The sequence below is a fragment of the Acomys minous genome (assembly GCF_964271855.1).
Source record: "Acomys minous genome assembly, chromosome: 17".
Taxonomy (NCBI): domain Eukaryota; kingdom Metazoa; phylum Chordata; class Mammalia; order Rodentia; family Muridae; genus Acomys; species Acomys minous.
The window spans coordinates 188,736-260,824 of record NC_140500.1 but is presented as its reverse complement, the minus strand read 5'-3'; the positions used below and the strand labels follow the sequence as shown (position 1 = coordinate 260,824).

The window sequence follows — 72,089 nt, the reverse complement described above, 5'->3', positions numbered from 1 at the left end:
AGTTTATTTCTGTTGAACAGTGGAATTCTCCCACTGTGGTGGACTCAGAAGCTCGGTATTCCTGGTTAAGAAAACAGTCCAAATCTCTGACTCGATTACTCTGGTTTCTAAGCAAGGTCCACCCCGCTTGCCGCCATCTTGGATCTCCAATTCAAACAGTTTTAAAAGCTTAAATTGTTTTAGATCTTCTAAAACAATAGCATCAATAAATACCTTTGAGGACCTCTAGATGACTCACTAGGGAACAACCTTGAAGCAGAATTGTGGCCTCAGATAAGCTTTCAATCCAGATGGCATCATGTATCTTGGCACATATCATAAATATGAACAAGTTGGTTTTAACTTCCCATGAACCCAAAATATGATGGAGCTACCTGAACATGTCTAAATTAAGTATAAAATTTACTCTCTAAATGTACAAACTGTTCTGTTATAATTCCTTATGCCTTGAAGAAAGAAAGAAAGAAAGAAAGAAAGAAAGAAAGAAAGAAAGAAAAAATAATTGTCCCGAATTCACTATAAACTAAGAGATAAATAGAAAATGGGTGGTCAGGTCAGTCCTACTGGAAAAGACACATATTCTTGGAAATTTTAGACCGTGTTAAGCTTTATTTTTTGACAAACTTTGTCATTCTGAACTCACTATGAGATTATGTAATGGACACATAGAGAACAAATTTTTAATTTTAAAACATGTAACCTGATGTATTTTAGCATGTATCTGGGTTTTTTTTTAGTGATTAATTGCCTTTTTTACAATGAGGCAATTCCTTTTCTTATAAGTATAAACTTTAAACCCCTACCCAGATCTAGCCAATGGACAGGACATTCTCTACAGTTGAGTGGAGAGTGGGGTATGACTTTCACACCAACTCTGGTGACTCATATTTGACCATGTCCCCTGGAGGGGGAGACCTGGTGGCACTCAGAGGAAGGACATCAGGTTACCAAGAAGAGACTTGACACCCTATGAGCATATACAGGGGGTGGTAACCCCCCAAAGAACAGTCATAGTGGAGTGGAATAAGGGGAAAATGGGAGGGAGGGAAGAATGGGAGGATACAAGGGATGGAATAACCATTGAGATGTAACAAGAATAAATTAATAAAATATTTTTAAATGTATAAATATGATGACCAACAATAAATGGAATTGAAATTAAGATGTTTAACTTCATCCATATTTTCTCTTGAGTGTGTGTGTGTGTGTGTGTGTGTATTTTCTATTTTTCTCTTATTTATTATTTCCCTGTGGATTCAGAAATAAGTGAATAGACTCAGGGCTACCAAACAGCCCTCTCATACAAACAGGGAAACTTTAGCTTACCTGGGATCTCCACAAAAGGGCTTATCTACAGAGCAAAGAGCCTCTTTTCATGACTCTCCCAGGTTTTTTTTTTTTTTTTTGCTTGAATCTGCATTTACTGCCCTGGATGTAGGAAACTTGTGGTCAATTTAAGTCCTCCTTAGCTGCATTAAAGCCAGTCCCTAGAGAAGGCACCCTGGGCTCCCTCCTGTTGTACCTCTTTAAATCCCAATTAGTTGCCTGAGATGAAGTGAATGGAGATTCTGCATCCAGTACCAGAAATCTAACTCCGGACTTGCCAGAGCAAAGACACACATTGGCACCTCACCCACCTGAGGTATGTTGTAGAGTTGTAGCAATGTAACAATATGGGAAGATTGGTGTTCCTGTCAATGTAGCAAGTAATGTTTTCTTTTCCCTACAGTTGTAATTAACCATGGGATTGATGGCCTGTGTTAACCAGAACATGACATAATAAAAACTCTCCCTTTCAGAATGTAAAGTACAATAAAGATCAAAGCCCAGAGTTGTGTTGGGTGGAAGATAAGGGTTCCTGTTGACCTCCTCAATGGCAAATATCAGGGCCAGAAACACCTGGTAGTTCTTAAAATTATACCTGCACAGATTTCATAAAATTACACAGTATAAAGACATAGACCATAGAACCTTCCTGTTTAGTACAATGGCTTTTCTAATTCAAATCCCGATAATTTTATAAAATCCAGTTTTTCATCTTTTCATGAATGGCAAGAATTCCCAGCAACCACATGGTGGCTCACAAACATCTAAATTGCAGTCTGATACCCTCTTATGTTCTGCAGGTATACATGCAGGCAGAGCACTGTGTACACAATAAATAAATAAATCTTTTTAAAAATTGCACAGAGTTAGCACTCATTAATTGTGAGCTCTGGTACTTTAATTTATTATTAAATTGCTTTATTTATCTTTTATTTGCAAAACCTATCCATGAATAAGAAATCAGAGTCTGACAAAACATCCAAAATTTGATGTCTGCATCTTGGACCTTCAGCCTCCACAATTATTTTAAAAAATCAGTTTATCTTCATCCAATCACCTTGTTTTCTGTGACAATATCCTATTTAAAAATAACACAACGTTAATTCAAACAATATATATCCACATTTGTCATCTCTATGATTTATTTTTTAATAGTGTCCTAGAATATAATATGTAGAGTATTCTGGTCTCAAATTCATGGAGATATTCCTGCCTCTGATTCTTCACTGGTGGAATTAATTCATGTGAACCCCCATCCAAATTTATTTTCCTTTGTGTATATTCGTGAGCTGTGTGAATTGATTCTGTGTACTTTAGTCTGTCCATGCATAAGTACATGAAGGTCAATAACTAAGAGAGAAAGACATTTAGCGTCAGACCATGCTGTCCAAATTATTTCACAAAGTGTCTCTTGTCTAGTTGAATTGAATATCGACTGACTGACAGACTCATTTGATTAATTTAGACAGAGTTTGACCATGTAGTCAACACTCTGAAACCGATCTGGACTTGAAATTACTAAGTTTATTTCTGCCTTTCCTTCTTCAGTGCTGTGAAAAAGAGAGAATAGCACATCAACTGACACCACATTTGCTTTATTGTTTTCAGTCCGTAAGCCTGGCACTCTGGCCATCTCTCCCTGTCACTATCCTCCATATAACAAATAGATTACAAGAGGACATGCATGCTGTCTAGGATATGTAAATCCAGGTCCTCACACGTGCTCCTAGAACATTTCATGTTATTACTCAATTTTTGATCTGTTAAATAATAACATGATGAGGAAAAAACCTTACACTTTTTATGATGCCAAAACTCCCCATCCAAAGTAATGGCATTTCATTTTACCATCAAAATGTGCTGTTCACAAACAGTCTTTTTAAGGTTATATTTAGTAAAATGTTCTTCAGTTGGGTATAGAAATATTCAATATTAAAATATTGTAAGGTTTCATAGAAAAGCAACATTATGGGTATATTTTGCAAAGGTATATAGAATAAGATGTTAAATCAACCTTAAACATATTTGAAAAGTAAAGAGACAGAGCACCTCTAGATATAATTTTTTTCTGGAGAATTCTGTCCCTTTAGACACATATATTTGTTTTTATTTTATTTTATTGGTTTTTGCTTTGTTTGTGTTTTGATTGTGTGTTCCTTTGTTTGCTTGCTTGCTTGCTCCAAAAAATATTGGCATCTCTGATTCTCCATGTTTCCCTACATCTTTTTCAACCATTTTCCTCTTTTGATAGTTACAGGTCTGCTACATATCTGACACACATGTTGGCTCAAAGAAAATTCTTTGTTTTATTTCTTTCTCTATACTCATTTTCAAGGATGTTGCTGATATTTACAGATTGCATGCAATGAGGTGTGTTTCTTTTGAAATTAATGGATTTCTCTAGAAGTTTCACACAAAATGAAATGCAACAAAACACTTAGTATATATCATAATTAAAAACAAATAATTAAGGATTCAATTGTAGCCAGGCATGGTATCCCATGCCTTCAATCCCCGCACTTGGGATGTAGAGGCAGGTGGAGCACCATGAGTTCAAGGCTAGCCTCGTCTACAAAGTGTATCTAGGGCAGCCAAGACTACACAGAGAAACACTGTCACAAAGAAACAAACAAAAAAAAAAACAGAAGGATTCACTTGAATTTATGAGGATGAAATAAAAAACACAACATTTAGGACCAGTGTGACAGAATAAAAAGAGTAAAGTAACAATGCAGAAACTAGAAATAAAATATTTTAATTAGTCTGGCCTGGAATCTGTGGTCTCTTAAGGTTTGCAGGATCTCTGTCCAGGCTCTCCCTAGTTTTATGGTCTCTGCTGAGAAGTCGGGTATAATTCTAATAGGTTTGCTATTGAATACTATTTGACCTTTTTCCCTTGCAGGTTTTAATATTTTTTTCTTTGTTCTGTATATGTTGTGTTTTGATTATTATGTGACAGGAAGTTTTTCTTTTCTGGTCTAGTCTATTTAGCGTTTTGTAGGCCTCTTGTATGTTTATAGGCATCTCTCTTTAGATTGAGGAAGTTTTCTTCTATGATTTTGTTAGGAATATTTTCTGGGCCTTAGAGTCTGACATCTTCTCTTTCCTTGATGCCTATTTTCCTCAGATTTCTTCTTTTCATGGTGTCCTTGATTTCTTGGATATTCTCTGTCAGGATTTTTCCAGATTTAGCATTTTCTTTAATGGTTGCTTCAAGGTCTACAATAGTATCTTCTAGACCTGAGATTCGTTCCTCCATCTCTTAGATTCTGTTAGACAGGTTTGCCTCTGTGATGCTCACCTTGTTTTCTTAGCTGTCATGCTCCAGTTTTTCTTTGGTCTGTGTGTTTATCATTGAATCCATTTTCATCTTCAGATCTTCAACTGTTTTATTGATATCTTTCATCTGATTGTTCATATATTCCTGAGTTTCTTCAATTGTCTCTTTATAGGCCTTCAGAGCTTGAATAATTTTATTGATTTCCTTCATCTGGTGTTTGAATTTTCCTGCATTTTTCCAGTGCCTCTCTGTAGGCCTCTTTTACGTCTTCCATCTGTTTGGCTGTGTCTTCCTGCATTTGATTATGAATTTTATGTTTCTTCCATTACTGTCCTCATTACTAAGGATTTGAGGTCATTTTCTTGTATTTCTGTTATGTTTGAGCTCTGTGGGTTGCTTTCCTTGGCATAGCTGGGATCTAGAGACACCATATTGTTTTGGTTTGTGTGTGTGTGTGTGTGTGTGTGTGTGTGTGTGTGTGTGTGTGTATGATTTTATGCTGTCCTTTAGTCATCTTGCCATCTCTATTTTTGGGAGGTAGCTTCTGGAGTTGGGTGGAGGGAGTCTGAGGATAGATTCACAGGGTTTTTCATGATTTACCTGGGTCAGAATCTTTGATGCTTCACTGATCTGGATGGCAGGAGGCCAGGCCTGTAGTTTGGGTTTCTCACAGCCAGTGATCCCCAGCTCCCCTGTACTGTGGGTCCTGTAATCATCCTGGGTTTCAGAAAGTGTGCTGGATCAGTCCAAAGTGACCACAGTCTTCTGGGTCCCCTTGTTGCATTGGAGCTCTGCACGGACTGAAGCAGGTCAGGTGGACGGGGTCTGATAGCCACTCTACTCCCTGTTTCCCTGAGATTTCCTTAGTCCTGGAGCTCCGATGCTCTGCTGGTCTGTGGTTCCTGGTAGCATTTTGGGACCCAGACTGCTCACAGAATCCAGGTAAGTGTCACGGGGCCCAAACTACATACACACTGAGTCCAGTTAGCATCTATGGATGCAACCTGAGTGTTCAGTCCAATTAGTGTCTCTGGACCAAAACAGGTCATGGGACCTAATCCACACACTTAGTCCATTTATCATGGAGTCCAACCAGGGTCTCAGGACCAAACTGCACACTGAGTTCACTGAGTTCACCTGTAATCTTTGGGCCCAGAACATGAACCAAGCTCAGCTAGAGTCTCTGGGCCCAAACTACTAGCCAAGTTCAGTTAGGTTCTCTAGACCCAAACTGCACACTGAATTCAGCTAGGGACTCTGGGCCAAAACTGCTCCCTGAGCTCAGCTAGGGTCTTTGGGCTGAAACCGTGCACCAAGCTCAGCTAGAGTCTCTGGGCCCAAACCACCCACCATGCTCAGCCAGGAATTCTGGGCCCAAACCGTACACCATCAAAGACAAAGCTAATCTGAAAAATTCCTGACACAAAATATCCAAGAAAGCACCATGAAAAGATGAAACCTGAGAATAATAGGCATTGAGGAAACAGAAGAGACCAAACTCCAAGGCCCAGAAAATATCTTCAACAAAACCATAAAAGAAAATTTCCCGAATTTAAAGAAAGAAATGCAAATAAACATATAAGCAGCTTATAGAACACCAAATAGAAAAGGCCAGAAAATAAAATCTTGCCACCACATAATAATAAAAACACAAAATATACAGAGCAAAGAAAAAAATGTTAAAAGCATCAAGAGAAAAAGGCAAAGCAACATACAATGGAAAACCTATCAGAATTGCACCTGACTTTTCAGCAGAGACCATAAAAGCCATAAGGGCCTGGACAGAGGTCCTACAAACCCTAAGGGACCACAGATGCCAAGTCAGGCTACTATACCCAGCCAAATTATCAATAACCATTGATGGATAAAACAAAATATTCCATGATAACAACAAACTGAAACAGTACCTATCCACAATTCCAGCTTTACAAAAATTACTAGACAGAAAACTCTACCCTAAAGGGACAGGCCACAACCAAAACTACACAGGAAATTCATAACTGCACCATCACAAGAACACAGCTACATAAACTTTTACTGTAACCAACATCAAAAATTAAGGGACTTCACAGTCACTGGTCATTAATATCTCTCAACATCAATGGTCTCAATTCTCCATTAAAAAGACACAGACTAACTGAGTGGATACATAAACAAGATCCAACATTCTTCTGCATTCAAGAAACACATCTCATCCATAAAGATAGACATTACCTCAGGGTAAAAGGCTGGAAAAATATACCAAGAAAATGTTGGCAAAGAGCAAGCTGGTGTAGCCATTATAATATCAAACAAAATAGACTTTCAATGAAAATTAATCAAAAGGGATGAAGAAGGACACATCATGCTCATCAAAGGTAATGTCAACAAAGATGACATCACAATTCTGAACATCTATGCTCCCAATACAAGGGCACTCACATTTGTAAAGGATCTATTAATGAAGTTAAACCACACATTGATCTCCACACAATAATAGTGGAAGGCTTCAACACCCCACTATCACTGAAGGATAGGTCATTGAAACAGAAACTAAGCCGAGAAATAACATTATTAACTAATGCCATCAATGATGCAAACTCCAACCCAAGGAGTTTTACTACAACTAGGAAAATACAGGAAACAGATAACTTCACTTTAGCAAAACAGATGTTAGAAAAGCACATAAACACAGTACCACAACCAATATCAAAATAAAAGAACCTAGCAGTCACTGGTCATTAATCTTTCTCAACATCCCAGGTCTCTACTTTCCAATAAAGACACAGACTAACAGATTGATGAATGAAAGGACCCAATGTTTTGGTTCATACAAGAAAAACACCTCAGCCACAAAGATAGACATTACCTAAGAGTCAAGCGCTGGAAAGATGTCTTCCAAGAAAACTAACAAAAGCAAGCTAGAGTAACCAATTTTATATCTAATAAAAGAGACGTTTAACCAAACTTAATCAAAAGAGATGAAGAAGAACATACTCATCTAAGGATAACTCACCCTAGATGACATCACAATTCTGAACATCTATGCCCTAAATATAAGCACATGACCAAACTCATTGTATGTGGCCATAGTCACCTTGATACCTAAACCACACAAAGGCCCAACAAAGAAAGAGAATTCCAGACCAATTTCTGTTATGAAAGATAATGCAAGAATAGTCAATAAAATATTCACAAACTTCATCCAACAACACATTAAAAATTTCATTCACCATGACCAAGTAATCCTCATAGCAGACATGCAGGGATTATTTAATATATAGAAGTCCATCAAAGTAATCCACCATATAAACAACCTGAAATAAAAAAACACATGATCATCTCCTTTGATCCCAAGAAAGCATTTGACAAAATTCAACACCCATTCAAGTTTCAGAGAGATTAAGGAATATACCTAAACATAATAAAGACTTTACACTGCAATCAGATAGCCAACATCAAATTACATGGGGAGAAACTCAAAGAAGTTCCAATAAAATCAGGAACTAGACAAGAATTCCCTCTCCCTCCATATCTTGTCAATATAGTACTTGAAGTTCCAGATAGAGCAATAAGATTACAAAAGGAGATCAAGGTGATCCACATTGGAAAGGAAGAGGTCAAAGTATAGTTCTTCACAGATGACATGATAACATACATAAATGATTGCTAAAATTCCACTACACAATTCCTACATCTGATAAACACCATCAGCAAAGGGACTGGATACAAGATTAATAATACAAAAATGAGTAGCTCTCCTGTATAAAAATGACAAAAGGGCTGAGAAAGAAATTAGGGAACGTACATCCTTCACAATTGCCACAAATAGCATAAAATGTCTTGCTGTAAGTCTAAACAAGCAATTTAAAGTCTTTAATGAAAAAAACCTCAAGCCTCTGAGGAAAGAATTTGAAGAAGATACCAGAAGGTGGAAAAATATCCTATGCTTGTGGATCATGAGGATCATCAAAGTAAAAATGGCCATGTTGCCAAAAGCAATCTACAGATTCAATGCAAACCCTTTCGAAATACTTTTACATTTTTACAGACATTGAAAAATTAATTTCAACATTGTATGGAAAAACAAAAAACACAAGAATATCTAAAACAATCTTGTACCATAAAAGATCTTCTGGAGGAATCTCCATTCTTGGTCTTAAGTTTTATTATATAGCAATAATAACAAAATAAAAACTGAGCATGCCATACTGGTATAGAAATAGGCTGTTTGATCAATGGAATCAAATAGAAGACTCAGAAATAAATATTTGTACCTATGTACAATTGATTTTCAAAAAAGAAGCCAAAAACAAACAATGGGAGAAAAGATACAATCTTCAACAAATGGTGCTGACCTATCTGCTTACCTATAGAAAAAGTAAAATAGATCCATATTTATTGCTCCATGAAAACTAATGTCCAAATGGATTAAACACCACAATATAAAACCAGACACACTAAATCTGTTAGAAGAAAATGTGAGAAGAGCATTGAACTCATTGTCACAGGAGAATAGTTCCTGAACAAAGCACCAAGAGCTCAGGGTCTAAGATCATCATTTAAGAAATTAGATCTCTTGAAACTGAAAAGCTTCTATAGGCAAAGGACAGTGTGAGCAGAACAAAATTAAAGCCTATAGATTGTGGAAAGATCTTCACCAAATCTACATGAGACTGAGGGCTACTTTCCAAAATATATAAAGAACTCAAGAAATTAAACACCATCAAACCAAATGACCCAAGTTTCAAAAGGAGTCTAGAGTTACACAGAGAACTCTAAACAGAGGAACATCAAATGGCCAAGACACACTTAAAGAAATGCTCAATGTTGTTAGTTGTCAAGGAAATGCAAATCAAAATGACTCAGAGATTCCATCTTATACCTATTATAATGGCTAAGATAAAAAAATTCAATTGAAAACACATGCTGGTCAGGATGTGGACAAAGGTGAATACTCCTCCATTGCTGGTGGGAGTGAAAACTTGTACAACCACTTTGGAAAGCAATCTGGTGCTTTCTCAGAAAATTGGGAATAGTGCTGCCTCAAGACATAGCCATACCATACCTGGGCATTTACCTGAAAGATGCTCCACCATACAATAAGGACATTTGCTCAACTATTTTTATAGCAGTTTTATTAGTAACAGCCAGACTTGGAAACAACCTGGATGTCCCTCAATTGAAAAATGGATAAAGAAACTGTGGCACATTTACACAATGGAATACTACTCAGCTACTGAAAACAAGGAAATCTTGAAATTTGCAGGAAATGGATGGTAGTAGAAATGATCATCCTGAGTGAGGTAACCCAGACCTCAAGAGACACAAATGGTATATAACTACTTGTAATAAGATATTAGCCACATAATACAGGATAACTATCCTATAGTACACAGGCCTGAAGAATCTAAATAACAAGAAGAACCCTAGGGAGAATGCTTAATTCTCATTTAGAAGGGCACAGAAACTAGACACTGCCAGCAGTTGAAGAAACAGAGCAGGACAGGAGCCTACCATAGAGGTCCTCTGAGGTATTCCACCCAGCAAGGTATTAAAGAAGATGCTGAGACTCACAGCCACACTTTGGAGTTGAGAGCCGGGTGTGTTATGGACAAATTGGGAGATAAATGGACATGGATTAGACAGGAGCTCCACAAGGGGTCTAAAGAAGCCAACAAATCTGGGCCAGTGTTAGGGGCTGCTGCAGAGAGTGATGCATCAAGCAAGGACCATGCATGGTCAGGAGTTCTGTTCAGATGTAACTCATTGGAAGCATAGTCTCCTTTTTGGTTCCCATATTATGGGGAGTAGAGGTTACTTCTGACATGGACTCTCATGACCACTCATTGAACACCTTCCCCTGGCAGGCAGCCATGTCAGATACTGAAGAAGTTGATACAAGCAGTCTAGAAGAGACTTGAGGGGGTGAGGTCACATGATAGGGTAGGGGGAGCCTTCCCCTTTCTGAAGACTTGGAGAAGGAGAGGGGGAAGGGCATGAGGTAGAGAGTGTGGAACTGGGAGTCGATGAGGGAGGGGGCTACAAATGAGCTGTAAAGTGAACAAATTAAAAATAAAATAAACATAGAAAAAAAGGTCAAATTTTAGGAAGGTACCAGATTGAATCCTGTAGAAAATATTAGGTATTTGAATTAACTAACATGATGAAATAAAACCGATACTCATCTGGATACTTTATCTTTCCTGGCTGGAAGGTTCTATGCATGCTACCAAAGAAAATAAAGGTAACCATCACTGTCACTCATCTGTGAACCATGCGGGATCCAGTAATGACAGGCTTAATATGATATTCTGTCTGATGTTAAAATGGGCACACATCATATATGTGGACCTACCTTCATCTGATTTGGTTAAAGTCCCCCACATGGTATGGAACCAATGCTTGGCATCATAAAAATGGCCAGAGTCTGTTACTAAGTAGGTCATAGACCCAAGGGGAGAACTTAATACTGTTAGTCTTCTAAATGGACACAGTTGAAATCAACTCCTAATGTCCTTATTGCTTTATCATTAATTAGTGCATCCCTCAGCCCTTACCAGAGCAGCTGCCTTTTGCAGTAGATGGGAAATAATACAGAAACTGAAGACTGATCATGGTACAGATAATAAAAGACTATCAGATTCTCAGCCATAATTGTGGCTTATATATCACAACTGTACAAACAAGGCTGACGGATCATGGTTAAAGAGAAGTGGGAAGATTGTCAGGAACAGAGGCTTTGGGGATAACCTCAAAGAGGGAATATTTTCTGTCCATGAAGTTGCACATTTAACTCAGAATGATTATGAAAGTATGTACAAGATGATGTATGCTTAAATATGACAAAATGCCAGCATGGAGAAGGAGATGGACATGAAATCTAACCCCTAGCAAGGATGCTATTGAGATTCCATAGTTACTGGGGGAGAGATGGTCAGGTTCTTCACTGTTGTCACTAGATCAACCCCACATAAGGGAAGACTCCAACTACAATAGTACTTTTAGAAAACAAAGTGTACTTGACTTCAAAAAACAAGTGAAGCACTTGGTTGGGTAGAGGCTAAAGTTAGAGACAGTGAATATGGAAGGTGTGATGGTATGGGTGAATATGTTCAAAATGTTTTGTGTGAAATTATTAAGGATTAATAAATACTTTTATAGGCCAAAATAAAATACAATTATGTCTAGTGGAGGGACATTTGTCATAATAATGAGAAACAACAGAAATAAGTATAGTTTTTGCTAATGGATGGTATATTTAAAAATGTATACATATATAAAATATTTATATATAATATTGAACATATAAAGGGGGAGGAGGTCACCCTCAGTCACAGTCATAGGGGAGGGGAGTAGGGGGAAAGTGAGAGGTAGAGAGGAATTGGAGGATACAGGGATGTGATAACAATTGAGATGCATTATGAATAAATTACTAATATATATTAATAAAAATATTAATAAAATGTTTTGTTTGACAATTTCATGCATGTGAGCAAAGACTTGCAACCACAGTACAGAGTGCAATCTGTACTGCATATTTCATGATAAAGCAGAAGAGAGGCTACAAGCATCCAAAGCAACAATAAGAAAATGGAATCTTTATAACCAAGATTTCATTCCTGTTTTAGAGACATGTTTGACAACACATTGTGTGTAATAAAGTTGTATGATTCACATATGATAATTAAAACTTTGTTTAAAATTCAACACAATTTTATTTGATACTTTCTCATTCTTACAGTAAGTTTGAAATCTGCATTCTATACATTGCTTAAATCTTTGTCTTGATTAATAAGTTTTAAGTATCTACATGTTTGTGAACACATGTAATATCACTTTCCTTTTATGATAGAATTTTTCCCCTCATTTCTGTTTAGTATCCATCTTTTCATCTATTCAGATTCATGCTTTTCTCTCTGTCTCTCTCTGTCTCTGTCTCTGTCTCTGTCTCTGTCTCTCTCTGTCTCTCTGTCTCTGTCTCTCTCTCTCTCTCTCTCTCTCTCTCTCTCTCTCTCTCTCTCTCAAATTCTAAAACTCCAGCACAGCTTGTTGTACATACAGTGTTAAGACAGTCAAGGCTACAAGGAGAACCCCTGTCTCAAGAAAAGAAAGAAAAAGAAAAGAAGGACGAGAGTAAAGAAAAAAAAGAGAGAAATGGGAGAGGGAGAGGGAAGAGAGAGAGAAGAGAGAGTGGAGGATATAAATGTTTAGTTAATATGGTATTGCATGCCTGTAGTCCCAGAACTCAGAAGGCAGAGGGAGGCAGATCTCTGTATGCTCTAGGTCAGCCAAACTACATAGTGAACCCAGGACTGCCAGGCTATGTGACTGAGAGAGACCCTGTTTCAGAAAAACAAAAATAAAAGCAGTGAAGGAGCGCATAACAGACAACACACACACACACACCAAGTGTTTTACTTAGTTTAGTTAAATAAAACATCATACCCAAAGCAATTTGCTGAGGAAATAATTTATAGGACATTTTATTTATATTAACTATTACTGTAATGTAATAACCACATCCAAATGCAAGATAGAGAGGAAAGCCTTTATTCCACAGTTTCTCCATCACTGAAAGACATCATGACAGGAACTCAAGGCCAAAATGTAGAAGTAGGAGATGACACAGAGGCTATGGAATGTTTATAGTCACTAGCTTGTTCCTAATGGATTTCTTAGGCCGCTTCCTTGTAGAACTGAAGACTACTAGCAAAGGAGCGGCCCCACCCACAACGTTCTGGGCCACCCCCCATCAATCACTAATTGACAAAATGCCCCATAAGCTTGGCTGTAACCCAGTCTTATGGAAGAATTTTCTTAAGTGATATTCCTTTCTCTCAGATAGCTTTAGCAAGTCTCAAGGTGATATGCATCTATGCAGTGCATTTGGATAATACTTCACCACTGTCCTTTGTTGGAGGAAGTTAGAATAGGAACTCATGCTGGGCAAGACTTGTAGGCAGGAGTTCTGACCCAGAAGCCATGGAGGAATGCAGTTTATTGGCTAGATCACTGTGACTGCTCAGCCTGCTTTTAAAAATGAAACCCAGGACTACCTGCTCAGAGGTGGCACCATACACTATTGGCTAGGCCCTTCCACTAAATCAATGATTAAAGAAATACCATAAAGGACTGTCTATATCCTGATTTTATTGAGGCATTTGTTCAATTGAGTCTTCCTTCTCTCTACTGACTCTAGTTTGTGTCAATTTGAGATAAAACTATCCAGCACAGAGAGAAATATTAGACAAAAACACAAATGTTAAGAAATTAACAATACTAGTTTAAAGTAAAAATAATGATTTCCTAAAAATTAATCTTATGTGGTCATATACAATATTCTTGTTAAGATAATGGTAGTAACAACATGCAGAGAAATTAGTAGGAAAGGGCATAAATCTGAGAAAATTTTTGTATTATTTGTAAATGTACCTGCATCAGATAACTTACATTGAAAATCAGAAAATATTTTATGACTAATGTATTTATTCAATTAGAGTAGATAAAGTTAGAACACCATGAAAATAAATAATTTCTCCTTGAATTAATTTAACAGGAAATTAATATATAAAGACTTCAGTTCATGACTATTTCTTTAAATGTGTTTGGATAAATGGTAGAAAAAATTGCATAGTGCTGACAATGACTGCCTTTGGTCTGTCCTCAGTCAGACTCTGACAAAAATCTCTTACATCAGAGAGGTTGGTGTACAGGTGATGGGATGCTTGTGTTTGTGTCCGGCTATGCTGAAAAAACACCTCTACACATTACTGCCTCTTTGTTAATTGACTTGAGAAAAGGGGAGTTAAAACCACAACCAGAATTCCAATTAAAGAACAACCTGGAGATGAAGGAAGATCAGTTGATATAAAAAGAAAAACAAAACAAAACAAACAACAGCAGCAGTAACAATAACAACAAAGACAGACACCAAAGTCATACTTTTGAAGTAAGTAATTACAGGACAGATACATGATAGCCCTCCATTAAATATTTAGAGGACACAAAATAGCCATTCTGACTGTACACCAAGAAATGACCACAGGGCTGCAATTCATAGAAATAGAGACTTAAATTATAAGGCCACAGGAAAGAGTGGAGAAATGTGCTCAGGACTGAGATAGATTTGGGGATGGAGCCATTGTCATTGCTGGTACACAGAAGGATTAAAAATGGAGAAATCAATCCAGGATGATTTTTAGACACTGGAGCAAATGTCCTAGAAAACTTGTAGTTGCTCCATTCAATCTTTTTTTTTTATTCTGGGGGAAAATGTAATAAAAATTTGTTTAATAGTATGCAGAAAATATATTTGGGAATTGCATTCTATAAGAAAAGATTTTTAATCTTTTATGACAAAAATACCATTTTCCTTTCATGATCTATTTTGATTATATTTTTGACGGTATAAAAAGTTGAATTTTTATGACCTGGGCTAGTTCACCTCTCTTAGGCAACCTGGGAGTCCCTCATCCCTGAGAGGTCACCATATCCATGCCGAACTTAGTGTGGTCACCTGATCTGAATAGTGAACTACAGCCAAGAACTCCTGGATTCAAGCAGTCTTCCTATCACAGCCTCCTGACTCTCTGGGTCTGGTCAAGGTATTGGAAATAAATGGCTGCAGAGTGTTCAGCCCTAAATGGGGCTGTCATTTCACATCCTCCAATCCCAATGCTTAAAATGATTGGAAAAGTTGGGTCAGAAAGGCTGTAAGAAGCAGAAGACAGAATGACTAAAAGGAGAGAGTGTTTTCAGGAACAACAAAACAGTTGCTTATATGAATTCGTTGTGACCTGAAAAACATGAAGCCTGACAGAATCCCATGGTAGAGAGGAAAAGTTGGCAGGTGGTCTGGAGTGAAGTTCCACCCACAGCTGGGGAGCTTTTGGCCACCCATTGCTGATGAGAAGGACAGAATCATTTTCCTTTAAGGGTGTGATCCTTGACAGTTCTAGCACACTTCAGTGGATTATCACACATCAACAGTGTTTTCTGGCAGTGCTAACTGGGCTCAATGGATGCATTTAAAACAAAACAGAACAGAAAATAGTGATACACAGTTGGATGAGCAAGGAATGGGGGTGAATCTGGAAGGAGATGGGAGAAGGGCATGAATATGATCAAAGCATAATGTATGGAATATTTGAAGACTTAATAAATAAAACAAATACTTTAAAATAAAAAGGTGAATTTTTGATACAATTCTATACTGATCATGGACAAGCCAGACACTCATGGATCACATAACTGAAAGTATATTATTTTCATATATAGGCTTGTTGCAGGATGACCTAAAGAAAAAATCATACAGATGTACATTTGTGACTGAGCTACTGAAAACAGAGAGAGCAGATGAAAAAAGAGAGTAACAAGAGGCATTAATTATAATGTATAGAAGGGGCTCCAACCAGCATCCAAAGTCCTCAGCCTGCTAGGTTAATCAGACAAATTTGTGATCTTATTTGAGATATGATCCTTAAGAATTTGGATCTAATTTTAATTATTGCACTGAAATACAAATTATTTATCTAGATGTAAAATTTTGGTACTGTGAGCATCTTTGTTATGTTAGTTTCCAATGTAATGTGAAGACCACCAAACATCCCATGAATTTTATATATGAACACATTTCTTCCTCCACCATCTTGTAGTTTTACTTAACACACCACCATGGTGGTAAGAATTAAACATTACTGTCACACCGAGCACAATTTACCTTAAGGAGGATATTTTTCTTGTAAAATTTTACCTATTGTGTTTCTACCAATTTTCTTATGTATTTAAAGACATATTCAAGCTGTATTGCTCTATTTCATTTTTTTACATTTATCCCTAGAGATTTGGGATGTGTATAAAAGATAGCCACAATATATTTTCTCTATAAAGGGACACACTTGAATATTTGTCATTATTTATTATAGGAATCAGCATTCTTTTGACATTATTCCTTTATGTGCATATTTCAGAAAAGCTGAAAAAAATGCCTTAAGTGGCCACCCTCCCATCAAGAGTATCTTTGTGATCACATCCATATAAATGAAGAAAAGCACTGTAAACATATATGACAAACAGATATACATTAAAATCTGTACATATATGTGTATATATATATACATATATATACATAGACACACACACACACACACACATATATATATATATATATATATATATATATATATATATATAATGTATGTGAAGAATAATCTTACAAACTGTATCTGTCATGTTCTCATTTGGAAAGCTACTAACCTGCACTCCTGGTATACTCAGGTAATCAATTTTATTCCTTCTCTAGTCTCTGATGAGATTGAAGACTGGACAGTTTAGTTTTACAATTAAGCTTAGGTGTTTAGGGATTAACATGTTTTCATGTCTAGATAGATGTTTTAATTTGATAATGATGAGATATGACAGATATTGGTTTACATTCAGAGTTGTAGACTCACCAAGATAGGAAAGATGTTTTCTTCAAGGATGCCAAATACAAATAACCAAAACACTAAGAATGTAACATTTATAAAATTCATGATTGTGTCATAGTTCTTCTTGCTATAGGTAGTATATTGTATATGTGTGTAATAATATAAATATATATATAATAATATTTAATAAAAATATTTAACAAGCAACATTGAAATGTTAAAAAATGGGGGGCTGTAGAGATGGCTCAGCAGTTAAGAGCACTGGCTGCTCTTCCAGAGGTCCTGAGTTCAATTCCCAGCAATGACATGGTGGCTCACAAGCATCTATAATGAGATCTGGTTTTGGTGTGCAGGTGTACATGCAAGCAGAACACTGGATATGTAATGAATAAATCTTTAAAAAATAATATAGACAATGATATGGGTAGAGAAGCAAAGTGCTTCCAAATGTTAACGATAACAGTACTGTTCTGAAATATGCTGCATGTAACATAGTCAAGACTTGTCACTCTAGCAACATTCCAGGCACTCAGGAGTCTCTGCATTCAATGACATCATCTCTTCTCTCAAGAGCACATCTGGATGGAATAAAAGCCTAGAAGTATCAGGTTATACTAGATTAAATTATCCACACTTTGAAACCTTAACATTAATAACAGTCACATCATTTGACATTCTCAAGCATGACAAAAGATCACAAGTTTTCAGTTCATATGTGGAAAGCACAATGAGTAGCATCAAAATTGTCACGTTTCCTTGAAAGAGGAAAAAAGTACAGATGAAAATATGCTTGAAGCGATCTGAAACTCAGAGAGAGTAATTGTGAAAAACTCAAGAAAGTCTTAATCCATACATTGTTTAAGTTTTAGGAATCCCCAACTCTGAAAATATATAATTGTACTTACCATACATTAAGGTTCTGCAAGCGGTGTGGCACATATTCATTTCTAATATACTTTTCTAAATGGAAGTCAGCAAGAGGAAGAAATGCACCAATCATCATATCTCCTTCACGGAAAAGATAATCATCAGTTGCATAGCAGAGATTGTCAGTTGAATCACACACAAAATTGGGAATATACAGAAGCCCAAAGATGAAAATCAAGAACATCCTATTAACATATGCATCTGCCCAGGCACAAGACTGATAGATGCATACCTAATGATGTCCATCAGGTATATATTGATCTCTAGTGTTTGTGAGCATGTGTGCTTCTCACTTTGTTAATGAGTGCAGCTGTCACACTAATCAGCACAGTTTTTCCTGATACTTCTTCCACTGCCATTGAGAGTTTGGAAACCCTTTTTCCCTTAGGCTCTCTCTACATCTGAGTCCTTGTTTTTTGCTTAACAATAAGTTGGAAGCTCTATTTTGTATTTTCTTCTTTAGCCACAGGCATCATGATTTCAGCCAAGAAAACAAACATCAGAGCTCAGGGATCAATTTCCCTATTGGGCTGTTTTGGCCAAACTGAAGCAGGAAACTTTTTATGTGACAACAACTTTGGCTGATGAAAACAGCATCAGAGGTTGCCATGGTAGGTGAATTGTGAGAATGTCAGAAAATGTCCATGGATGACACACACAAATAAAATCAGTGGGCCATGCTTTTCTAAACCAAAGACAACCAGTGAAGTCCCCTCTTCTTCCTGACTATAAGTGTCTCACAATTTTATTCTGTCTTTTGAGTCAGAGAAAGGGATTACTCTATCCTCTACTTGAATTGCACAGAGATCTATCTGGTCAGAATAACTGCTAGTAATGTCCTCTGCTGTTCTGTGGAAAATTGTTCCTGGCTAAAAAGTTTATCAAGTTCCCATGGGGATTGTCTGGGTCCTGATTTATAATAGGGCTAATATTAACTGGGAATCCTTGGGATTCCTGATATTCTGGCTCCAAATTGTAGTCATGAGTTCCTCAGGGGTTTGATTTGAGTTTTGTTTTTTGTTTATTTGTTTTGATGTTGCAGCAAAATTACAGAGTAGTAAGACAGTAGGCCCACAACATGTAATTCACTGGTCTTATCAAATTACCTGTGGTTCTGACGCAGGTGCCTTGTTAGGGAGTTGAAACGGCTTTTTGAAAACACAGTTACAGCACCCTTAGGTAACAGTAGCCTGGAGGTTGGGGACTGGTTCTATAGAAGGGTGGTATATGCTTTGAATCAGTGTCCAATATATTCAGTTTATACAAGATCTAGGATTCACTAGTGTAGGAATAAAGGGTTAGAAAAGGGAAACAGTTCCAATATCTCCTCTAGTGACCAATTGCAAAATTATGTTTCCTGTGCCCATAATCTTGAGTCCTTCTAGCCTAAAAATCTTGGTTCCAGAGCAGGAAGTGTTTCTGCTAAGAGACACAACAAATATTCCAATGAACTTTAATTTCACACTTCATCAAAGGCCAGAGTGATTTAGTGATGCTGTTAAGTTGATACACTAAGGAAAAAAAGTGTCAAGAGGGTTATTGACCTATCTTACTGTTAGTAAACTGCATTTCATTTCCACAATGGAGGTAACAAAGGTTATTTCTGGAATTCAATTGATCATTTAGGGCATCTCTTAATGTTAAAATGTCCTGTGATTTAAAATCACTGGTAATAAATTCCAGATCCAGTGCCTCATCTGTTGAATTTAATTTATGGAACTGTGTTTGTTTCTCTTAGCTTATTTCTTTACCAAGCTATAACACAAATACTTGAGCCTCTTTTATAATACAAGGCTTCATCTGGTGAGATGGCTCAGAGGGTAAGAATATTGTCTGCTCTACCAAAGGTCCTGAGTTCAATTTCCAGCAAACACATGGTGGCTCTGAACCATCTATAATGAGATCTGGTGCCCTCTGCTGGAAGGCAAGCAGAACACTGCAAATGTAATAAATAAATAACTAAATAAATATTTAAGAAAATAGTAATACCAGACTTCTCAGCACAATCTGAACCATTTAAGTCTGTACACTTAACCCTCTAAGGTTTTCTGTCTTACTTCCAGCCAATATCCCAGAGATACTTGTTCTTTTGTAGTTTTCCTCTACTCCAACGCCTTCCTCCTCAACCTCACACTCTCCTTTTCATCCTTTCCTAATTCCTCCCCCTGTCTGGCTGGAAGCCTAGCCCCATTTTTTCCCTGCTCAATGATTGGATGTAAGGTGCTTTATTGACATATCAGGGGGACAATTGGGAGACAGAGTTTTCACAGTGAGACAGAAAATTCAGAATTTAAACTACATAATAATTTTATGCTTACATTTCCTCCTTTTCATCTAATAAAAGGCTTCTTTTCTTACAATAACAAATTATAACATACCAATTATGAAAATTATTAGGTAAGACTTACATTTGTGTAAAATAAATGTATTTTACTACCTATTTATTTCTATCTCCTAAACAGCTTTAGTTTAACTATGTTTCAATAACTATCTATTTTTTAACCCCATCTGAGACTCAAGAAGGAATAGATATTATTTAGTTATATAGGAAATACAGGCAAGCATCTCCAAAAAGTATATAAAGGACAGAGATATTTGTCCCTAGACAGTCCCTCAAATTTTTTCTATAATGTTGAAGCATCATTGTCAGCCTTCTGGCCCATACTATTGACAGACTTTTCTGTGAAATAGGAATTATAAAGGACTTATCTACCTTGTCCTTGCAAAGCTCGGCAGTCAGTTAGGCAGTTTGGACTGTATTCTGCCTAGTTGATACAGTGGAATTTTCTCACCCAGTGGCCATCTTGCCACATATGGAGAAGCCTTTGGTGCTGCATGAAGTAGAATGGGATGCTGTCAGGAGCAGACCTGTGTCATGTCAAAAAAGCCTTAAGTTACTGCAATCTTTAAATACCATATTCTGTAGACCTCTGAGGTTTTTGAAGACCATCTATGTATCTGTTTTATCTGAATTGTTTGTTTCTAGCTATCTCTTATCAGTCAATCTAGAAAATATATTTTTGTAATTAATTAGAATAGTATCTAACTTGAACTTAAGAGTTATCTTCAGACTAACATACATTTCATACTTATCTTAAACAGTTCATAATAATAGCTATCAAAATGACTAGAACTTAACATACAGTTTTAAGAATTACATAGGTACAATACTTTAGCATGTTGCAACAAACTATAATACAAAGATCTACACCAATGTAAGATTTTTTATTAATGTTCTTTGGTATATAATCAGATTCAATAATATATCCTTTTACTTATCATTCTTATAACCAATCTCTAAACACTAGCAAACATCTATCACCCGTAGTATGACCCAAAGCCATCCACCAGTTGCCCCATGAATATGGCACAAAGTTATCTTTTCGGGGCCACAAGAAATTTAGGATGTTGTCTAGTTTTCTTAAGACTAGGGTGCCTGATATCTAGGTCAGGCCACTACCTGTTTCCCAAGAAAACACATGCCTGTTTTGAGACAGGCTAGTTGCCCTGAGCAAAAGAAAACACATTTTGTTTTAAATGAACTTTATATAAACTTTTTCAGTTTTTGAGTTTAAGCATACCATAGGCACCTGTACCTGGGTTTATACATTTGCTGTGGCTATTTTTTTCTCACCCGTTTTCTTAATATGGGATGGATGGTTCTGCCTTTCAAACATATGAATTGTAGCCTTTCAGTTTTGGGGGGACCTAACTAGGCTAGTGTGTACTTTGCCACTTGTATAGTCCCCAAGATCACTTTGCAACAGGCACAACTGCTACCTGTCCTCCACGGAGGTGACTCACTTTTAGAGGGATAAGCCAGCTTCTAGAGCAGTGACACCTCAACTTAGTCAGCATACAGAAGCTTTTTGTCTTGGGAGGCATGCAGCTTGCATGTCTTTGTACCTACGGAAACTTGGCCCTCATATTGACCAACAGAACACATCTATTACGCCAGTTACACTTTGGCGCCATCTCTTCCATGGAAGGACACCTTTCAAGGTGATTGACTGGCCATTTTAGAGCAGTGTGACATCATCTCTCCTTACACAAACCTAAGATTGATGTGATCCATCTTTTAGATCAGTAAGGAAATATTAAGAAAAAGGGATTTACAAAGTAATTTTAAGGAAAAATTTGTCATTTTGAATCCTAGGCTGTCTTTGTAAGATGTTTATCTTATCAGCAGTGGGTCATGCCACTGCTTACTGTGTAAACCAGGCTGGCCTTAAACTCACAGAGATTTGCCTCTCAAGTCCATATCATTGTAACTTAAACCTATCAGACAAAGGTCAAGCAAAAGTTTTGGGTAAGTGTGCCAATTTAGGCTTTAGATATGAATTCCTGTTCAATATATATATATATATATATATATATATATATATATATATATATAGGAATTTAATTGTTAAGCCTTACAGGCAGACCCTTTGCAGAAGTAGCTGACAAGCATCTTGTAGCTACAGAACCTTGAGCTCCATCTGCTCTCTATTTTCCATTCTTTATCAGGAAGAGTTCTCATTGGTCTTGATTTCTCTCTTGCTTCTTCAACTCTGCCTTATTCTGCTTTCTCTTAAAGGGAACATACAAAACTGCAATTGTTTTTTAAAAATATTTGTAGGCTAAGAGAAACAAGTTCAACTGGAATCCAGAAGCACTGTGTCAATATTTCTCCCAACTTTTTAACACAGAAAATAATCATCTTTAATCTCAAAACACCTTCCTATAGGATTTCACTTTCTTAGACCCAGCTTCCCTTCTAGACCTTCCCAGTTAAGAGACTGAAAGCTTTTCAGTCTGTGTCTTGCTCCTACTTCGAGGACAGACCTTTTTTATACATGTAATACAAGGCTTCACAACACAATCTGAGAAGTTTAAGTCTGTTCTTAACCTCTAAGCCATTTTGTCTTACTCCCAGCAAACATCCCAGAGATACTGGCAGTTTTGTAGCTTTCCCAGGCTCCAGCTCCTTCCTCATCTTCCCTTGCCCTCTCCCCATGGCTCCTTCTCTAACTCTTCCTATCCTGGCTGGCAGGAAGTCCAGCTTTATTCTCTCTCGTGCTCTGCTTTATTGATATAACAGAGGGAAAATTGAGAAGCAGATTTTACACAACAATTATACAGATTTTAAGCCACACTCTAACCTTATGCACATACCCATCCCTGCTCTGAATGACCTAGGTGGATACCTGGCAAAGACAGGCAAGATCTCTATGAACCAGCCTCCTGGTTGCATCAAGCCACTGTGCAAACACAGGAACAGTGAGCTCCACCCAGCTCCTGTACCCTCCATCTACAGGACATCATTCCCCAATGCCAGGTGGCCAGAGGGACCACCAGCACCTCAATTCCTGGAGTCCCTTGTTGGACATCTGGGTACAGGCTTTAATAAAGTCAGAAATATTTCAGAGTTTTTATTGGCCTCCCCAATGACTGACATGCAGGCCTAGCATTTCCAAAGACCAATTGTTTTAAAGGATATTTTTGCCTCAGGGGTAGGAACCATTCTCTCCACTGTTTCTCTTAGTCCAGCAATGAATTCTTCAAAATGTTCCTCTGTCTTATGTGTTATACTAGAGAGACGTCTGGTATTTGTATCTCCCACAGATATGCGTTTACATGTTCCTATAGCAGCCACCATAACTATCAGTAAAGCTTCTCTAGGCAATTTTAGTCATCTTAGATAATTTGTCATGAACTGAGTCCTCATATTCAACTTTCCAAAGTAAAATACTGCCTCCTCCTAAGCAGGCTTTAGCCATCTGGAACCAATCAAAAGTTGTCATCCATTGAGAGGCTAACTTTCCACATGAATGAGAGTGTATGGAGATGTGGGTCCATAGGCAGATGTAGCCTGTTTTAACTCCTTAAGATGTTTAAATGGCAGAGGTTCCCAGGAAGGCTCCTCATTCCGTTCATCATCTCCCATAACCACAGGAAAGCATCTTAGAGGTTCACTTTATTGGTGGGACTGCTTAACAGCATCAGCAAAGCTCACCGGATATTTTGTCTTCCTTTTACATTTTTTAGGGGATCCTGGGGGTTTGGCTTATGGCCAAGTGCTGCACAGAAGGCCACTTTGGTTCATGGTATATTTTTTTCCCCTTTCTAAATCAAGTTCTTCCTCTGAGGCCAAATTATTCCTGTCCTGATTCATCAATATCTTTTTCTGAACTGCTTTGCTGGGGCTCTTCTACTAAATGATCAACAGTGTTCCTAGATCCTGTGTGGGATTTCAACAAATGGAGTTCCTTCATGAGGAAAAGAGGCTAGAGATTCTGATTTATGTGGGGGTTCTCCTTCATCTGCTAATGCCTGTGTAAGCACATTCCATCTAGTAAACAATGTCATTGGCAGGCCTTACCTCCAGTCCCCTTGAATTGGATTGAAATGTCTGTTTCTATATTATCGTTTTTCTTAAGAGTACGTTTGATAATATGGGTGAAAATCCATCTATCTCTGGATTTACCTTGTCCCATCTTGAGGGATATGTAAGGGGTATACACAACAAAATCAGAGCTAATGGCACCTGACACAAATCTGGTACTGCTGGTACCACAAATGCAGCTAGGTGCTGATGGCATGTACATTATCAACCTGTGCTGATGGCAGCACATGAATTCAACTCTAAGACTGGCAACTGAGACTAGCTTTTGTTTCTCTGTTACTTTCTCTGTTCTTCGGGTCCAGTTAGACTGGCAACTGACGCTTAGTTCTCTATACCTGCACGACTAAGACTGATGATTTTTTCTGTTTGTTTTTTCTCATTTCTAGAGCCACTTAGACTGGTGACTGGTGTTTTATGGGTATCTGAAGAACTTAGACTGACGATTCTTTCTCTGTTTCTTTGTCTCTTTTCTAGAGCCCATTAGACTAGCGACTGACGATTCTTTCTTTTGTGGGACCAGTAAGACTGGCATTGACATTTCTTTCTCTATATCAAGACTCACGATTCTCTGTTTTTCCATCTATCTTTTTAAGCTCTCAGGATGAGTTTATCCATGTCAACTTATCTATCCAAGGTCCCTGTCCTGGTGTCAGTTGTTAATGCCTGGCTGCTGTTCTGAAGAGGTCCAGAGTAGGGTCTCAAGTGCTGGATACAGATGTCCTTCCAGGTGGCTTCATTTCTTGTGTTCTCTCCAGAATAAATGAGGTCTCAGATGGTCAAGGTGCAGGAATGGTGACCAAAACAGCAAGTGCCTTCCACCTCCAGCAAGCAAGCCAGTCTTTGTTTATAAACCTTGGGCTGTTGGCAAGGTGTTTCAAGAGTCAAAGTGTCTGGTTTGTTATGGGTAAGGGTGCCAGGATACTTAATCTACATAAAGTGGTATGCTCTCTCATTTATAATCAGTAGCCTGGACTCTATCACAAGAAGGAGAAAATAATACTTAATTATCTATTGTCTGTGGAGTGATTTCTAGGTATAATTAAATCTCAGTTTCTGGAGGGTAGGATCTTCTCAGTATGGACTGGAGTATGCTCAGGAATCTCCTGTGCTTGCTGTTGAAGTTCCTTATTAGAAAAGGGTTTGGTTTCTAATCTTCCCTGAGGGCTATGCAACCGTCCTTCTAAGTTCTGGGGATACCAGACAAAATGGAGTGAGAAACTTGTTAAGAAAAGAGAGTCTGTCTTCACAGACCAAGCATGAAACAGCTACCTGGAGAAGTCAGACTTCAACCTTATCTAGCAGAGTCCCACAATACTCATTTTCTCACTGTAGAATATCTTTCTCTTATTAGGGATTAGGAATAAAACAATCTCTACTTCTGAGGGCAGACCAATATCTTTCTGCCTTATCTCTGTCTTCATTACCTCAGAAATGGGTCCATGGTATTAAAAACCTTCTATCCCACTTCTGAAAAGCCCAGCTTTTCAATCACATCAGAAAGATAACAAAACCAATAATGGAATGCACCTGTCCAAACTACATCAGCTAATGCTGACTCTTACAGATGGCATTTAGGATGTTATTAAAATAAGAGACTCTAAAATCCCCTGTTTTCATGCAGCCATAAGTTTTCTTCTGGGATACTCACTATCCAAACATGGTTTCTATGATCAGGTTCAAGATCTTTCCCTGAGATCATTTAAAATTATATTTTCACTTCCATTGTGAATTATCCATCTATGGCTTGTCTCTGCCAATGTTATATGCTAATCAAAGCCAGATTAAAAGCATAAAAATGGCAGGTTTATTGGATAACTGAGGCTCCTGTGTGAATTCAGCACCCTCACAGGTCAGGGCCAGAAGAAGTCACACCTCAACTATGGTAGGTAGGGTTTTTAAGAATTCCAGGTGAAGGAACATGATGTGTCTGCCTCCTGCTGGGCTTGAAGAGATGGTGGCTGCAGGTGAAGGGGTGAGGCTGTCCTTAGGAATGCCAGGAATATGGATGCTTTCCTTCAAGGGGAACTGGACCATGTGGGGAAGAGGAGGGCAATTGGAGATTCCATCTGAACATCCATTGCTTCTAATTCTCTAGGAAAGAAATTTAATTTGTAATTATGTATATAATGTTCATATTACCTAGGATTATGAATTAATTACCTTAATTACTCCATGCATCCAGCAAAGCTTGTTGCTAACTGAGCTCAGCATGGTTCAGTCAGTGAGTGGACAGGTAGTGCAGTGGAATCGAGTTTGTGGGATTTTAGTTAGTGGAATTCAGAGGCAATTTTACCAGGAAAGATTTACAGAGACAGGTTGTTGAGAGTACATTTTAGACACAGGTGAGGATGGAATGAATGTGAGGGAACCAGAAAATTAGAACAGATTGCTGGAGTTAGTTTGAGGCCAAGTGAGCAGTTTAGTCAGATGCTGAAAAAAGCCAAATTGAATTAACCAGCTTGGAGTGGATTTTGAACCAGAACAACTGAGTTGAACCAGCCAGTAAGAGTTCAGAAGGATCAAGAAAGGGTGAGCTTATCCAGAAGTTAGTCCTACAGGCTGAAAAAATTATGTCTATTAGTTTGTACTGAAGCTAGGAGCTTCCCGGGCTAGGCCTAGGTTAGAAGGCAGAGGCAATAAGCTTCCAAGAAAACAATTTCATCAGGCAAATTTCGGGTGTTGTGGTGCACACCTTTAATCCCAGCACTCGGGACACAGAGGCAGGTGGATCGCTGTGAGTTCGAGGCCAGACTGGTCTACAAAGATAGTCCAGGACAGCTAAGGCTAACACAGAGAGACCCTGATTCAAAAAAAAAGATACTTTTACACAAAGCTTTGCACATATATATATATATATATATATATATATATATATATAATTTACTCATATTACATCTCACTTGTTATCGCATCCCTTATATCCTCCCATTTCTCCATCCCTCCCACTTTTTCCCCCTCCCCTCCCCTATGACTGTGACTGAGGTGGACCAACTTCCCCTGTATATGCTCATAGATGTCAAGTCTCATCTTGGTAACCTGCTATCCTTCATTTGAGTGCCAACCGGCCTCCATATCCAGGGGACGTGGTCAAATATGGGCCTCTAGAGTTCATGTGAAAGTCAGTCCCCACTCTTAGCTCAAAAGTGGAGAATGTCCTGTCCATTGGCTATATCTGAGAAGGGGTTCAAAGTTACTACATGTATTGTCCTTGGCTGGTGCCATAGTTTGAGCAGGACCCCCTGGGCCCAGATCTGCCCATTATAATGTTCTTCTTGTAGGTTTCTAGGACCCTCTGCATCCTTCTATTTCCCCATTCTCTCATGTCTCTCTCATCTAGAGTACCAATAGGATGTCCTCCCCTGTGTTCCACTTTTCTCGTAAGTGAAGCTTTTCATGGGACAAGTTCTTTGGCTAGTGTCCAGATATAAATTTGTATATACCAATTGACTCCTTCTGCTTCTGAGTTAACTCACTCATTATGATCATTTCTAGTTCACACTATGGAATGCTATTCAGCTATTAAAAACAAGGAATCCCTAAATTTGTGGGCAAATGGGCAAAACCTTGTCTTAATTATAGCCTATGAACTACCAGATCAGTCCTGTACATCCTATTCCTGGGCTCTAGGTTTCTAAGCAATTACTAGTTATCAATCAGGTATTTATATGTATGTCCCCCAAAGAGGAGGATTCATTTTCTTTCATGTACTAAAATAATGAGAGATGAAAATAGAACGTTTTACTATAATTTCAAACTTTGAATACTCACCTGAAATAACTGAAAATGAGAACCTGTCAAACTAATGCTTTAAAAACAATCAGCTCTAGTAATGTTCAATTTATACAGTAGAATAAGATAAAATCTTCTTGAGTCAAAAATCAATAGAAGCAATCACATGACATTTAATCTTTTATCATAGAAGGACAAAATGAGTATAGCATGGCTGAACACAGTGACACATCTTCACCATAAGCACTTGGTAGACAGAGGAAGGCAGATTTCCATGAGTTTATGCCACACTGGTCTGCTAATGGGCCTTCAAGACAAGGAAGGATACAAAGTGAATTCTTATTGCATTAAGAAAGTATAACATGAATCTCAAGCATAAGATAAAGTTAATGGTTCCAGTACAAAGATACTTCAGTACAATGGATGAAGACTTATGGACCCACATAATCAAATCATATTATACCTGAACATTAAAAGTGTCACAGTATGGCACTAGTTCAAATCATTATGTTGCATTTACTAACATAGATTAAGTTCATTGTAAAATGAATTTTATATGTCTATTCCTTCCTGAGTGTGTTTTGTGTCTAATGTCACAAGAGTTCTTATGTGGCCTTAACAAAATGATGTAACATTTTGGGGCAAAGATCAAGCCAAGGAGAGCTGTACTGGAAGCCAAGATAGAGAAGGCTTCCATAGCCACCATGACCTTCCCCTTTGTGCTGTGGTAGACAGGGAGGAAGGTGACCCAGACACAGAAGAATACCTGCATGCTGAATGACAGGAACTTGGCTTCGTTGAAAGTGTCAGGAAGATTCCTGGACAAGAAGGCCATGGTGTAGGTCCCAAGTGCCAAGGAGCAGAGGTATCCCAGGGCACAGTGGAAGGCAACCTCTGAACCCTTGTTGCACACAAGGATGATGTGACCATGTTCAGCATGAGCATCTTGATCAACGAAGGGTGGAGAGGTAAACAGCCAAGCTGCACAGAGAACAGTTTGGATCAGTGTGCAGATGGGGATGATGAAGTTAGGGGCCCTTGATACCATTAACCACCTCACCATTCTAGCTGGAACAGTGACCTTGAATGCAAGAACCACTGTGATAGCTTTGGCTAAGACTGTGGAGAGAGCCACAGTGAACAAAATTCCAAATGCTGTCTGCTGCATGATGCAGGTGGCTGTGTTGGGCTGTCCAATGAAGAGCAGGGAACTGAGGAAACAGGCGATGAGTGTCAATAACAGAGTGTAGCTGAGACCCCGATTGTTGGCCTTGACAATGGGTGTGCCTCTGTGCTTCACAAAGATGAAAATTACCACAGCTGTGAGTACAGTGAAGAACAGTGCTGTGGTGGTGAGAGCCATCCCTATGGGGTGTTCATAGGCCAAAAAGCTCACAGATTTCTGGAGGCAATAGTTCTTTTCTGAGTTAGCATAATGACTTTCTGGACACTTCACACATTGATCCATATCTGTTCAGAAAGGAGAGTTATTTTGAATTAATCCTCAGGTGTTGTTTTTCTGCTTAAGCTGTTATTCAGCTTCAGGTCATTGAGATGCTTCTTTTTAAAAAAAAAAGATTTATTTATTTATTTTTTGCATATGAGTGCTTTGTCTGCAGAAGCAGGCATCAGATCACATAATAGATGGCTGTCAGCCACCATGTAGTTGCTGGGAATTGAACTCAGGACCTCTGGAAGAGCAGATGAGGCTCTTAACCTCTTAGCCATCTCTCCAGCCCTGAAATACTTCTTGAATGGCTTGCTTTATTTTTTTTAGTATCAAATTTTAAGTATTCTGTGAATCATTTCAAATTAATACAGCCCTATTTGCCTATGGTGATAAAATCAAAGACGCTCACTGCTTTTCCTTTTTTTGTGTGTACTTTCCCTGAATTTGTGACTTTTTTTTCTTGTTGTAGATTTTAAATTACAAGCTTGATCTGACACTCTCAAGTACAGTTCTTAAGAAGAAGGTCGGTTATAAATAGTTGTCAGAACTTTCAAAGGAGAGGAGAGATGACATCTCAGTACAACTGATGGATGCTTTGTGCGTGGAATGAATTTGTGACTTTTTTGCATATATTTTATAGTTCATAAATATAATTTAAAAGTACATTGTATAATTATCATTTTATTATGATATAATATTATGAAATGATGACAACACTGGATATGTATTTTGTACATTATGGCTATAATTTTTTTGAGATTCCTTTCTCATTAGGTGCAGATTTGGGACCCATATTTACTTTTTTCATAAAATACCTTGTTTCTCTAATTTAGGTTATACTCTGAATGATTTTGAAATAAGAAATACCCTTATATTTTTGAACCTTAAATCCTTCACTAATAATATGTTGTTACATTTAACTATAGCATTATAATTTTCAATATATAGGGAGAGAACTTTTGAAATATTTCTAGTTATTCAAATCAAATTTTGTATACTCTGTTCCTAATATTTTGACTTGTATGTTGACTGCAACCACTTTTATCTTGAACAAAATGGTAGGGTGCAGATTAGAAAGGATATTCACCAATCCTGCCCCTGACAATGGCCTAATATCCAAAATATACAAAGAACTCTAAAAACAAAAAAGGAACAAATGAAATAACCCAATTAAAAATGGGACACAGAATTAGACAGAATTCTCAACAGAGGAATCTTGAATCCCTGAAAAGATTAAAGGAATGCTCAGCATAGTTAGTCAGTATAGAAATGCAAATCAAAACTACTCTAAGTTTCATCTTACACCTGTCAGAATGCTAAAATATAAAACTCAAGAGACACTGCATGGTGACCATAATATTGAACAAAGAGAACACTCATCCATTGATGGTGGAGGTTCAACATGTCCAGCTACTTTTGAAATCAATCTTGTGCTTTATCAAAAACGTAGGAATATCCCTACCTCAAGACACAGCTATACCACAATTGTGCATATACCCAAAAGATGCCCCATCACACAACAAGGACATTTGATCAGCTATGTTTATAGCAATTTTATTCCTAATAGCAAGAAACTGGAAATAATCCCTATAGCCCTCTACTGAAGAATGATGAAAGAAAATGTGGTACATTTACACAATGGATTATTACTCAGCTATTTAAAGCAAGGAAATAATAGAATTTGCAGGCAAATGGGTGAAACTAGAAAAGATCATCCTTAGTGAGGTAACCTAGACCCAGAGATTCACATGGCATGTCCTCACTTATAAACAGATTCTAGCCATAGAGAACAGGACAGACACACTACAATTCACAGACCATAAGAAGCTAAGAAAGAAGGAGCCTCCAAGGCAGGGTGCTTGAACCTCATTCAGAAGGAGAAACAGAATATAACACAAAACTGGTTGAAAAAGGCAAACAGGGTAGAAGGGTGAGTTTGGTGGAAACTGAGGGTGGGGATTAGATGTGGGGAGGTGAGGGTGGGAGGCCACAAGTCTTACAGGGAGGAGAACCTGCGGTGGGCATCACTGAAACAACCTAGAGCCCTGTGATAGCGTAGGCTCCTGAGAGGGGAGGGGAGTGACTGTAGCTAAGACTCCTAGTATCACGAGTCATGGAGTCTGAAAAGGCCACCTTCTATCCAGACAGGACTTCTGATGGAGGGAGAGGAGCACCAACTCACCACCAAAACTTTACCAAAAAATTTCCCTGCCTATAAGATAGTCAGAGACAAAGTTGGAGCAGAGATTGAAGGAATGTCTAACCAATGCCTGGCACAACCTGAGGCACACCTGATGAGAGGAAACCTACCCCTAAACTGTAAATGAGACTCTGCTATGTTTGTAGAAGGGAGCCTAGTATAACTGGTCTTGGAGAAGCCCCACACAACAGCAGCTCTAAATGGATGCTGAGACTCACCACCAAACATCTAGCAGAGCATGGCCAGTTTTATGGAACAGGTGGGGTTAGGACAGAAGGACCTGGGGGATAAGAACTCCCCAAGAATGCAAAGTGACAACTAACATATGTCCAGGGGGCATATGGAGACTAAAGCCCCAACCAAGGGCCATGTCTGCAATGGACCTAGGCCACCTACACACATGTAACCAATTGGCAGCTTAGTATTCATATGGGCTCCCTAGGAAGGCAAGCAGGAGCTTTCTCTGACGTACTATCTCCCCTTCTTTCTGATAACGTCCCTCTGGTGTGGCTGCCTTGCCCAGCCTCAGCAGAAGAGGATGCGTTCAGTCCTGATATGACTTGGTACGCAGCCCAGTGCTCATTTTGGTGGCTTGCTCCCTTTTCTGAGTTGTAGGGGAGGCAGGATAGGAGAGGAAGGAGGAATGTGTGACTGGAGCAGAGGAGAGATGTAAATAAAAAAAAACCCAAACCAAAAACTTATACACCTTGGATTTTAATGCCACATTTCAATTAAATCTTTGTGTGTTTCTAAATCTTATCACCATATCAATACATCTGTCTATTTTCTTGTTTGAGCAAAACATTTAGTAAGTTTGTTTTTTATGAGAATCATATTCTCCTTTAATAACTTGGGTGATTTTTGTTTATTAATCATGGAACTCTAATGAAGTTTTCTTCAGATATTTTCTCAAGCTTATCGCACTTTCACAACTTATTCTTTTATTATGAATGTTTTGTTTTCTTTTCTATAGGAGAATGTATGCTTCAAGTATGAATTTTGACTTAATTAAGGTACATGCTATATGTCTCATTAACTAATTTATATAAGGATAACACTACTCTTTAAAAATATTTCCTTATTCTACAATATTGCATCAGTATATTTTAAATTTCAAACTTTTATCATGTATGTTTTCACCCTACCTTGTCTTACACGTATAAGTAATATAGTCAATAACACAAAACCCTATAGGATTTTGTATCCATAGCTAAACTGCTACTATCTGTGCATATTGACAATATTGATGGACACACATTATAGCTAATGTGCAAATGATAAATATTTATCAAAACAGTATTTTGTACCTGGCATTATGAACCCACGTTCAATATGAAGGGGAGAGAGAGCATATCACACAAGGAAGAACTTGATGATGCCATTTAGCTTAATGATATTATTGTGAAACACCTTTTTAAATCTTTGTGTTTATGCACAGTGACAAGCAACACTCTCATTCTTACACAAAGAAGCCTCTCCTTACAATGATCTGTGACAAAAGTCAAGAAATATGATTGGAAGATCCTGAGAATAACTAATGATTTAATGCCCATTCATAAACAAGTATTTGTATATCACCCATTGTAATGTTCAAGAAATATAATGGAAATGAAGGTGTAAACAATTAAGAGATGAGAACTACAAATTGTCTTCTTCTAGGCAACATATGCATTGCACTAAGGAACTCTGTACAATTACACACAAGTTCCCTGGTTCATGAATAAGAAAGAGTAAACTATCTTACTAACCTTACCTACTAAACTATCTCCTGCAAAGATATTCAAAAAAAGGAGAAGTTAGTTATTACACTTGTGTAACAACTGATGACCAAATCAGGCCCTGAGGTACACTCAGAATCCAAGGGCCATGAAGATGATGATAAATAAATAAAATAAATCACACACAAAAACGAAGAAAATCATGAAATGAGGAAAGGAACAATTATGGATGAGATGAGTTGACAAGTGTTAATAGGGAGAATCGTACATTGGTTACATTGAATACATATGGAAAAATATAAAATAGAGAGCTTGACAAAAATAAACCAAATGTATGCCATTCTTGCCAGAAAACCAGGTAGATTGTCTGCAAATCTTCCACTCTCTAGTTTTCCCTATATCCTATCTGCTGTCAGAAGTCTATGGGAGGGGAATAGGAGAGAAGGGGGAGGGAGAGTGGGAATGGGAAGATGCAAGAGAGAGGATAACAATAAGGATGTAATCTGAATAAACTATGACAAAATTTTTATAAGCCAATTCTGTCCTGAGAGACAGATAAGGTGTGCCTGTCTGATAAAAAGGAGATGGAAAGGAACTGGGAGAAGAGTAAGGAGAGGAAAATATATGCAGATTATGTTGTATGAGAGAAAAGTCTATGGTTAATAAAAGGAAGACAGATTTAAAAAGAACATACTACAGGAAATCTATCTTCAGTTAAACAAATGAAACTTAGTCATGATGAAATAAATTATATGTAATAGGGAAATAAATACAACTCTTCAGTCACCTACTGTGTAAAAAATACAAACCTATACAGGGAATAATCAGAAAGAGAATGTGAGAAATCCAAACCTTAAAAGAATACTACATGTAATTGAGCATGGTGTGAAAACATAGAGAAATGTTGTGATAAACACTGTGTTCTTGGTGAAATAAAGCAGACTGATAATTTTAGTGCAAAATAGTCACCTGAGGGAACAGTGTCTGCAATGTAGCAACAATGTAAGTCAAGATGATTTCAGTGTCTAAGCTGTGTCTCTTCAAAGGAAGGAAAAGTAACAGCAATGCTCAAATTTTATAGTCAAGGAAAAAAAGTTTATCTCTTACTTCTCTCCCACCCCTCTTCTTTTTTTTCCTTTTTTATTAATTTATTCTAGTTACATCTCAATGGTTATCCCATCCCTTGTATCCTCCCATTCTTCCCTCCCTCCCAATTTCCCCTTATTCCCCTCCTCTATGACTGTTCCTGAGAGGGATTACCTCCCCCTCTATATGATCATAGGGTATCAAGTCTCTTCTTGGTAACCTGCTGTCCTTCCTCTGATTGCCACCAGGACTCCCCGTCCAGGGGACATGGTCAAAGGTGAGGCACCAGAGTATGTGAGAAAGTAGTATCCCACTCCCCACTCTCCTGTGGAGAGTGTTCTGTCCATTGGCTAGATCTGGGTAGGGGCTTAAGGTTTACCGCCTGTTTTGTCCTTGGCTGGTGCCTTAGTTTGAGCGGGACCCCTGTGCCCAAATCTGCCTAAGTATTGCAGACTCCTGTGATCAAGTCTGAGAGTTCTCTGTAAACAAGATTTTACCTGTCTCATTGGAAATCTCATTGTCTGCACAAGGAATGCAATCAAAGCAGCAGGCAGCCTTGCCTTCCTGGGCAGCTTTCCTGAATCCAGGCCTACAGCTATCACTGCACACAGACTGAGGGATCTGAGAGAAATAACAGCTATTAGAAAATGCTCTGGACTTTTTAGAACATTTAGAGTAAATAGAGAATTTATGAGTATCATCAACAGTAAATTTGCAAATACTTATACTGACAAATGAAGGTAATGTGTTTTTGTATTATTAATTTCGGCTGTGGGTTTGATTCTGATGAGTCCACATGCTTAAATCTTGGTACAATACCACAAAGCTGTTGTTAAGAGTAGGTCATTAAAGTAGTGTTCTAGAAGGTCATAGTATGATTTTTGGTGAACTGGTCTCTGTACTTACTGGCTCCTAGTGGGGACTTTTATATTCTATATGGTTGGCAATGTTGATTGACATCTTTGCATTGTTTGGGTTCATCATGGGAACATATCTTAGGCATCTGTGAGGAGTTTTATGAGATATTTACTTGAGGTGGAAAGAGCCACCACAAAATGGGCATAATCATTTCACTGTCTACTGTGACATAGAAAATGAAAAGGAGATAGAAGGGGAGCAGCCATATTCTTTGGTCTCTGACTGTGATGTAATCACCTCCTCTGACTACTAAAATATTCTCTCTGCACTAACATATAAATACACGCTCACAGTGTCATCTATTTCAAGCCTGTATTCCTTTACTTGCTTTTGTTACTATTTATCTGATGTAGCAAAGCAAGTATAACACACACACACACATACACACACACACATACACACATGTCATGCTATCCTACCTTTTAAAAGCTTACAAAATAAAAATGCCATTTTACCCTTCACTGAAATATACTCATCTGCTGACAAACATAAAGCTCTTATTGTTTGAAACAGTAACAGAAATCTAACAGACACTCTATTCATAAGAACTGTATAAGCATGAATAAAATTTAGGAAAAACTTTTCCATTGATCAGAGTCAGGGAATGAGAAATTAGTCTATGTTGGATATGAGTAGATTCTTATTGTTAATTGTATATGGGTTGGTATGAAATAAATGTCCAAGTATCATTTTCCTGAGAATTATTTTTACTTTTCTGAAAGGTCAAAGCGGTGATATATGTCATAACTCACTTTTGTAAACTGTATTGGCCATTGAATCATCTGCTCAGTTAAAGAGAACTGCTGACCCTGAGGAGTCTTTGGAGAGAAGGTTCCTACTTTGACCTTTAATCTCATGCCCTTTGGAAAATTCCAAATATTGAAAATGTCATACTCTGAATCTAAGTCTCTTTTCCCATCCATTACGATGTGACCTCTCACACGATCTTTCTGTAGGGTCTTCTTTAGGAAATGGAGGAGCTAGAAGAGATGCAGGAACATATGTTGAAGTACATCTGAGGGACTATAGTCATTTTCTGATGTTGTAAAAATAATCTCAGTTGGCACAACTATATCCACTGGAAATGGTGAAAGTCATGAAGCCAGCACAGCTGTTTGTCATTGTTAGATCCTGCTGCAGGGTGTGGCTGGCAGGGCCATCTCTCTACATAGGGGCGGGGCTTCCCCTCTCTCTGAGATTCACTATATCAACCGGACAGTTTGGTTCCAGGTCACCCTCTTCCCTACCTCTCTACCCTCTTGCCTTCTCTTCCATCTCCAATACCACTTCCAAAATACCTATATTTATATTATAGTTTCCTAGCCAATTAGCTCATTCTGTTTATTTAATCAATCTGACACCATTTTCACAAAGCAGAGCCCAATGCTGTGATCACTGTTGTTCTGTGTTTTTCAAGTTTTATCCTCTGCATGTTGCATTTTGTGGACATTATGCAATATGACACATTTTATGTCTTTTCCTGAGAAAATTATTACTGGGTTTTTTTTTTTTTAGAAAAATCCTAGATGTAGAAAGAGTATCTTGTGTATTGTACAATTCAACACCTGTCACTAAGAACATATATGGCATATAGAAAAAGATAGAATTGAAGGTGGACATCTGTTAGCCAGGAAGGATTCTGGGATATGCAGGTGTGAGAGATTCGTTGGTGAAGATGTGAGGACAGATGCAAGATACCTGAGCAGAGGTAAGGAGACATGTGGCAGAATGTAGATTGGTATAAATAGATTATTTTAAGCTGTGAGCTAGTCAGTGAAGAGACTGGCTATATGGTTTAGAACTTTGTAAACACATTTTAAGTCTGTTTATTCCCACAGCATTGGCCTTGGAGGAAAACACCCCACAACATAATGACATACCATTCATGGGACATAAAATCCAAACTAACATGCTAAAAGTCCGGTACAGAGAGAGAAATCTTAGCGTCCCCATCCCCTGAAAAAAAGCTTCAAAGCTATTTTTTTTAAAAGAGGCCTGAAGAGAAAACAATTCTGAAAATAGGGACACAAATGGGTCCAGAAAAAAGCAGCTGGAAACAAGATTTTTCTAACTAAAAAGCTGGAAAGGATCAGCAAATTGCTGAGGTTAAGCAGAACTCATCCTCTTTAAACAGAGCTCCTGGATATCAATTTTTAAAAAGCTGCCAATGATTGAAAGTGGTCTGTGAACACATAGCTCAGTGGGTAGTGGTCAGAGCGTGCAGCCATCTCTCCAGGAAGTTCAGTCACAGCCAGCAGAGTCCACATTATCTGGAGCAGCCAGCAGAGCAGCAGGGATCCCACTGAGAAGCCCACAAACAGCTGACAACATTGCAGGACCACCCCTTCCTATCTGGTAGGTCATGGCAGAAGGTTTAGCCCTTTAAGGCTTGAACTCTGTGTGAGAGGACAGCCTTGCATGAGCAAGCACAGCACAGCACAGGAAGCTGGGTCCAAGTTCAAACACAGGAAGACACCAAAAAAATCCTGACTCAGTCAAACAGCTCAAAAAGACCCAAAACTAAACTAAACATTTAAACTCATGTTTTAGTGCTGATGGATGCTTATCATTAAAAGGGCTTAGTTACAAGTTGTTAATGATTTTGATTAGGGAAAAGACAAGGTATAGAAACAGACTCAGGGATTTATCTTTCCTTTTCTCTATCCTTTCTTTCATTAGGTATTGGGAAAGGTGTTCAGAAGCAATGGGAGCAGGATTTAGGAATAATATAGGATTAATAGGAAAAGGAGGTATATTATTGAATCTCCTCTTAAACCAAAAATCATGTTATGAACTGATAATCTAACACTGCTCTAATATTTTCTATGTTGATATAAATATAAGGTTATTATTACTTATAATCGTTTGGAATTTTGAACCTTGATACTGAATTATGGTTGCTTTTGATACCTATACCTTGGTATTGATTATTGTATATTGATAAAAATTTAAAGTTATTTTGATACACATAGGTGCATATGATTCAACTTTTGTATAATGTATTGGATCTATACAATTCATTCATAAAGAGAAGGCTTACTTCCAGTCCTTTTAAAAGCTGCTATTAGAAACTCTTTAGGATAATTAGGTAATGCAAGTTAATAGTCAATCAAAATCATGGCTAGGTCAGATATTAGTCTAGCTTATCACATAAATATACATCCTAGGTTAAACACATAGTAAGTAGCTAGGAAAAAACATTTGCCTATTGAGATATACTAGAGAAAGGTAGATAATTATTAAGCACTATATAAATATGTGCATATATACAGATGGTCTTCAAAGGCCTCAGAGACCAGCCTTAATTGCATTTAAAAATGTTTAATTATTTTCAGGAGTTTGCTTAAAAAATGGCAAGCTGCAACTGAGCAAAGAAATGTCCTTACTCCATCGGCAGACAATGGGCAGAACTTGGACACAGGCAAAGTCAACTGCTAAGCTCTGTGAAGACAGAGTAAGCAAGTCCTTCCTAATTCTTGCTTCACAAATATGTGTCAGATATTCTGGGAAAGAAGGCTGAAGATGGTGTTTCAACATTATACATAAGTTCTGGATGACTATAATGGCAGCCAGTTGTCTGTCAATTCTCTATTATGTAAAATGCTTGCTTATATTTCTGACATACTAAGATAGTATTTTGTTCTCAGGCCTTGATGAGCTTGAAGACTTGACAGTTACAGACTTAAAATTAAGCTTAAATTATTTAGAATTTAGGAAGAAATTTTTAGGCCAAAAATTTTAGGTTGTTAAATAAAAGCTATAATAAAAACTAAGGCACCAACCAAGGACAATCTGTGCAGTAAACATCAAAGCCCTAACCAGATCTAGCCAATGGACAGGACATTCTCCACAGTTGAGTGGGGAGTGAGGTCTGACTTTCACACGTACTCTGGTGCCCCATATTTGACCACGTTCCCTTGATGAGGAGGCCTGGTCACACTCAGAGGAAGGATAGCAGACTACCAAGAAGAGACTTGATAAACTATGATCCAATAGAGGGGAAGGAGGTCCACCTCAGTCACAGACATAGGGGAGGGGAATAGGGTGAAAGCGCAAGGGAGGGAGCAATGGGAGGATACAATTGAGATGTAATATAAATAGACAGTAGAGCACTTTCTCCATGTACATATGGAGTTGACACTGTGATCTTACCTGATTTTCTCATAGTTGTTCTTATTGTATATAGTTGATTATTAGAAGAAAAAGCCTTTTATTGCACATAAAAAGGGTACTGTAGAGAGAAGATCTTGTGTGTTGTGTGGATACAACACCTGTAGATAAAAATCTATGGACTATAGGAAAGAATAGATAGAAGGTGGGACATCGCCAGACAGAAAGTGTTCTGAGATATCCTGGTGTGAAATAATTTTTGTTGAAGATGTGTGGAGGAGAGATGTATGGAACCTGAGCAGAGGTAACCACCCATGGGACACAATGTAGATCACTATGAATCGATTATTTTAAGTTATGAGCTAGTAAGAGAAGAGCCTAACTGTATGGCCATGGTATTTGTAAGCATATATGAAAAATCTCAACTGTTCACACTAAAGAGATTATGAAGAGAACTATGAGGCAACTTGTTATGTGAATTTAATGTTGAATTTTTCTCTATTCTTGCCATGCCTTTTATAAAAGACACTTACACATGGTTTTGCATTTACCTCCAGAGAGGGAATCCAGTATGCTTATGATCTAAAACTTATGCTGCCCTATTGGAGTGCCATTGAAAAGAATGAAAGTCACAGTGCTGATATTACAACACACAGGAAGGGATATTACCTGCCAGTGGAAGAATACCATTTCTTCTCCATCAGCATATTGCTGTGTCTGTATTTGTTGAAGAATCATCTCATGAAGACTGTAGGCCACAGCATACACTGCATTGTATATATTATAACTCTCCTCACTCATGGCTGTGTCAAAAATATGTCTGGGCAGTAACTCCAAAGAAGCATTTGGTTGACAGTTCTCCAAAATTTGACAATGAAACCCATGAAATGAGCAGTTGAAGAATAAAGCCCAAAACTTAGGAAGAAAAGTGTCTTCTGGATATTTGTAGGGAGTAAGTGTGTGAAGAAAATTGGTAAATCCAACCATCTCTTCATGGTGGTGTGAAAATATGAGACTCCCATGAAGTGAGCCTACCATGAAATAATCATAATGGTTGTCAACATCCCATGGAAAGTTCAAGACCCAGACTTTCCATGTCACTAAGAGTTTTGCAATGTGAAACATTAAGCCTTGTGAAGAAACAATGTTCCCATAAATAACTATGACATTTGCTGATGATTTCAGAATGATCTCCAGATTTTCCCCCAAGTTTTTGGAGTCTATATATGAAGTGGCAGGGAAAATATTCACAAACTCAATACAGATGTTACCATTGTCCATATTTTCTCTCAATTCTGACAGAAACTGAATCCCTTTGTGGTCATCTTGGAGGATCAGACCAACCCAGGACCAGCTGAAATGAAGCAGCAAAGAAACTATGGCAAGTGAGAGATGTGTGTCCTTGGGAGCCATCTGATAGAGAGAAGGAAACTGACCTTGGTCACTCAAGGTAGAATCGAAAGGCCCAAAAGTGAGCTGAAGAGAAAACACAATGGGAAACCAGAGAAAGACATCAAACACAAGCTCGGTCTTGAATTAACAGGTGGATACAGTCGTAATGAGAATGGAATTGTAATTTTTAATACAAACCCATTACAATGTTTTCCACAAAAATTGCAGGTCTCATCTACCTCTCCTTCCTGGAAGTGTGGATATATCAAGTACCCTTACACTTTCTTTGGTACCTGACATCAAAGTATTTTTTTTCACCTGAAGTAATTGTAGGCCTAGGAACCTAGGCGTCATTCTTAAAGCCTTTTGACTTCACACAATCTTAATTAGGCATAGAATGAGTTCAACCTGAGACTTACTGCTGAATAAGCTCACCCTTTCTCGTTCATTCTGAGTTCTTTCTGACTGATTCTACTCAGGTGTTCTGCATCAAACTCCTTTCTAGGATGACTGATTCAATCTGGGTACTGTCTCTGACTCTAACTGAATTGCTCTGCTTGGCCTCAAACTGACTCCAGCAGTCTGTAATAATCTTCATGCTCCTTATTCTCTGGCTCCTTCTATCTTCACCTTTATCTCTCTTGTCCTTGTTCTGTAGGTATGAGAACTTTCTGGAAGGGATCTGGTATTCTGCAAATCTGTACCTTGATGCACCCCAGAATTGCTTCTGATGTCTGACAACTCCATCAGTGTGCACTGCTGCATCTTCGCATTCTCGGTATTGACAAGATCTGATTGACCAAACTGAGTACACTATCTTACTGAAAGATGAACTGCTGTTCAGATGAACTATTTTCTCTTTATTGAATTCCTGATTTGATTCATACAATTTGAAGTTTGAAATTGTTTTAGATCTTCTAAAACAATAGCATCAATAAATACCTTTGAGAACCTACAGATGCCTCATTAGGGAACAGTCTTGAGCAGAATTGTGGCCTCAGATAAGCTTTCACTGCAGTTGGCACCATGTATGTTGGTGCCCACAATAAATATGGGAAAGTTGGTTTAAACTTCCCATGAAGCCAAAATATTATGGAGCTACCTGGAAGATATCTAAAGTATAAAATCTAATGTCTAAATGTACAAATTGTTCTGTTATAATTCTTTATGCCCTGTCACTTTATGGTGTTATATGCTAACATTTTAAATTTACTTTGTTTCTTAGAAAGAAAGATCAAATAATTGTCCCGAATTCACTATAAATGTATGTGTGCATGCATGTGCGTGTGTGTGTCTATTTTCTATTTCTATTTTTTCATTTTTAAATATTTTATTAATTTATTCATAGTACATCTCAATGGTTATCCCATTCCTTGTATCCTCCCATTCCTCTCTCCCATTTTCCCCTTACTCTCCCCCCTCATGACTGTGACTGAGGGGGACTTCCTCCCCCAGTATATACTCATAGGGTATCATGTCTCTTCTTGGTAGCCTGCTATCTTTCCTCTGAGTGCCATCAGGTCTCCCCATCCAGAGGACATGGTCAAATATGGGGCACCAGAGTTTTGTGAAAGTCAGAACCCACTCTCCACTCAACTGTGGAGAAGGTCCTGTCCATTGGCTAGATCTGGGTAGGGGTTTGAATTTTACTGCATGTATTGTTCTTGGCTAGTGCTCTTATTGATTATTTACCTGTGAATTCAGAAATAATTGAATAGACTCAGGGCTCCTCAACAGCCCTCTCATACAAACAGGCAAATTTTAGCTTACCAGGGATCTCCACAAAAGAGCTTATCTACAGAGCAAAGTGCCTCTTTTCATGACCCTCTCAGTTTTTTTTGCTAGAATCTGCATTTACAGCCCTGGATGAAGGAAACTTTTGGTGAGTCTGAGTTCTCTTTAGCTGTGGTAAAGCCAGTCTCTAGAGAAGGCACTCTGGACTCCCTCCTGTCATGCCTCCTTAAATCCTGATTAGTTGCCTGCGATGAAGTGAATGGAGATTCTGCATCCAGTACCAGAAATCCAACCCTGGACTTGCCAGAGCAAAGACAGACTTTGACACCTCACCCACCTGAGGTATGTTGTAGAGTTGTAGCAGTGAAACAATATAGGAAGATGTTGCCATTGCTGTTCCTGTGAATGCAGCAAGTGATGTTTTCTTCTCTCCACAGTGGTAATTAACCATGAGATTGATGTCCCGTGTTAACCAGAACATGAGACTATAAAAACTAATTACTTCATAGTATAAAACAGTATAAAAATCAAAGCCCAGAGTTGTGTTGGGTAGAAGATATGGATTCTTGTTGACCTCCTCAATGGCAAATATCAGGGCCAGAAACACCTGGTAGTTCTTAAAATTATACCTGCACAAATTCCATAAAATTACACAGTATAAAGACATAGACCATTGAAACTTCCTATTTAGTGCAATATCTTTTCTAATTCAAATCCCAATATTTTTTATAAAATCCAGTTTTTAATAGCTTTTCATAAATGGCTAGAATTAGAAGAATGCATAATTAAGTAGGATTAAGCAAAATTCTACAGTATTAGGCTGGAGAGATGTCTCAGAGGTTGACAGGACTGACTGTTCTTCCAGAGGTCCTGAGTTCAATTCCCAGCAACCACAAGGTGGCTCACAACCATCTACAATCATGTCTGATGCCCTCTTCTGTCCTGTAGGTGTACATGTATGCAGAGCACTGTATACACAATAAGTAAATACATCTTTTAAAAAATTCCACAGTAGTAGCACTCATTAATTATGAGCTCTGTGACTTTAATTTATTTTTAAATTGCTTTATTTATCTTTTATGTGCAAAAACCTATCCATGAATCAAAAATTAGAGTCTGGAGCTGGTTGTAGTGGTGCACACCTTTAATCCCAGCACTCAGAGGCTGAGACAGGTGGATTGCTGTGAGTTCAAGGCCATCCTGGTCTACAAAGTGAGTCCAGGATAGCCAAGGCTACACAGAGAAACCCTGTCTTGAAAAAAAATTAGAGTCTGACAAAACATCAGAACTTTGATGTCTGCATCTTGGATCTTCAGCCTCTACAATTATTTTTAAAAATCAGTTTATCTTTCTCCAATCACCTTGTTTTCTGTGACAATCTCCTATTTTTAAAAAAGCACAAACTTAATTCAAATGATATATATCCACAGTTGTCATCTCTATGATTTATCTTTGAATAGTGTCCTAGAATATAATATGTAGAGTGTTCTGGTCTCAAATTCATGGAGATATTCCTGCCTCTGATTCTTCATTGGTGGAATTAATTCATGTGAACCCCCATCCAAATTTATTTTCCTTTGCGTATATTTGTGAGATGTGTGAATTGATTCTGTGTATTTTAGTCTGTCCATAGATAAGTACATGAAAGGTCAATAACTAAGAGAGAAGGACATTTAGTGTTAGTCCAAGCTGTCCACATAATTTCACAAAGTGTCTCTTGACCAGTTGAATTAAATATCAACTGCCTGATTGACTGACTCATTTGATTGATTTAGACAGAGTTTGACCATGTAGTCAATACTCTGGACTTGAAATTACTAAGATTATTTCTGCCTTCCCTTCTTCAGTGCTGTGAAAAAGAGAGAATAGCACATCAACTGACACCACATTTGCTTTATTGTTCTCAGTGCATAAGCCTGGCACTCTAGCCAGAACCTTGTAGGGAGTCATCTCTCCCTTTCTCTCTATTCTCTGTAACAATTAGATTACAAGAGGATATGCATGCTCTCTGCGAGATATGAATCCAGGTCCTCACACATGTACCTACAGCACTTTATGTTATTACTCAATTTTTGATCTGTTTAACAATAACATGGTGAGGAAAAAAACTTACACTTTTTATGATGTCAAAACTCCCCCACCCAAAGGAATGGAATTTCATTTTACCATAAAAATGTGCTGTTCAGAAAACAATCTCTTTAAGGTTATATTTGGTAAAATGTCCTTCAGTTGGGCATAAAAATATTCAATATTAAAATATTGCAGGGTTTCATAGAAAAGCAACATCGGTGGATATATCTATATCTATCTATATCTAATCAACCTTAAACATACTTGAAAAGAAAAGAGGCAGAGCATCTCTAGATATAATTTTTTCTTCAGAATTCTGTCCTTTGAGTCACATATATATATTTTTATTTTTTATGTTTTATTTTTGCTTTGTTCATGTTTAGAGTGTGTTTTCCTTTGTTGGTTTGCTTTCTTGCTTCAACAAATATTTGCATCTCTGATTTGTTGTATTTCTTTCCTTGTTTTTCAAGCATTTTTCCCTTTTGATAGTTACAGGTCTGCTACATATCTGACACACATGCTGGCTCAAAGAAAATTCTATGTTTTATTCCTTTCTCTATATTCCTTTTCAAGGATGATGCTGATATTTACAGATTGAATGCAATGAGGTATGCTTCTTTTGAAATTAATGGATTTCTCTAGAAATTTCACACAAAAAGAAATGCAACAAAACACATAGAATATATCATAATTAAAAATGAATAACTAAGGATTCAATTGTAGCCAGGCATGGTATCCCATGCCTTCAATCCCAGCACTTGTGATGTAGAGGCAGGTGGATCACTGTGGGTTCAAGGCCACCCTGGTCTACAAAGTGTATCTAGGGCAACCAAGACTACACAGAGAAACCTTGTCTCAAACAAAACACAAACAAACAAGCAAACAGATTCACTTGTATTTACCAGGATGAAATGAAAACCACAACATTTAGGACCAGTGTGAGAGAATAAAAAGAGTAAAGAAACAATGCAGAGACTAGCAATAAAATATTTTAATTAGTCTGGCCTGGCATCTGTGGTCTCTTAGCATTTGCAGGATCTCTGTCCAGGCCCTTCTAGCTTTTATGGTCTCTGCTGAGAAGTCATGTGTAATTCTGATAGATTAACAATTGAATGTTATTTGGCCCTTTTCCCTTGCAGCTTTTAATATTTTTCTTTCTTTTATATATTTTGTGTTTTGATTATTATGTGATGAGAAGTTATTTTCTGGTCTATTCTGTTTGGTGTTCTGTAGGCCTCCTGTATGTTTATAGGCATCTCTTTCTTTAGATTGGGGATGGTGTCTTCTATGATTTTGTTGAGACTATTTTCTGGACTTTAGAGTCTAGCATCTTCTCTTTCTTTGATATCTATTGTCCTCAGATTTCTTCTTTTCATGGTGTCCTTGATTTTTTGAAAGTTTTGTGTCAGAATTTTTCCAGATTTAGCATTTTCTTTAATGATTCCTTCAAGATCTACGAATATATCTTCTAGTCCTGAGATTGACTCCTCCATCTTGTGGATTCTGTTAGACAGGCTTAATCGCCTTCCTCTCTGAGCTCTCACATTCCTGTTTTTCTTCTGTGTGTTTATCATTTAATCCAATTTCATCTTCAGACCTTCAACTGTTTTATTGATTTCTTTCATCTGATTGTTTGTATATTCCTGAGTTTCTTCCATTGACTCTTTGTAGGCCTTAAGAATTTGAACAGTTTTATTGATTTCCTTCATCTGGTTGTTTGTATTTTCGTGAATTTTTCCATTGCTTCTCAATAGGCCTCTTTTTTTGTCTTTCACTTGTTCGGCTGCATCTTCCTGTATTTGATTATGAATTTTATTTGTTTCCTCAATTATCATCCTCATTATTATGGGTTTGAGATCATTTTCTTGTATTTCTGTTATTTTTGAGTACTCTCGGTCATTTTCTTTGGGATAGCTAGGATCTGGAGATGCCATATTGTTTTGTTTTGCTTTGTTTTGTGTGTGTGTGTGTGTGTGTGTGTGTGTGTGTGTGTGTGTGTGTGTGTATGATTTTACACTGTTCTCTAGTCATCTTGCCATCTCCGGTTTTGGGAGTTAGCTTCCAGAGTTGGATGGAGGGAGTCTGAGGATAAATTCACCCATTTTCTCTTGATTTCCCTAGGCTAGAAGCTCTGATGTTTCTCTGTTCTGAATGGCAGGAGGCCAGCCCTGTATTTTGGGTCTCTCACAGCTAGTGATCCCCAGCTCTCCTGTACTGTGGGTCTTGTAATCATCTTGGATCTCAGAATGTGCACTGGGTCAAGCCAAAGTGTCCACAACTTTCTGGGTCCCCTTGTTGCACCGGAGTTCTGCAGGGACTGAAACAGGTCGGGTGGACAGGGTCTGATAGCCACTTGACTCCCTGTCTCCCTGAGATTTCCTTAGTCCTGGAGCTCTAATGCTCCACTGGCTTGTGGTTCCTGGTAGCATTTTTGGACCAAGACTGTTCACAGAGTCCAGGTAAGTGTCACGGGGCCCAAACCACATACACACTGAGTCCAGTTAGCATCTATGCACCCATCCTGAGTGTTGAGTCCAGTTGACAAGAAACAAATTAAAACAGTACCTATCCACAAATCCTGCTTTACAAAAGGTACTAGACAGAAAACTCTACCCCAAAGGGACATGCCACAACCAAAATTGTACAGGAAATAGATATCTACACCATCACTAAAACACAACTACACAAACTCTACTGTAACCAACATCAAAAATTAAGACTCTTAACAGTCACTGGTCATTAATCTCTCTCAACATCAATGGTCTCAGTTCTCCAATAAAACGACACAGACTAACTGAATGGATGCATAAACAAGATACAACATTCTTCTGCATTCAAGAAAGACATCTCACCCATAAAGATAGACATTACCTCAGGGTAAAAGGCTGGAAAAAATACCAAGAAAATGGTCACAGGAAGCAAGCTGGTGTAGCCATTTTAATATCAAACAAAATAGACTTTCAACCAAAATTAATCAGAAGGCATGAAGAAGGACACATCATGCTCATCAAAGGTAACATCAACCAAGATGATATCACAATTCTGAATATCTATGCTCCCAATACAAGGGCACCCACATTTGTAAAGGATCTATTAATGAAGCTTGAACACAAATTGATCTCCACACAATATTAGTGGGAGACTTCAACACCCCACCCTCACTGAAGGATAGGTCATTGAAACAGATACTAAGCTGAGAAATACCATTAACAAATGCCATGAATCAAATGAATCTAAGAGATATCTATAGAACCTTTCACCCAAACAAAAAGGAATATACCTTCTTCTCTGCATCGCATAGAACCTTCTTTAAAATTGATCACATAGTAGGTCACGAAGCAAGCCTCAACAGATACAAAAGGATTGAAATAATTCCTTGTATAATATCAGATCACCATGGTCTTAGGTTGCACTTCAACAACAACAGAAATAATGAAAAGTCTACACATAAATGGAAACTAAGCAACTATATGCTTAATGACACCTGGGTCAGGGAAGAAAGAAAGAGAGAAATCAAGGACTTCCTGAAATTCAATGAAAATGAAGGAACAACATACCCAAATTTGTTTGCTACATTGAAAGCTGTGACAAGAGGAAAATTCATAGCACTAAGTGTCTTTAAAAAGAAAATGGAAATATCCCACATAAGCAACTTAATGACACAGCTGGAAGCCCTAGGGGAAAAAAGCAGAAACACCCAAGAGGAGTAGATGGCTGGAAATAACCAAACTCAGGGTTGAAATTAATAAATTAGAAACAATGAGAACAGTCCAAATAATCAACACAACCAGGAGCTGGTTTTTTGAGAAAATCAACAAGATGAACAAACCATTGTCCAAACTAACTAAAAGGAAGAGAGGTGGTATCCAAATCATCAAAATAAGAAATGAAAAGGGAGACATAACAACAGACACTGAAGAAATACAAAGAATCAGAAGATCCTACTTTGAAGGAACATATGCCACAAAATTTGAAAATCTAAGGGAAATGGATGATTTTCTTGATCAATTCTACTAGCCAAAATTGAGTGAAGAACAGATAAACAAGCTAAGTAGTCCCATTTCCCATATAGAAAGAGAAGCAATCATTGATAGTCTCCCAACCAAAAGAAGTCAAGGTCCAGATGATTTCAGTGCAGAATTCTACCAGACTTTCAAGGATTTGCTAATACCGATACTCTTCAAGCTACTCAAAAAGATAGAAACAGATGGAACATTATGAAATTTATTCTATGAGGCCATAGTCACATTGATACCTAAACGTCACAAAGACCCAACAAAGAAAGAGAATTTCAGACCAATTTCTCTTATGAACATTGATGTAAAAATGCTCAATGAAATACTTGCAAAACGAATACAAGAATACATCAAAGATATCATTCACCATGACCGGGTAGGCTTCATGCCACACATGCCATGATGATTTAATATATGGAAATTCATCAGTGTTATCCACCATATAAACAAACTGAAAATTAAAAAACACATGATCATCTCCTTAGATGCAGAGAAAGCATTCGTAAAATCCAACACCCATTCATGTTTAAAGTTCTTGAAAGACCTTGACAGACCTTGAAAAATTAATTTCAACTTTGTAGGGAAAAACAAAAACCTCAGAATATCTAAAACAATCTTGTATCATAAAAGATCTTCTGAAGGAATCTCTATTGTTGGTCTTAAATAATATTGTATAGCAACAGTTAAAAGAAAAAAAAGACCAGCATAGTATACTGGTATAGAAATAGGCCGGTTGATCAATGGAATCAAATAGAAGACTCAGAAATAAATATTTGCACCCATGTACACTTGATTTTCAAAAAAGAAGCCTAAAAACAAGCAATGGAAAAAAGGATACCATCTTCAACAAATGGTGCTGACCTAGCTGCTTACCTATAGAAAAAGTCAAATAGATCCACATTTATTACCCCATGAAAACTAAAGTCCAAATTGATTAAATACCACAATATAAAATCAGACACACTAAATCTGTTAGAAGAAATGTTGCAAGAGCCTTGAACTCATTGGACAAGGGGAATAGTTCCTGAACAAATCACCAAAGGCTTAGGGTCTAATGTCAACAATTAAGGAATGAGATCTCTTGAAATTGAAACGCTTCTATAAGGCAAAGGACAGTGCCAGCAGAACAAAATGAAAGCCTAGAGACTGTGGAAAGATCTGTACCAACCCTACATGACACTAAGGGCTAATATCCAAAATATATAAAGAACTCAAGAAATCAAACACCACCAAACCAAATAACCTAAGTTTCAAAAGGAGTCCAGAGTTACACAGATAATTCAAAACAGAGAAATGCCAAATGGCCAAGACACACTTAAAGAAATGCTCAATGTTGTCATGGAAATGCAAATCAAAATGACTCAGAGATTCCATCTTATACCTATCATAATGGCTAAGATGAAAAATTCAATCAAAAACACATGCTGGCCAGGATGTGGACAAAGGAGAACACTCCTCCATTGCTGGTGGGAGTGAAAATTTGTACAACCACCTTGAAAAGCAATCTAGTGCTTTCTCAGAAAATTGGGAATAGTGCACCTCAAGACACAGCCATACCTCACCCGGGCTTTTACCTGAAAGGTGTTCCACCATACAATAAGGACATTTGCTCAACTATTCTTAGCAGTTTTATTAGTAACAGCCAGACTTGGATACAAGCTGGATGCCCCTCAACTGAAAAATAGATAAAGAAACTGTGGCACATTTACACAATGGAATACTGTTCAGCTACTAAAAACAAGGAAATCTTGAAATTTGCAGGAAATGGATGGAAGTAGAAATGATCATCCTGAGTGAGGTAACCCAGGCCCCGAAACACAAATGGTATATACCCACTTGTAATAAGATGTTAGTGACATAATACAGGATAACTACCCTACAATACACAGACCAAAAGAATCTAAATAACAAGAAGAACCCTAGGGAGAACACTTAATTCTCATTCAGAAGGGCACAGAGGCTAGACACTACAAGCAGTTGAAGAGACAGAGCAGGACAGGAGCCTACCACAGAGGTCCTTTGAAGTACTCCAACAAGCAAGGTATTAAAGAAGATGCTGAGATGCACAGCCATACTTTGGAGTTGAAAGCAGTGGGTCTTATGGACAATTTGGGAGATAGAAGAACTTGGAGTAGACAGGAGCTCCACAAAGAGTCCAAAGAAGCCAACAAATCTGGACCAGTGGTGGGGGCTGCTGCAGAGAGTGATGCACCAAGCAAGGACCATGAATGACCAGGAGCTCTGCTCAGATGTAGTTCAAAGGTAGCAGAGTTGCCTTGTGGTTCCCATATTATGGGGAGTAGGGGTAACTTCTGACATGGACTCTCATGACCACTCATTGAACACCTTCCCCTGGCAGGCAGCCATGCCAGATACTGAAGAAGTTGATACAAGCAGTCCAGAAGAGACTTGAGAGGGTGAGGTCATAGGATGGGTGGGGGGAGGGGCTTCCCCTTTCTGAATACTTGGAGAGGGAGAGGGGGAAGGGCATGAGGTAGAGAGTGTGGAACTGGGAGTCGATGAAGGAGTGGGCTACAAATGAGCTGTAAAGTGAACAAATTAAAAATAAAATAAAATAAAACATAGAAAAGAAATTCGAATATTAGGAAGGTACCAGAATGGATGCTGTAGAGAATACTAGGTATTTGAATTAAGTATCATGATGAAATAAAACTGCCACTCACCTGGATGCTTTATCTTTCCTGGCTGGAAGGTTCTATGCATGCTACCAAAGGCTGATGGATCATGGTTAAAGAGAAGTGGGAAGATTGTCAGGGACAGAGGCTTGGGGGATAATCTCAAGGAAGGAAAATTTTCTGTCCATGTACTTGCACCTTTAACTTAGAATGATTATGAAAGTATGTACAAGATGATGTATGCTTAAACATGACAAAATGCCAGCATGGAGAAGGAGATGGACATGAAATCTAACCCCTAGCAGAGATGCTATTGAGATTCCATAGTTACTGGGGGAGAGATGGTCAGGTTCTTCACTGTTGTCACTTCTAGGAGATCAACCCACATAAGGGAAGACTCCAACTACAATAGTACTTTTAGAAAACAAAATGTACTTGACTTGAAAAAAAGAAACACTTACTTGGGTAGAGGCTAAAGTTAGAGACAGTGAATATGGAAGGTGTGATGGTACAGGTGAATATGTTCAAAATGTTTGTGTGAAATTATTAAGAATTAATAAATACTTTTATAGGCCAAAATAAAATACAATTATGTCTAGTGGAGGGACATTTGTCAGAATAGTGAGAAACAACAGAAATAAGTATATTTTGCTTCTGGATGGTATATTTTAAAATGTATACATATATAAAGTATTAATAATATTGAGCATATACAGGGGGAGGAGGTCGCCCTCAGTCAGTCATAGGGGAGGGGAGTAGGAAGAAAGTGGTAGGGAGGGAGGAATGGGAGGATACAAGGGATGTGATAACCATTTATATGTATTATGAATAAATTAATATATTAATAAAATAGTAATAATATGTATTGTTTTGACAATTTAATGCATGTAAGCAAAGGCTTAAAACCACAGTACAGAGTGCAATCTCTGCTACATATTTCATGATAAAGCAGAAGAGAGGCTACAAGTATCCAAACACAAAGAAACAATGAGAAAATGAAATCTTTATAACCAAGACTTCATTCCTGTTTTTAGAATCATATTTGACTACACATTGTTTGTAAAAAAGTTATATGATTCATATATGATAATTAAAACTTTGTTTAAAATTAAACAGAATTTTATTTGATACTTTCTCATTCTTTTCTTACAGTGAGTTTGAAATATGCATGCTATACTTTGGTTAAATCTTTGTCTTGATTAATAAATTTGAAGCATCTACATATTTGTGAACACATGTAATATAATTTTTCTTTTAAGACAGAATTTTTTTCTCCTCATTTCTGTTTTGTATCCATCTTTTCATCTATCCAGATTCATGTCTCTTCTCTCTCTCTCTCTCTCTCTCTCTCTCTCTCTCTCTCTCTCTCTCTCCTCTCTCAGGCAAATTCTAAAACTCCAGCACAGCTTGTTGTACATACAGTGTTAAGACAGTCAAGGCTACATGGGGAAACCCTGTCTCATGAAAAGAAAAAGGAAAGCCGGGCATGGTGGCACATGCCTTTAATCCCAGCACTCGGGAGGCAGAGGCAGGTGGATCACTGTGAGTTTGAGGCCAGCCTGGTCTACAAAGCAAGTCTAGGACAGCCAAGGCTACACAGAGAAACCTTATCTCACAAAACCAAAAAAAGAAAAAGAAAAGAAAGGAAGGAAGAGAGAAAGGAAGAAGAAAGGGAAATGGAGAGGGAGAGGAGAGGAGAGGAGAGGAGAGAGAGAGAGAGAGAGAGAGAGAGAGAGAGAGAGAGAGAGAGAGAGAGAGAGAGAGAGAGAGAGGAGAGAGAGAGAGAGAGAGAGAGAGAGAGAGAGAGAAGAGAAAGGGATATAAATGTTTATCTGGGTATGGTAACAAATGCCTTTAGTCCCAGAACTCAGAAGGCAGGTCTTTCTGTGTGTTCTAGGCTAGCCTAATCTACAGAGTGAATTCCAGGACCGCAAGCTATGTGACTTAGAGAGGCCCTGTTTCAGAAAAATAAAAATAAAAGGAGTGAAGGAGCACATAACACACACACACACACACACACACACACACACACACACACTTACTTTTAAAAAGTATTTTAATTAGTTTACTTAAATGAAACACCATACCCAAAGCAAATTGCAGAGGAAAAGATTTATTTGGCATTTTTTTCATCATATTAACTATTGCTGTGATGAAATAACCACATCCAAATGTAAGATAGGGAGACAAGCTTTTATTCCACATTTTACTCCATCACTGAAAGACATCAGGGCAGAAACTCAAACAAAGTCAAAATGTAGAAGTAGGAGGTGGTGATACAGAGGCCATGGAATGTTTATAGTTACTGGTTTGTTCATAATGGAATTCTTAGCCCTCTTCCTTATAGAACTGAAGACTACTAGCAAAGGAGTGGCCCCACCCACAATGTTCTGGGCCACCCCCCATCAATCACTAATTGACAAAATGCCCCATAGGCTTGGCTATAACCCAATTTTATGGAAGAACTTTCTTAAGTGATATTCCTTTCTCTCAGATAGCTTTAGCAAGTCTCAAGTTGATATGCATCTATGCAGTGCATTTGGCATATACTTCAGCCCTGTCCTTTGTTTGAGAAAGTTAGAATAGGAACTCATGCTGGGCAGGACCTGTAGGCAAGAGCTGTGACCCAGAAACCATTTATTGGCTAGCTCACTGTGGCCTTCTCAGTCTGATTTTTTTTTAATGGAACCCAGGACTACCTGCTCAGAGGTGGCACCACCCACAATGGGCTGGGTCCCTCCACTAAATCAATGATTAAAGAAATACCACAGGACTGCCTATAGCCTGAACTTTTTTTTGCTTCATATCATATATTTACATTATAATTCACAACAGTAGGAAAATTACAGTTATGGAGAAGCAACAAAAATAATTTTATGGTAGGGGAGGTCACCACAACATGAGGAATTGTATTAAGGAGTTGCAGCATTAGGAAGGTTGGGAACCACTGAATTTGGTGGATGTTGATTATCGGTTACTCCTAGGACAGAAGTGCCACTATTGACCTTTAATGATATCTGGCCACTTTGGTCATTATTGCGGTTCATAGGAATTACAATAGGTGGGACTTTTATGCCCCTGCAGCTTACATGGTACCTTCATATATTATGAGCCTGATCTTTTTGAGGCATTTATTCAATTGAGTCTTCCTTCTCTCTACTGACTCTAGTTTGTTTCAAGTTGAGATAAAACTAGCCAGCACAGAAAGAAATATTAGACGAAAAATCAAATGTTAAGAAATTGATAATACTACTTTAAAGTAAAAATAATGATTTCCTAAAAATTAATCTTATGTGGTCATATACAACATTCTTGTTAGGATAATGGTAGTAACAACATGCAGAGAAATTAGTAGGAAAGGGCATAAATCTGAGAAAATTTTTGTATTATTTGTAAATGTAACTGCATCAGATAACTTACATTGAAAACCAGAAAATATATCATGACTTATGTACTTCTTCAATTAGAGGAGATAAAGTTGGAACACCATAAAATAAATACTTTTCATTTAATTAGTTTAACAGAAAATTAATATATAAAGGCTTGAGTTCATGACTATTTCTTTATATGTGTTTAGATAAATGGTAGAACAAATCACACAGTATTGAGAATGACTGCCTTTGGTCTGTCCTCAGCCAGATTCTGACAAAAATCCCTTACATCAGAGAGGTTGGTGTACAGGTGATGGGATGCTTGTGTTTGTGTTTCCGGCTATGCTGAAAAAACTCTTCTACACATTACTGCCTCTTTGTTAATTGACCTGAGAAAAGGGGAGCTAAAAACTACAACCAGAATTCCAATTAAAGAACAACCTGGAGATGAAGGAAGATCAGTTGATACAAAAACAAAAACAAAACAAAACAAAGAACAGCAGCAGTAACAACAACGAAACAGACACCAAAGTCATACTACTGAAGTGAATGATTACAGGCCAGATACATGGTAGCCCTCCATTAAATATTTAGAGGACACTCAATAGCTATTCTGACTGTACACCAAGAAATGACCACGGGGCTGCAATTCATAGAAATAGAGACTTAAATTATAAGGCCACAGGCAAGAGTGGAGAAATGTGCTCAGGATTGAGATAGAGTTGGGGGTGGAACCATTTTCACTGCTGGTACACAGAAGGATTAAAAATGGAGAAATCAATCCAGTATGATTTTTAGACACTGGAGCAAATGTTCCAGAACACTTGTAGTTGCTTCGTTCAATCTTTTTTTTTTTTTTAATTCTGGGTGAAAATGTAATAAAAATTTGTTTAAGAGTATGTAGAAAATATGTTTGGGAATTGCATTCTATAAGAAAAGATTTTAAATCTTTTATGACAAAAATACCATTTTCCTTTCATGATCTATTTTGATTATATTTTGAAAGATATAAAAAGTTGAATGTTTATGACCTGGGCTAGTTCACCTCTCTTAGGACACCTGGTAGTCCCTCATCCATGAGAGGTCACCATATTCATTCCAAACTTAGTTTGGACCCCTGATCTGAATGGTGAACTACAGCCAAGGACTCCTGGATTCAAGTAGTCTTCCTGTCTCAGCCTCCTGACTCTCTGGGTCTGGTCAAGGTATTGGCAATAAATGGCTACAGAATGTTCAGCCCTAAATGGGGCTGTCATATCACATCACCCAATCCCAATGCTTAGAATGATTGCAAAAGATGGGTCAGAAAGGCTGTAAGAAGAAGACAGAATGACTAAAGGGAGAGAGTGTTTTCCAGAAACAACAAAACAGTTGCTCATATGAACTCTGTTGTGACCTGAAAAACATGAAACCTGACAGAATCCCATGAAGAAGAGGGAAAGTTGGCAGGTGGTCTGGAATGAAGTTCCACCCACAACTGGGGAGCTTTTGGCCACCCATTGCTGATGAGAAGAACAGAATCATTTTCCTTTAAGGGTGTGATCCTTGACAGTTCTAGCACACTTCAGTGGATGATCACACATCAACAGTGTTTTCTGGTAGTGCTACCTGGGCTCAATGGATGCATTTAAAGCAAAACAGAACAGAAAATAGTGATACACAGTTGGGTGGGCAAGGAATGGGGGTGAATCTGGGAGGAGATGGGAGAGGGGCATGAATATGATCAAAGCATAATGTATGGAATATTTGAAGACTTAATAAATAAAACAAATACTTTAAAATACAAAGGTGAATTTTTTGATACAATTCTATACTGATCATGGACAAGCCAGACACTCATGGATCACATAACTGAAAGTATATTATTTTCATATATAGGCTTGTTGCAGCATAACCTAAAGAAAAAATCATACAGATGTACATTTGTGACTGAGCTACTGAAAACACAGAGGGCAGATGAAAAAAGAGAGTAACAAGAGGCATTAATTATAATGTATAGAAGGGGCTCCAACCAGCATCCAAAGTCCTCAGCCTGCTAGGTTAATCAGACAAATTTGTGATCTTATTTGAGATATGATCCTTAAGAATTTGGATCTAATTTTAATTATTGCGTTGAGATACAAATTATTTATCCAGATGTAAAATTTTGGTACCGTGACCATCTTTGCTATGTTAGTTTCCAATGTAGTGTGTCAAGACCACCAAACATCCCATGAATTTTATGTATGAACACATTTCTTCCTCCACCATCTTGTAGTTTTACTTAACACATCACCATGGTGGTAAGAATTAAACATTACTGTCACACAGAGCACAATTTACCTTAAAGAGGATATTTTTCTCATAAATTTTTACTTATTGTCTTCCTACCAATTTTCTTATGTGTTTAAAGACATATTCAAGCTGTATTGCTCTATTTCAATTTTTTACATTTATCCCTAGAGATTTGGGATGTTGGGTATTAAAGATAGCCACACTATATTTTCTCTATAAGGAGACACACTTGAATATTTGTCATTATTTATTATACGAATCAGCATTCTCTTGACACTATTCCTTTATGTGCATATTTCAGAAAAGCTAAAAAAAAAGCCTTAAGTGGCCACCCTCCCATCAAGAGTATCTTTGTGATCACATCCATATAAATGAAGGAAGGCACTGGAAAGATATATGACAAACCGGTATACATTAAAATTTGTTCATACACACACACACACACACACACACACACACACACACACACACACACACACATATATATATATATATATATATATTATGTAAAGAATAATCTTACAAACTGTATCTGTCATGTTCTCATTTGGAAAGCTACTAAATTGCACTCCTGGCATATTCAGATAATCAGTTTTATTCCTTCTGAAGCCTCTGTTGGGGTTGAAGACCAGACAGTTTAGTTTTACAATTATCCTTAGTTGTTTAGTGATTAAGATGTTTTTATGTCTAGATAGATGTTTTAATTTGATAATGATGAGATATGATAGATATTGGTTTACATTCAGAGTTGTAGACTCACCAAGATAGGAAAGATGTTTTCTTCAAGGATGCCAAATACAAATAACGAAAACACTAAGAATGTAACATTTATATAATTCCTGATTTTGTCATGGCTCTTCTTGCTATAGGTAGTTTATTGTATATATATGTAATAATATAAATATATATGTAAAAAATAAAAAATAATAAAAATATTTAAAATCTGTTTGAGAATAACACATTTAACAAAGCAATATTGAAATTTTATAAAATGGGAGACTGGAGAGATGGCTCAGCAGTTAAGAGCACTGGCTGCTCTTCCAGAGGTCCTGAGTTCAATTCCCAGCAACAACATAGTGGCTCACAAGCATCTATAATCAGATCGGATGCCCTCTTTTGGTGTGCAGGAGTACATGCAAGCAGAACACTGTATATGTAGTGAATAAATCTTTAAAAAAATAGAAAATGATATAGGCAAAGATATGTGTAGAGAAACAAAGTGATCCCAAATGAAATGATAACAATCCTGTTCTGAGATCAGCTGCATGTAACATAGTCACTCTAGCAACATTCCAGGCACTCAGGAGTCTCTGCATTCAATGACATCATCTCTTCTCGCAAGAGCACATCTGGATGTAATAAAAGCCTAGAAGTATTAGGTTATACTAGATTAAATTATCCACACTTTGAAACCTTAACACTGATAACATTCACATCATTTAACATTCTCAAGCATGACAACAGAAGATCACAAGTTTTCAATTCATATGTGGAAAGCACAATGAGTAGCATCAAAGTTGTCACGTTTCCTTGAAAGAGGAAAAAAAGCACATATGAAAATATGCTTGAAGCGATCTGAGACTCAGAGAGAGTAATTGTGAAAAACCCAAGAAAGTCTTAATCCATACATTGTTTAAGTTTTAGGAATCCCCAACTCTGAGAATATATAATTGTACTTACCATACATTAAGGTTCTGGAAGCGGTGTGGCACATATTCATTTCTAATATACTTTTCTACATGGAAATCAACAAGAGGAATAAATGCACCAATCATCATATCTCCTTCACGGGAAAGATAATCTTTAGTTGTTGCATAGCAGAGACTGTCAGTTGAATCACACACAAAATTGGGAATATACAGAAGCCCAAAGATGAAAATCCAGAACATCCTATTAACATGTTGTCTGCCCAGGCACAAGACTGATAGATACATACCTAATGATGTCCATCAGGTATATATTGATCTCAAGTGTTTGTGAACCTGTGTGCTTCTCACTTTGTTGATGGGTGCAGCTGTCACATTAATCAGCACACGGTTTTTCGTGATACTTCTTCCACTGCCATTGAGAGTTTGGAAACACTTTTTCCCTTAGGCTCTCTCTACATCTGAGTCCTTGTTTTCTGCTTAACAATAAGTTGGAAGCTCTATTTTGTATTTTCTTCTCTAGCCACAGGCATCATGACTTCAGCCAAGAAGACAAACATCAGAGCTCAGGCATCAATTTAATTATTGGGCTGTTTTGGCCAAATTGAAGCAGGAAACTTTTCATGTGACAACAACTTTGGCTGATGAAAACAGCATCAGAGGTTGCCATGGTAGGTGAATTGTGAGAATGTCTGAAATGCCCATGGCAGACACACACAGACAAAATCAGTGGGCCATGCTTTTCCAAACCAAAGACAACCAGTGAAGTCCCCTCTTTTTCCTGAGTATAAGTGCCTCAGAATTTTATTCTATGATGTAGTTGTGTCAGAGGATCACTAACATGTCTGAAGCTATTACAATTTTTTATTACTCACTTTGGAAAAGGCCAATAGTCCTGCACATTGATTACTTCCAAATTGTGTACTTAACTCATCCTGTATCAATCTATGAGTACAGGTGTCCTTAAGACCCACCCCTTCATATAGAGCAGTGTGTTCATCCACTTTTTACCATGCTCTGAAAAAACTAGTGTGTGAGAGAAATTTTTCTCAGTTCTATCTATTTTTCTCAGTTTTTAGAAATAGAGCTAATGGTGGAAAAAAAGAAGAAAAGAAGGGGGAATATAGAAATATATAGGGATGTGAGGTCAAAAAGTAGATTTGTGTACCTACTCCTCAACTTAAGGCCTTAACAGGTACTCACAAACAAGGTTATTTTTAATTCTTTGGTATAGACTTTTGTATATTGATGTAAAATAAGTTCAATTTTGAAACCTTGTTATAGAATTCAAATGCAAGATTATTCTTCACACACATTAAATATATTGAGCCATTAATAGGAGATCATGTACCCATGCAACTCAAGTATATTACCAAAATTTACTTTCAATACTTTGAAGGTGTTATTGTAGGCTGTTTAGCATAATTTAGTAAGACAAGTTAATTGTTAGTTGCTCAACTCATGGTCATGTCAATTATTAATCTATTTTCATGAAAAGTTTAACAGATAGATAGGATTCGATAGATAGGTAAGTTAAAATGTTAGATAAGGTCTTCAGGAACCTCAGAGACTTACAGACTATGGCATTTAAAGATTTTTTTTTTATGATTTAAGGGTCCTTTGATAGTCAGAGAGGTTAACATCTGGCAACACCAAGCTTACCACAGAGAAGATAATGAGCATCAGAAAACCTCCTTATGGAGAGGGCTTCAAAAGTGGCAAAAAAGGCCACTGAGGACAATGTCCTGGTTTCTGCTATAGACAGCATTTTCCTAAAACTGGGAAAGATTGGATGCAGGCAGAGTTGATGGACAAACTCTACCAAGACAGGCTAAACAAGTCCTCAATAGTTCCTGCTTCACAAACATGACTGCTAGATATAATGGGCCAAAAGGCTGAAGATGATGCTCCAATGTTCTATAGATTTTGGGATGACTGTCTAGGCAGAGAACTGTCTCTGTCATTTTCTCATTTTTAAAAGCTACTAACTTGCACTTCCTGTTTACTAGGTAATAATTTTATCCTTCTCAAGTCTCTGATGGGGTTGAAAAACAATCAGCTTAGCTTTACAGTTAAGCTTAGTTGTTTAGGGGTTAAGATATCTTTAGGTCTAGAAAGCAGTATTTAGGTGGATACAGATGAGCTATGATGGATATTGATTTAGATTCAGAGTTGTAGACTCACCAAGACAGGAAAGATGTTTTTTCCAAGGTTGCCAGATACAAATAGCCAAAACACTGTGAATGTAACATTTATATAATTCCCAATTGTTTCTTTTTCCTTCTTGCTATTTGTATTTTATTGTACATATGTTTAATATTATAAATGTATATGTAAAAGTAAAAAAATAAAAAAGAAGAAAAAGTAAATAAAAAAGAGATTTTGTTTAATAAGAAAAAAATAGTATGCTGTTTTACTGTCCTTCATCTTTCCATCTTCTGATCTCATCTTCAATATCTTTTTTCAGAAACTTGATGATCTTGTCATATATGTCTTTGACTTGCTTGATTATCGTTATACCAAGATATTTTATATTCCATGTGGCTTCTGTGAAGGGTATAGTTTCCTAATTTCTTTCTCAGTCTGTTTGTCATTTGTGTACAGGGAGGCTACTGATTTTCTAAAATTAATCTTGTATCCATCCACTTTGCTAAAAATATTTATCAGCTGAGGGAATTCTTTGGTAGAATTTTTCGGGCCACTTATGTGTGCTATCATATCATTTGCCATTAGTAACACTTTGATGTCTTCCTTTCTGATTTGTATCCCCTTGTTCTCCTTTAGTTGTCTTACTGCTCTAGCTAGAACTTCAAGTACTATATTGAAGAGATATGTCCAGAGTGGGCAGCCTTGCCTTGTCTCTGATTTTAATGTACTTGTTTTGAGTTTATCTCCATTTAATTTGATGTTGGCTATCCAGTTTTTATGTACAGGCTATATAATGTGCAGGTAAATGCCTTATATCCCTTTACCTGAATAATGATGTAGCAGAAATTGATCCCTTGGCCTTCAATTGAGTTATCCAGTCCCTCTGAGAGAAGAGTGGGTTTAAGGTGGATTCCTGAGGTGAGGATAATATCTGTTTTGTAAAATGTGATGGGTGAAATAAGTGGTATTTTGTGAGGTATGGTATTTTATATCCTAGGGTAGACAGGGAAGGTAATAGTTGGTTGGTAACTTGTGAGTAGGGAGATGGAAGGACCTCCCCATACCAAGATGTATATCGAGTCCTTTCTCTAAGTGAGGTTTTAATGCATTGACCACAGCTTCCTGGAAAAGGATTGGGCTGTTAGCTTGAGTCTCCTCTGTCCCTGTTAATGAGGGTGGGGGTAATGAAAGTGCAAAGTATTCACAGTCTTGATGGTGGAAAGGGATAGAAAAAACAATCTTTGATATCTGTTACATAAGAAAGGACATTGGGTGGGATGTCTGTTCTATTGCTAACTAAGCAACACTGATACAGATGGTTGAGGCACAGAGTAGCTGTTCGTGTGGAGAACCCATGCTCAATGTATTCAATTGGGCCTCTCAAGCCTTGTAAGCAATTTGAGATCAAAGGGATGAATTGTGAGGGAAAATAAGTATTTTAACAAACTTTTGGGAAACCTGCAGCCTGGTGTCTTCACCCCAATTCAAACTTGGAAATGGAGAAGTAGTCAGGATTCCCAGGAGATTCTAACATCCTCCTTCCTCCAGTACAATCTATGAAAAGGGCCTGGTTTGAGTCCGTTGCTGTTGCCACTGACATCAATGCTGTAACCTGGGAAAGAGCTGACAATGTGCCATGGTGCCTTCTTGCCCATGTCACATAACAGGCTTGATACTCATGTACACAGCATAAAGGACTGTGAGTGAGGCTGAGGATGGTGCAAGCAGGGCTGGGCCTTTGTTCCTTGTCCCTGTCTTAGCTGCGTGGTGGGAAATGGCAGAAAAGTGTTAAGGCCTGAGTGGAGCCCAAGGAAGATAGAAAGAATGGCCTGCTGTAACTTGGGCAGATCAGTGGCTGTTTTGTGAGCATCTGGTAATGGGGGAGGTTACTGGCAGGGAGCCCTGAAACAGATAGAAACAGAGGAAGGAGCCTGGTTTTGTTCAGGTGGACAAAAATGTCTGCTTCAGGAAGAGCTGAATGCCTGATCCTTCAGACTGGCACTGTGGTAGATTGAGCTGTGCTACTGCAGATATGCACTGAGGTGTGCCAAGAGGCATAAAAAGATGGCTGCTGTGATCTTGCACACACAGTGGTGTTATAAGGAACTCACAACCACTGGTCATGTGGTGTCTGTGAGCCAGAAGAAGGGAATTGCTCTATTCTCTGCCTGAATTGCACAGAGACCTCTGTTCACAAAAACATGTTGGTCATGTCCTGTGCTGTTCTGTAGAAAAGGGTTCCTGGTTAAAAGTTTATCAAGTCCCCATGGGATGTCATCTGGGTCCTGATTTCTCATAGGGATGATATTACCTGGGAATCCTTGGGATTCCTCAATTTCTGGCTACAAATTGGAGTCACGAGCTCCCCAGGGTTTTGATTTGAGTTTGTTTTTTAGTTTGTTTGTTTTGTTTTTACAACAGACTCACAGAGATTGCAAAGATGATGCATAGTAGAGGATGGGTTGTAGGTGAAAACTGTGGAGTTATTTAGCTTCTCTTTTTGTACTTTTTAGTGGGATTTTTAAGAGTGTGGTTTTGTTGCCTATGAGAAGCAGAAGCAGGGACTGTTTCCTCTGCTTTGGCAGGAGGTAGAGGACTGGGAGGGGAAAAGTTGCCCACTTTTATTATGGAGTCCTGCAGGTATCTGGGCTGTTGAATTAAGGAACTAGGGAGGGTAGGGCCAACGGTTTGCAGATACACCCCAGAACTTACAGGCTGTTATGGGTGGGTATATAATTTTGAAAACTCAGAGATATTTGGTTTTAAATTCACATAAGGATTCAGCTAGGGCTGCAAGATCTCAGTCAGGAAAAGGTTTAAAGCCCTGATTCTCAGACTCCACTGGTTGGGAAGAAGCAGCATTTTTGGCAGGACATGCAGTTGGTTCTAGGTGGTGACAGATTAGGGTAAAGATGAGCTGAAATTTGGGGGAGGTTTTTCATCCCTGATTGTTTTAATTTTGGGTAAGAGATAAGACTGGGTCAACAAGTCAGAGTCATAAACATAACCATGGCCTTGTGAGGTGCTGCCTGAAGTACCTCCTCCCAAAATGAGAAGATTTGGTTTTTGTCTGTTTATGCTATGTACTTTTAAGCAGTTACATATCCACTTAACATGAGGGCCTTTCCTATATGATGAATTGTTCCTCATGATGATAGATAAAGATAGGTAATATTGTGGTAACAGTCAATATTTTTGAGACAAATTTGCCAGGAGTGGTTAGAATACCCCACCAATGCTAGCCTGCCCACAGATTTAAGAATCTGGCAGCTGTCCTAAGGACTTTTAAGAGGCCTTTACATTACCAGTTGTTTCTGTTTTTTTTTTCTGAGATGTTAAAAAATCATTGCTTACACCCAGGTTGTCTGTCAGGGTCCATAAAGAGAGTAAGGGAATCTTTGAGCAAAATTGAGGAGTACCCTTACCAAGAGACTTCAGATGCTCCACAAACCTACCGAATGCCTCACAAAGGTGTTGACTAAAAACAAAGTAGGAAAATAGATAGAACCACCTCCCTCGGAGTCTGGAGACTTTTCTAGGCTGGGAGACACTCACCTCTTTTCACCCTAACATGAGGTTCTGGTGACCCCACATTGGTGGCATCAGCTGTCATTTAGCATCTGGCTAGTGGGTGGTCAGGATCTGTCACAGACATGATAAGTCATAGAGGCTTTGCTTGACAAATTCCAGAGACCTCCTTTCTTTTTCCTCTGTTCCTCAACCTCTCTTCAACAACTAGTTCCTCTAGCTAGTTGTCAACTAACAGCTGATTTTCCTTAACCAGTTGTCCACTGTCTTCTCAGTTCTCTCTATTGTGGATCGATCTGTCTTCTCTCCTGTTTACTGTTCCTAGAGATGTCCTGGGGAGCAACATGGATCCCACATCCTGCAGGCTGGTCCAGGCACTGGTTACTTCATGACAAAAACAGACTTTGGGATCAAGGGTCCAATGGTCCTGTTTGTGATTAGAGGGAGATAGCGCACTTCAGGGTGAGGCCTGCCTAGGTGCTAGGCCAGATTCTTGTTCACACTGGGTGTCAGTACTGAGCTAGCAGCAGTGGTAGCAAGGCCCAGTGGATACAAAGGCACTTTCACCATTGATGGTCCACCCTGTCACTGATGCTGCTGTAATAAATGGAGTCTCAGACATTCATCGTAGAGGAATGGTGAGCAAGAGAGTGAGCATCTGGAGCATGCCAGCCAGCTTTTAATTATAAGCCTTGCACAAAATGGAGGGATTCTGTTGGTCAATGTGTCTGATTTGTTATGGCTAAGGGTACCAGGATACTTAATCTACATAGAACGGTACAGTATATCATTTACATGTAGTAACATGCGGTCCTATAATAAGAAGGAGAAAACAGTCCTCAATTATCCTACGGGTGAAGGGAATATCTTCTAGGTAATATTAGAAGTCATTTTCTGAAGGCTTTGATCTCCTCAGCATAGAGTTGGGTATTTCCAGAAATTCACTGTGCTTATTGGGCAAGTTCCATATCAGGAAAAGTTTGGCCTTGTAATTTTCCTTGAGGATTATGTTATACTCCTTACAAGATCTGTGGTTTTCAGAGCAGGTGTAGTAGGAAAGACAGAAAATTGAAAGAGGGCACCAGCATAATTGAAGAGGTTTTTTATTAATGTTTTGTGTGTGTGTGCCACATCTTGGTGTTGGAGATGCTGCTGCTCAATAGAATGAATTAAATATAGTGGGTTTAATTGGGCCCTGAGGTGGTGCAGGACAGGTAACAGGACGCAGTCAGCAAAGGCAAGGTGAACATAGTTATCCTAATGGGAAACAGAGACAGAGAATGTCTATAATGGTCTAATCCATCACAATCAGCACATTCCAAGTGAATTTTATGATTGTTGAGACCATGGATGCTGTCTACTCCAGCATAATAGATAAGGAGCCTACTGAGTCATTGTTGGGTCTGTATAAGTGGAAAACATCTCAAACAAATGAAAAAAAATGCTGTATTAAATAGTGATAAAAAGGAATCTAAGCAACTGAGTCAACATCCTGACCTGAGGTGATTTCACATCCAGGACCTCTTAAGAAAAGACTGCCAGATTTCCTTGAGGACAGATCTTGATAAAACTTCTAAAAAAGTTTTACTTTTTAACTTCTAGGAACATAATCGAGATAGACCTGCTGCATAATAGAAGAGTAATTATATAAGGGGAATAGAAACCAACCTGAGATTTCTGTGTTCATTGGACACCAGTTCTGAATAAATATGGATTCCAGGAGATCGCAAGAAATGTTGTTACACTTCAGATAAAGTAAAGCCTTTTAAAGGTCAGGTGGTTAATAGAGTTTGGGCCAAAATTCAACTCACAATAGTGGTTCCCTAACTCAACTAGCAGGTACTTTAAAAGGGAATGATTGGTAAATTTGTGAGAAATATATCTGGAAAAGTTGTATGTGCATAGATCTCTCGAAATGGGCCAAGAGTTTGACGTTCCTTGTTTTCAGTGAAAATGCACATCAAAAGGTGATTTCATCTGAGGAGGAGGAGTTCAGTTGTCAAGTCAATAAGATGACACAATCTGTGGACAGGTAACCTCTTTCTCCAGCCTATCCTGTCATTACCCAATGGAGTCATAAACAAAATAGTCATGGTGGCCGAGGCAGGGGCTATGCATGACCTTAACAACATGAACATCTAATCACCAGTGCTTACCTGGCTAAAGGTGCTGCAGAGTGCCAGATATGCTAACAGCAGAGACCCACATTGAGCAACAGACATGGAACTATTTCCTGAGGTGACTAGCTGATGATCAGGTGCCTAGATGACTACTCTGGGCTGCTTACTCCATAGGGAAATGTTTTGTCCTTAACAGCATAGATACTTATTATGATTATGGATTTGCAATTTAGCACATAATGCTTGTGCCCAAACTACCATCCATGGATGTACAGAATGCTTTATTCACTATTGTGGTATCCCACAGAATATTGTAGGGGACCAAGATACACATTTCACAGCCAGAGAAGTAAGACAACAGGACCACAATCATGGAATTCACTGGTCCTGCCCAATTATCTCCTGTTCTGATGCACCTGCCTTGTTGGAATTGAAATGGCCTTTTGGAAACACGGTTACAGTATCCATTGATAGCAATAACCTGAAGGTTAGAGATGGGTTCTCCAGAAGGGTGGTATATGCTCTGAATAAGTGTGCAATATATTCCATTTATTCCAGAGCTAGGATCTACTAGTGCAGGAATAAGGGATTAGAAATGGGGAATAGTTCCAATATCATCTCTAGTGACCCTTAGGAAAATTATGCTTCCTGTTCCGGAAAATCTTGAGATCCTATGGCCTAGAAATATTTTTTCAAGAGCAAGAATTGTTCCTGCTAGGAGACACAACAAATATTCTAATAAATTTGAAGTTCACACTTCCTCAAAGGCAACAGTCGGTTTCTGATGGTGTTAAGCTGATACAGTAAGAAAAAACTACAAGTTTCAGGAGAGTTATTGACCAATCTTACCAAGGGGAAACTGAATTGCATCTCTTCAATGGAGGTAACAAAGCTTATTTCTAGATTTCAAGTGATTGTTTAGAGCATCTCTTGGTGTTAAAACATCCTGTGGTTAAATATCAATGGGAATAAATTCTAGGTCCAGGGTCTCATCTGTTGAATTTATTTTATGCAACTGTGTTTGTTTTTCTTAGCTTATTTCTTAACCAAGCTATCACCCAAATAATTAACTCTCTTTTATAATACAAAGCTTCATAGCACAATCTGAGCAGTTTAAGTCTGTAGTTAACCCTCTAAGTTATTTTGTCTTATTCCCAGCCAACATCCCAGAGATAATTGCAATTTTGTAGCTTTCCTTGGCTCCAATTTCTTCCTCCTCAACTTCCTTTGCCCTCTCCTTTCACTCCTTCCCTAATCCCTCTTCCTGTCTAGCAAGAAGTTCAGCCCTATTCTCTGGCCTGTTCGCTGATTGGCTTGAAGATGCTATATTGACATATCAGGGGACAATTGCGAAGCAGAGTTTACACATTTATACCGAAAAATCAGAATTTAAACTATACAAAACTTTATGCCTACATTTCTCCATTTTAATATAATAAAAGGCTATTTTTATTACATTAACAAACTATATACAATCATAAAAATTATTAAGTAAGACTTAAATTTGTATAAACAAACATATTTTATTATCCATCAATTTTTTATCATCTAAATAAGTTAAGTTTAAGTATGAGACTGTAACTATCTAGTGAGATTCACCAAGGAATATATATTATCTAATTATGTAGGAGGTGAAAGTAAGCAGCTTCCAAAAGCGTAGTGTTGATAGAGATATTTAGCTGCCTGGACAGTCATTCAAAATTTTCTATAATGTTAGAGCCTCATATTCAGTCTTCTGAGCCATAATACTTGACAGTTTTTCTGTGAAGCAAGAATTATTAAGACTTACCTACCTTGTCCTGCAAATCTTGACAGTCAACCCTCCTACATCCAGTTTCGCGTGTTTGGACTGTATTCTGTATGTAATTGACACAATTGCCTTTTCTAACCCAGTGGCTATTTTGCCAAATATGAAGAAGCCTTTCATGCTCCCTGAAGTAGAATGGGATGTTGCCAGAAGTAGTCTTGTCTTAGGTCAAAAAAGCCTTAAGTTACTACCATCTTTAAACTGCTTATTCTGTAGATCTCTGAGGTTTTTTGAAGACCATCTATGTATCTATTTTATCTGAATTGCTTGTTTCTAGCTAATTTTATCAGTCAATCTAGGAAACATGTTTTTAATAATTAAATAAATTAGTATCTAACATGAATATGAGTTTGATTTTCAGACTAACATAGATTTCATACTTGTCTTAAACAGTTCACAATAGCAGCTTTCAAAATGACTAGAATTTAATATTGCAGTTTTAATAATTACTTAGGTACAATACTTTAGCATGTTGTAGCAAACTATAATACAAAGATCTAAATAAATATAAGATTTTAGGTTTAAAATATTCTTTGGTTTATAAGCAGATTCAATAATCTAACCTTTTACTTATCATCCTTATAACCAACTCCTTTAAGCAAACACAAAAATCTGTCACCCATAGTATGACAAAAAACAGTCCACCACCACACTGACAAAGGAATGGGACATAGTTTTCTTTTGCGTGGGAGGAAGAAATGTGTGGTACTGTCCAGTCAAAAAAAACTAGTTGAAAAATATTCTATCCAGTCTCTAAATGCTGAGAAAGTTCCCAGCTCAACTGAATTCATGACTGGAACAGTCTGTGATGCTGGGTCATCTAGGTAGCCATTTCGAAATTGTCCCAGGTGAAGACTTTCAAGGAAACACTGTCATTGAGGACATCTAGAGGGAGAATCACCTGGGCTACTTATCTTGTCTTTTTTGGTGTCTGGTCCTCTTGCTGTGCAAAATATATTAACTTTCAATGGTAGTATACATACATATACATATATATATACACACACACACACACACACACACACACACACACACACACACACACATATATATATATATATATATATATATATATATATAGTTGTACATAGACACATACATATACATATGTGCACTGAGCACAGTTTGGTTAAAGATGATTCTCTGTAAAATAACATTTTATCTGTGCCATTTAACAGATTGGCACAATAAGTGCTGTGGAATTAGTAGTCAAAGATTTATTGCCATGCATAACTAATATCCTGGCTGGAGATATTTTCATATCTCAGGCAGTTTCAGTTCTTCTCCTATGTGGAGGGACCAACAAAGTATATTACCTTCCTAAGGACTTCACTTTCTTAGACCCAGCTGCTCTTCTAGACTTTCCCAGGTAAGAGGCTTGAAGCCTTTCAGTCTGTGTCTTGCTCTGGCTTCCTGGAGATGCCTTTTTAATATATATAATACAAGGCTTCACAACACAATCTGAGCAGTTTATGTCTGTACTTAACCCTGTAAGCAATTTTGTCTTACTCCCAGCAAACATCCCAGAGATACTGGCAATCTTGTAGCTTTTCTAGGCTCCAGCTCTTTCCTCATCTTCCTTTTCCCTCTCCCCGTGGCTCCTTTTCTAATCTTCCTATCCTGGCTGGCAGGAAGTCCAGCACTATTCTCACCCCTGTTCTGCTTTATTGACATAACAGAGGGAACATTTATACAGAAAATCAGAATTTAAACTACAAAATGACCTTAGGCACACATCCATCCCTGCACTGAATGACCTAGGTGGCTACCTGGCAAAGACAGGCAAGATCTCTATGAACCAGCCTTCTGGTTGCATCAAGCCACTGTGCAAACACAGGAACAGTGAGCTCCACCCAACTCCTGTACCCACCATCTCAGGACATCATTCCCCAATGCCAGGTGCCCAGAGGGACCACCAGCACCTCAATTCCTGGAGTCCCTTGCTGGACATCTGGGCACAGGCTTTAATAAAGTCAGAAATATTTCAGAGTTTTTATTGGCCTCCCCAATGACTGACATGGAGGCATAGCATTTCCAAAGACCAATTGTTTTAAAAGATATTTTTGTCTCAGGGGTAGGAACCATTCTCTCCACTGTTTCTCTTAGTCCAGCAATGAATTCCTCAAAAGGTTCCTCTGTCTTATGCGTTATACTAGAGAGATGTCTGGTATTTGTATCTCCCACAGATATGTGTTTACATGTTTCTACAGCAGCCACTATAACTATCAGTAAAGCTTCTGTAGGCAATTTTAGTCATCTTAGATAATTTGTCATGAACTGAGTCCTCATATTCAACTTTCCAAAGTAAAATACTGCCTCCTCCTAAGCAGGCTTTAGCCACCTGGAACCAATCAAAAGTTGTCATCCAGGGAGGCTAACTTTCCACATGAATGAGAGTGTATGGAGATGTGGGTCCATAGGCAGATGTAGCCTGTTTTAGCTCCTCAAGATGTTTAAATGGCAGAGGATGCCAGGAAGGCTCCTCATTTTGTTCTTCATCACCCATAACCACAGGAAAGCATCTTAGAAGTTCACTCTGTTGTTGGGACTGCTTAACAGCAACAGCAAAGCTCACCGGACATTTTGTCTTCCTTTTACATTTTTTAGGGGATGCTGGGGGTTTGGCTTATGGCCAAGTGCTGCACAGAAGGCCACTTTGGTTCATGGTATATTTTTTTCCCCTTTCTAAATCAAGTTTTTCCTCTGAGGCCAAATTTTCCCATCCTGATTCATCAATATCTTTTTCTGAACTGCTTTGCTGGGGCTCTTCTACTAAATGATCAACAGTGTTCCTAGATCTTGTGTGGGATTTCAATAAATGGAGTTCCTTCATGAGGAAAAGAGGCTAGAGATTCTGATTTATGTGGGGGTTCTCCTTCATCTGCTAATGCCTGTGGAAGCACATTCCATCTAGTAAACAATGTCATTGGCAGGCCTTTACCTCCAGACGCCTTGAATTGGATTGAAATGTCTGTTTCTATATTATCTTTTTTCTTAAGAGTACTTTTGATAATATGGGTGAAAATCCATCTATCTCTGGATTTACCTTATCCCATCTTGAGGGATATGTAAGGGGTATACACAACAAAATGAGAGCTAATGGCACCTGACACAAATCTGGTACTGCTGGTACCACAAATGCAGCTGGGTGCTGATGGCATGTACATTATCGACCTGTGCTGATGGCAGCACGTGAATTCAACTCTAAGACTGACAACTGAGACTAGCTTTTGTTTCTCTGTTACTTTCTCTGTTGTTCGGGGTCCAGTTAGACTGGCAACTGACGCTTAGTTCTCTGTATCTGCACGACTAAGACTGATGATTCCTTCTGTTTCTTTTTTCTCATTTCTGGAGCTACTTAGACTGGTGACTGGTGTTTTCTTTATCTGTATCTGAGGAATTAAGACTGCCGAATCTTTCTCTGTTTCTTTCTCTCATTTCTGGAGCCCGTTAGACTAGCGACTGGCATTTTTTTCTCTATATCTGAAAGACTAAGCCTGATGACTCTTTCTTTTGTGGGACCAGTAAGACTGGCATTGACACTTCTTTCTCTATATCAAGACTCACGATTCTTTGTTTTCTCATCTATCTTTTTTAGGCTCTCAGGATGAGCTTGTCCACATCTACTTATCTATCCAAGGTCCCTGTCCAGGCGCCAGTTGTTAATGCCTGGCTGCTGCCCTAAGACATCCAGAGTAGGGTCTCAGGTGCTGGATACAGATGCCCTTCCAGTTTGCTTCATTTCCTGGGTCACCACAGCTGATGGCTCAGGAAACTGATCAGGATAAAAAGAACAAGGAGGGAA

The 72,089-nt window shown here is 38.0% G+C and overlaps 1 protein-coding gene across 1 annotated transcript; it reads right to left on the bottom strand.

Moving 5' to 3' along the window:
• Positions 1-28,595: 28,595 nt before the first annotated feature.
• On the bottom strand, positions 28,596-64,442 carry LOC311588810 (vomeronasal type-2 receptor 116-like; the record flags this gene model as incomplete). Its single annotated transcript, XM_084766778.1, has 8 exons — positions 28,596-29,530; positions 35,012-35,135; positions 36,185-36,412; positions 40,212-41,018; positions 43,006-43,297; positions 58,716-58,770; positions 61,894-61,992; positions 64,385-64,442. 8 exons carry the CDS (start codon positions 64,440-64,442, stop codon positions 28,596-28,598), a joined length of 2,598 nt encoding a protein of 865 aa, XP_084622904.1.
• Between the last annotated feature and the right edge of the window lie 7,647 nt (positions 64,443-72,089).